Source organism: Melanostigma gelatinosum (genome assembly GCF_949748355.1).
Source record: "Melanostigma gelatinosum genome assembly, chromosome: 7".
Classification (NCBI taxonomy): Eukaryota; Metazoa; Chordata; class Actinopteri; order Perciformes; family Zoarcidae; genus Melanostigma; species Melanostigma gelatinosum.
In genome coordinates, this window is record NC_136640.1 from 12,211,586 (window position 1) to 12,283,674 (window position 72,089).

General features: G+C 41.0%; 4 protein-coding genes across 4 annotated transcripts in view; 2 read left to right on the forward strand and 2 right to left on the reverse strand.

Moving 5' to 3' along the window:
- Positions 1-8,375: 8,375 nt before the first annotated feature.
- On the reverse strand, positions 8,376-31,223 carry ttc12 (tetratricopeptide repeat domain 12). The gene is made up of 21 exons (XM_079271679.1): positions 31,166-31,223; positions 30,773-30,927; positions 30,501-30,522; positions 29,696-29,773; positions 29,458-29,579; positions 28,977-29,036; positions 28,569-28,640; positions 28,166-28,226; positions 27,295-27,483; positions 24,215-24,284; positions 22,840-22,928; positions 22,292-22,460; positions 21,669-21,761; positions 20,232-20,295; positions 19,961-20,095; positions 19,633-19,725; positions 19,214-19,282; positions 17,812-17,913; positions 17,340-17,439; positions 16,896-17,124; positions 8,376-8,510 (listed from the first exon to the last, which is right to left on the reverse strand). Exons 1-21 carry the CDS (start codon positions 31,215-31,217, stop codon positions 8,441-8,443), a joined length of 2,094 nt encoding a protein of 697 aa, XP_079127805.1. The 5' UTR covers positions 31,218-31,223; the 3' UTR covers positions 8,376-8,440.
- Positions 31,224-59,499: 28,276 nt separating this feature from the next.
- Positions 59,500-60,707, forward strand: LOC306779613 (uncharacterized protein; the record flags this gene model as incomplete). The annotated part of the gene is made up of 3 exons (XM_079271581.1): positions 59,500-59,548; positions 59,638-59,731; positions 59,879-60,707. 3 exons carry the CDS (start codon positions 59,500-59,502, stop codon positions 60,705-60,707), a joined length of 972 nt encoding a protein of 323 aa, XP_079127707.1.
- Positions 60,708-61,439: 732 nt separating this feature from the next.
- Positions 61,440-64,650, reverse strand: LOC306779614 (zona pellucida-like domain-containing protein 1; the record flags this gene model as incomplete). The annotated part of the gene is made up of 9 exons (XM_079271582.1): positions 61,440-61,597; positions 61,818-61,920; positions 62,378-62,549; positions 62,654-62,737; positions 62,872-62,969; positions 63,054-63,126; positions 63,748-63,938; positions 64,081-64,307; positions 64,557-64,650. The coding sequence occupies 9 exons, from the start codon at positions 64,648-64,650 to the stop codon at positions 61,440-61,442; spliced, it is 1,200 nt and encodes a 399-aa protein (XP_079127708.1).
- Positions 64,651-68,657: 4,007 nt separating this feature from the next.
- Positions 68,658-72,089, forward strand: part of laynb (layilin b) — a 5,181-nt gene continuing 1,749 nt past the window's right edge. The window contains 7 exon segments of the mRNA XM_079271442.1: positions 68,658-68,821; positions 69,914-70,121; positions 70,123-70,178; positions 70,575-70,619; positions 71,135-71,212; positions 71,395-71,512; positions 71,827-72,089. The exon segment at positions 71,827-72,089 is cut by the window's right edge and continues 1,749 nt beyond it. Coding sequence (XP_079127568.1) covers positions 68,749-68,821; positions 69,914-70,121; positions 70,123-70,178; positions 70,575-70,619; positions 71,135-71,212; positions 71,395-71,512; positions 71,827-72,089 — 841 coding nt within the window. The 5' untranslated portion in view covers positions 68,658-68,748.

Below are 72,089 nucleotides of genomic sequence, written 5' to 3' on the forward strand. Positions count from 1 at the left end.
GGTCCTTCTCCTGCCTTCGAGGCCTGCCAGCTCTGACTCAGACTCCGGCTCTGGCAGTAATAGCCTGCTCCCAGACTCTTGTAGAACAGTTTCTCCTTCAGCCACAGCCCGCGCTGACCTGGTGCCTCAAATATCTCAGCTTTGGCTGCTCTTCTATTTAATTGTGTTTTTATCTTTTTTTTCAGTGTCCGCTCAGTGGTCTTTACAGTGGTCTGCGCAGTAGTTGCTTCAGGTTCAGATAAAGTGACCTCTGTTGCAACAGCTTCCTGAGCATTAGAGGTCTGTCTGTGAGAGTGCCTTTGTGTTGTTTTCTCTACAAACTGAGCCAGCTCAAATTCCCCCACTTCTCTCCAAATGATCAGTCTCAACAAGTACTCGCCATGTTCTTGTTGAAGTTTCATCTGTCATGCTCTTGGCATTATTTGTTGTAGTGTCATCGACAGTGGCTTGGTCATGATCAGATGTGCCGCTGGCTGTTGAAAGCGTTGCATAGACGAGGTCGGTGGGCTGTGATGTAGCCTTTCCAGCTACAGGACGGTCAGTGCAACAGTTGCCATTTTCTGGTTTTGTGCCAGGAGTCATACTCTCTGCTTGTGCAGCCTCCGATGACTTTTCAGTAACAACTTGCACGATCTTAGCAGTAGTCAGCGCCAATTGAGCTTTCGTAGAGACACTAAGACCGTCGGCACCAGCAGATGGTGCCAGAGACACAAAATCATTGGTTTTAGTGGTTATCAGAAATTCAGAAGGAACATTCATTATCTGTTCAGCAATCTGCTGTGTTGATATATTGGGGACCTTAAGGTCACTTCCAAAATTAATGTGTGGAACAGGGGGAGCACCACGAATTGAGGACAGATCATGTTGCTTTTCAGTTGTCGCTGCGTGATGCTCCATATCAGAAATAGCGTTGTTAGTCACATCATTAGCCTGCATTTGTGGTATTCCGTGCAGATTCTCTGACCCAACAAGTGCAGGGGTGCGAGTTCGATCATTTGTGTCAAGCACAGGCACAGCACAGTTGTTTGTAGGAGGCACAAAATCCTCATTTAATTCCTGCTCAATCGTACGGGTGGTCTGAATTGCAGATGTGATGGGCTGAGCGCTTGTTTCATTAGCAGCTCCTAACTGTGAGAGATGATTGTTCTCGTGGGTTATCTTCACTGTGTTGTTTGCATCATCAGCGCCTTCTACATTGAACAGGTCATTGTGGTTCTCCTCATTCGTGTTGTCTACTGCCAGTTTCTCAGTCTGAAATAAAGACAAAGAGTTGAATTCTTTGACTGATAGTCGTATGGTGATTACTCCTGCCAATGTTTTGTTCTGTAAAAGAGGAACTGTTCCTTTCATTTTTGCTCCCTTGCTTTGTGACTACATATGAATGTTTTACCCCCGAGGTCACCATCTTTTGCATTCTGTCCTCAGTTGGATTTGTCTCCTCAGCAGTACCTAACAAGGACTCAGCATGGCCACTTATACTATTTGCATTTTTAGCGTTGGCGTTGGCCCTCAATATTTCTTTTTCTGAGGCGGATCTTGTTAGTCATGTCATGCCATAGGGGCCAGGTAAACTGTCATCTCCAAACAGCATGCTATTTGGCAGCGGTGACATGATGCTGAGCGGAAATTGATCGTTCTTTGCTCATCGATGTCATTAGGCTCCGCACAGATCTCTGCTTGTTATCATCAACAGGGGCATGCAAAGCATCTGAATGGGCTGTGTGCTCTGACAGTTTAAATGAGCATGGCTGGCCTGAAGTCATGTCAAAGGAGGAGGAGGCGGGCTGACTTGTCTGAGGGGCAGATTGCCTTTGGTGAGACTGGCCTATGGAGGTGTGGGCCACAGATGACATGGCCGCGGCTGTGGGTGGCCTGGTAGACGAGTCATAATCCATCTGCTGGGTCGGAGCAGGATTCACTGAAGTAGATGCATTTACTTTTTCAATCACGTGACAAGTTATCGGGTCCTTGGCACTGGAATCAAATATAGATGCTGGTTTAATGTGTTCTGCTTGCCCTCTCTCGTTCGTAGTCTGTAAAAGCGAATTTGTCTTCGAAACCGACGTGCTCAATTTATGCTCAGTGAGCTGATTTAGTTGCACAGCTGTGCGGGAAAGTTGTTGGCTTCCATGTATCTCTAAATTTTGAAGTGCTAACTCCAAATGCTTGAGAGTTTTGGGGCCATTTTTGGTATGGCAGTCATAAGAAACATGGCCTCGACATCTTTGCTCTGAGTGCTTTGTTTAGTAAGTGAAGACGTAGCTCTGTGCTTCGTAAGCATTGCCTTGTGGAAGGACGGATGAGGTTTAATCTGTGTGTATGGCTCTTTGGGAAAAGGTCTCATTCTTAATAGTTTCTCACTCTGGGATCTCAGAGTTGATTGTAGTGGTCTGTGATTGCTTGTCACTTCATAGGAAAATGGCTTATTTTGCATTTCCACAATTTGTGCAATATCTTTCCCCACATGAATGCCCTTGTTCTCAGGGGCTCCAAACTGTTTCTGCAGACGGTGGCAAGAAGACAAGTCTGTAGTAGTGTGTCCTTTGTCTCTGTTAACTTCATTAGAATTTGTAGTAGGTCCAAGGGGAACATTTGTCATGTCCTCTCTACCAATTTACGTTTCATGTCTTCCTTGCTGGCTGCTTCCTCTCTCCGAGCCTCTGCTGCTTCTTTTGTCAAAGACACTCTCTGCTTTTCAGCATCTCCAACATCCCTGCTCTCCTCTTCTTTCTGCAACTTTAGTATCTCTTTTGTTTCTTTCATTTCTTTGTGCTGCCTGTCGTCTGTCTTGATGTCCTCATCTTCTGCAACGACCTGTTCATTTTTATTTCCTGGCTTCAGATTGTGGACTTTCAGTGAAACTCTGATTGAATCCCTGTTATATTCTACAACATATTGCAACGTTGTTGCCACATGGTTATCATTGCCAACATCAAACATCCTCTTCTGAATGATTTTTGACTGACTTCCTAAAAGTCTGCTCTTTGTAAGTCTCTCTGAGAATGAATTGCTTGATAGTGTTAGATTCGGCGTGGACATGTCATCATCAAAGTCATGTCTTGATTTGTTGGTAAGGTTGGAGTTTGTGATTCTTTCATGACTTGTTCCTTCGCTGGCCCTGAAGGCTCAACAAAATACGGTTTAACAATGCTGTTTACACTGTTAAATGTTGATAATCCTGCTTGTCCATCAGATGGCTCCTTGTGGTTACAGATGTAAAGTTGATGCCAGAATTCTTCAGGAACAAAGTCAATATGGGTTCTTTGTTCGTAGAGCTTGGTTTAGCTGCTGTTTGGCTCCTCAACAGAGATCAAAGAATCAACTCTTGGTGTCAGAGAGTAAGAATCAGGATATTTAACAACAGAAGTGTTTGGCCTATAAGGCTGACGGAGGCTATGAGCATCAATCAACCCCATGCTTGCAGTTAGAGGTGATGCAGCGTTGCGATCACTACTTTCTGGAAGAACACTTTTCTGAATGTTGTGGGGAGCATCAATGATGTCAGACAAATTGCTTACTGACTCACTTCTGACGTCCAAAGGTTGGTTTCGGACAAATACGTTTTTGAAGTTTGCTGAGAGACTGTGGGATGCATTTTTGTTATGCTTTCCGAAATATATCTGTTTCGACTGTAGGTCCCCGGTGCTCATCTTTCTTCTAAGCGTCTCTTGTTTCCTCACAGTATAGAGTGACCTTGATGAGCGATAAAGCGCTTTTGTTGCTGAAATCGGTCTCCCGGTGAGTAAAGTTTCACTGGGATAGGTGTGCCCCGGTTGGTTCTTTGTGTCTTTTTGTGTTGCTGATGACATCTCAGCAAGAGGCTGTGTGTGAAATGCAACCGTTCCTGTATCTGAGAGAAAACATTTGATTTGGGAGTTATTCAAAATGCTTTGACTATGATTCACAGTTTTGTTACGGGATAAAGTAGCAAATGTCAGGTTGTTAACCAGTTGTTCCCTCACTCCAGAACCAGAATGCTTGGTAATCTTTGGCTGACTGATGTCTTTGTTCAGCATTTCTTCTTGTTGTCCCACTGACTGTCGATGTAAACCGGGTAATGAAGTTGTAAATCGACTGAAATCTAAAGCAAGCCTCTCTATACCAAGCGAGTCTGAGGAGCCAACAGGTGACAGTGCAGGCAGAGCCACAGATTTCTCAGTGGACAGCGCTCTTCGATCTTTTTGACAGGTGTTTGTCGGGGTGTTTCCACTCACTGAATCTTCTGCTGTATCGCTTCGGAAGATGGATTGCACTGTACCGAACGGATACTCATTTCCTCCCAGGTTTGAAATCCCCTTATCATCCTTCCCTTGAGATCATTTGTTGTCATTGTCATTACGCAGCACAGCCAGGTTATCAATTACATGACAATGAGATGCAGATAGGATCGGAACTCTCGGCCCTCTGTCAGCAGATGTGAGAGTAATAGAGTCAGTGTTTCTCTGATTCCTGTTATCAAGCAGAGTGTGAAGCCAAAGAGAGGCTTTCACTGCCTCTGCAAACGGATAAGCCTCTGGCTCAGAGTTGCCATTCACCCTTGATTCAAACGCAGCTTGTGTGGAAGAGAAAACGACCTGGTCATAATTAGAAATCATCGGGATTTCTGATTCAGTGTGAATCCTCATAGCTGATGAATTATCTCTTGTTGATTTGAGAAAGTTGTGCCCATTGCTGGAAACAAAACCGCATGTTGAGGCAATTTTAGCCGATGCTTTTGGGATTTGTGTTCTCTCATACAATGGTATTGGTTTTTGTGTCAAACAAGACCATCTCTGGAAACTTGGCAGTTACTGACACTGCAGTGTGCCGTTGTGTATTCTCTGTATTGCTTCTGTGCCATGACCAATTGTGTTTTCCTTTTTTCAAAAGCAGATCTTTTGTGACAGTTGTGTCTTTTGTTTGTTCAGTGTGGTAACCTTTTTCTGCCCGGACTACAAACAAAAAAACATGTCACTCAAATTTCCTCCTCAAACGCTGTCCTTCTTAAAAGTATCATTCATTTGCATTGTATATCCATGCTGTACAATATTTCTACAGTTTACACACATTAGTGGATGTTAAAATGTAACATAATTTAAACATTAACATTTACTCACATTATACAAACATTACATCAGATACATTGATATTTAACACATTTAAGAGTCAGGTCATTACACAAACTACAAACTCAATTTTAAGCAATCGGATGTGTTTCTAAGACTGTTTTGATGATTGAAGGGAGCAGTCTTGCCTTCACTTAATTTGTGCTCCCTCAGTGACTGTGAACACTTGGAAAGAGTGTTAGCTGAAGAATTAGGATGCTCTCTAATTAGACAGTATTTTTAGATGTCTGCATCTGTGTCACGCATTAAAGCTACAGTACAAACACGGTAGTCCGCTGGTAGACAGGAGTAACAATACTATGATAAATAGTTCTGCAGTTCTGATTATTGTGTATCTGTAAAACTTTGAATATCATGCATCCCCAGAATAAACAATGTAAATGACAGCAGGGATTTTGCACTGTAATGTCCTTGACAGATTGAATGCGAGCAAAACTGATGGTTCATTCATACCTCCACAGGGTACTTTTAATCATTTGAACCCTGTTTTGGCTGATGCAAAGTTGATGGAATGATGTTGACACCCCTTAGTCTGTGACTGATGGCTAAGATATTAAATGTTTGAGTTGAGATGTTTTTACTGTTTATTGTAGCACTAACGTCAGCCAGTTTTCTAATTAAATGACTTTGAGTACGTCTCATCGTGTCTGTTATCAATTTAGATGATGAAAACACAAGATACTGGAAAACACAGAGGAAATGATTGAAGACAATGTGGGAGGCAACCAATTATATAAACACTGTTGTATGCACTGAGTTTTTCTCTACAGGATATACTGATATGACAAAGTAGTAGTAGTAGTAGTAGTAGTAGTAGTAGTAGTAGTAGTAGTAGTAGTAGTAGTAGTAGTAGTAGTAGTAGTATGGTTAAAGTTTTAAGGTTAATTGTTTGCTGTATGTTCATATTTAATGCGAAGGAAAAGAAGAAAATCCCAAAAAATCCTCAGCATTGTATGTCACTGTTAATAGATAAACTACCAAACTAAGTTCATACTGTACCTAACCAAAATAAACACAAACAATGAGCACATGCCTGTAAGAAGGAAAAATCAGTGTGAAGCAACAAAACCTCCTCATTGCTGTTCAGTCTTGTTTACAATCACTCAAGTCCCAGTGAATGAGTGTTTACTGTTTAATCCATCCGAGTAGAAGGTATCAGTTGTTTACAGACATGCTCAGATGGCGTCAACCCTTACAGGGAGCTTTTGTCCTCTGCAGTTCATTGAGACATGGATTCGATTTCTCACTCCAGATACTACGTAGTCACGGATACAAAAGATCTGGAGCACATTAACAATTTACCTCTCAATTTGATATATTAATTTATGGTATAATTATGATATTGAGAAACTGCATCGAAATTGGTACAGATTGTTGCTAACCTTATGGACATACAAATTAGGGCGCACCTTCTCATCTGCTCTTCAGATCAGTGATTGAAGAAGTTATTTGTAGGGACCTGAAATTCTTTATGACAAACATCTTAAAGTGAGTTGCTGCGAAATACTCTTTAATTTAAACCTGTATGCTTAAACTAAAATAAAATATGTAGGCATAGCTCAATGTCAACATGTATCAATTGTAGTTCAGCCTGATTAACATGGGACCATTAGATAAGTTGCACCAAAGTACAGCTGAGGCTCATAGGAGTATCATTGGTATTGCAGATATTTGCTCTAAATCAAAGTAACTGTAACATTAACATTTTGACCAGAAGATGAGGCAAGAGTTAAATGATGAAGAAGTTATATTCATTCTGTGAAGGATATGGATGTCTGTACTAAATTGAATGGCAATCCATCCAATAATTATTGATATTTCAATCAAAACCACTGATGTGAACCTAATGGCACAGAGGAAAATAGAGGAGATCACCAAAGTCATCTTCTGTGGACCATAAATGTCTGTACAACATTGTGTGCCAATCCATCCTGTAAATGTTGAGATCTTTTACTGGATAAATGAAGTGTGCTATGTATAAAGGGAGGGGTTTATCAAAGCCATTAGGATATCTGTAACATGTCATGGCATTCGTTGAGATATTTTACGAAAAAACAAAATATCCAACATGTGTAGCAATTTTTGGGACATTTTATGGAAAATTGTTTTTAAAAATAGTTATTTCTGTTTGGATATAAAAGTGGTGGAGTGACCAACAGAATGGGATTGCGACTTCAACTATGGCGCCGCAGCTAAAGATTCCATATGGCCTTTTTACTTCCCTCCTGTGTAATAACACGGTGACTGAAATTGTTGTTTCAAAGAAATGCGATGCCATACTTCTCTGCAGAGCTTTCTAATCCCAGCTTTGTGAATAATTGCACATACTCACAAACACACACTAACTCACCTGACCACAACCTCTACACTGTCAGACCTTTTCATGTGGGGAAAGCAAAAATCATTCCAGTTCCACTTGTGTCTCCCAGTACAAATCTGCATCACAGTGGGTGTGTAAACAGTACAGTTATATCTCTGACCTTCTCATAGTGGCTTGGCTCAACATTCAAGTAGTGAGAGCAGCACTGTGGTGCAGTGGTTAGAGCTGTTGTAGCACAGCAAGAAAAGTCCCACATTAAATCCCAGTACAATTCACAGCCCTCTCTGTGAGTATACAAGTCATCCTCATATCTCAAAGGCATGCAGATTTAGCAGATGCTAGATTTAGTCTAACTATAAACAGTCTTTAAAATGCGTGGTGGTGGGTGGGGCCCAATTTGGAAAACGGTGTCCCCTGAAGAATCCAAACACAGATGACGAAGAAGTTTTTGTTTTTCAAATCAGTAACTGCACCTTTTCTAAATAAAAACCAAAAATAAACAAAGTGACCACACTGCTAAAGAACCAAAAAATAAGAGCTATATACCAAAGGCTGACACAAAGCAAAATCAGCCTTTAGGACACACAATTATATTCGAGCTTGTGATTATGGTTACATAGCGGTATGGCTGAGATTTGCCAGGAATACCAGCTGTTAGGCTTGCAGTATGCTACATAATTTGCATTTATAATAATTAACCACATAAATTCACATTGCATGAGAAATAATAACACACAATAAGGTTGCTAAAGTTTATAGCCTTTGTTTATGTGGATGAACCAATTCGGAGCAGATTATAATTCTAATCAAATAGATATTTGGATATTCTCAAGACATCAAAAAAATGAATAGCAATTAACAACGAGAGTTTTAAAAAAGAATTCTGAAGAAGAGAAAGGGGAATTGTATGACTTTTATTTTTTGCTTTACATGTTGGTCTTTATGTCTAAGCCCAAACTACAGAGGAGAACAAGACTGATGACAAGCAAGGAGATTATACAATGTGCTGTAGCGTCTATGTAATAAGCTTCAAACAGGAGTGCAGGATCTCAACGCCATGAAGTTCTCGAAGTTTGTTCATATGTCTGGAATTGAAGAAAGCAGTTTATTAAAAGAAAACAGTGACAGTGTGTTCAGTGGGGCGGCATTCTATTGAAACATCACATGTGTGAACTGAAGAACACATCCTCAACACAGTCACAGCAGAGCTTTGTAGCCTGAAGGTACAATGAAAAACAAAGTTCCTAAAAACAAAGAGACATGTTTGTTGCTGCCTTCTTCCATTATTCAGGGCGGTACAACACAACAATTATACTCACAAAATCAGAATAGTGCTGCACTATATGGAAGATGGCCTCCAGCAGCAAAACATCATTGTGAAGAGAAATAATAGATGTTCACATGACTTTTACACTGCAGTACAAATAAAACAATAAAGAGAAATACTGAACTTAGGAGCGATTATAAACTTGTAGGCTATGCAGACTTGTGCAATACTTACATGGAATAGTTGCGTTTTGCATAAGATGTTTAATAGAGCTGGCCCAAATACCAAAGGGCCAAAGGATATACAGTGTATTCAGAAAGCATTCAGACCCCTTCACTTCTTTCACATTTTGTTAATGTATGTTGCAGCCTTTGTTAAAATCATTAAAACATTTTTTTGCCAATGTATTCAAAATTAAAAAAAACTGGAATGTCACACTGACTTAAGTATTCAGACCAGAGGCATGAAATGAGAGTAGAGCTGTGTGGTCAGTTCACTCGTAAAAAAGAAAAGGGCACACAGAACTATGCTTCGACCGTAGTAATAGAATGAGGTAGCCCGCTAACGGTCGCTGCTCTGGCCATCCTGTTAGGTCTGCATGGGATGGATGTTTATAACCCTTGGTTGCACCTGAGGAATATTCAATTGATGGAAAAAAAAAGCATATTGAAAAAATATATCCAACAGAGAGCAATGTTGATGGACTAAATTAATAAGTTTGATAAAGCAATCAAACTAATTTAACAATAACTGCGGCCAGAAGCCAAACCTGATTTAAAACCTCAGACCAATATTATGTCGTCAAAACTGTAAGAAATTTGAGTAAAAAACTGTAGTTAGTAGATATAATAAAAGTGTTTAATAATTCATAATTAATAATTCATAGTTAGTCATAATCATAAGGGTTTCGAGGATGCATAATTAAGATAAACAAACATGCAGAAGCATGAAACATCTGCCAAGTTGCAGAAGTATAAACTTTTATTTTGAAGGATTATTATAGATGGGATTAAAACGTAACTGACAGTCATTGAATGTGATAGTAAACACAGGGGCAGACAGTAGAATACACTCCTGGAAGTTAGCCAATAGGAATCGGGATAAACGGAGGAGGAGGTGTTTCGAACAAATGTGGGAGGTTTATTTTGAAGCCTTTTTCTCTCTCACCTGGATGCTCGCAGAGGACAGACGTGTTAAACCCTGAGGAGCTGAGTAGAGTTTTTTGCAAATGGGGTTTTATTGTTTTAATATGTCATAGGAGTGTACACTCCAATGTATAACTGTAAATGTACTTACATCAGTGGAATTAAATTCCTTATAATTGTAAACCAGTTTTGGTAGCGTTATTGATGCAGCGTGTCGACGGCACAAGCCGGCAGCATGGCTCCGGCCTCCCCTTTGTTATGAGGTAAAAATACTATCTTAACAAATTTGGCACCCCAGATGGGACAGTCTTGCCGGCCTCGCTGTGTGTGCTGACGGCGGCATTAGTCAAGCAGACAATCCTGGGCCCACAATATCGGTAGGCAGAGCCGTTTCATGAAATCTGTGAGTTAGCTACTAGGAACCTTAGGGGAATCTCTGCTTGGCTAAGCGCTGCTAACGGCTAACGCTCCGTTGCCGGTGGGTACGTTCCACGAGGGAGGCCATGTTCCACTGAGGTAAGTACGATTTACTGTCTGAAGTATGATGAACTTAAGGGATTAGTCAAGAGTATAAGGATCCTAAGAATTAATTAAAGACGGACAGCGCTGTGTAAGTAAATCACCACATTGGAATCAAACAAGCTGTGGTACGGGCGAAACTGCTTTGCTCATGCTGGGAGCCTCCTTCGGCCCAACATAAGTATTGTTAGGCCTGCAGATAGCTAGTTTAAAGCAGTTATGTAGCGAGGCGAACTGAGATGTTGTGGCTTTGAGAGGCTTAGGTGTGCAAACCTTTGTGGGCTTAGTCCACGAATGTCGGGTCACGTCGCATAAGCTGCTTAGAGAGCTAGGCTAGCGGGAGTTAGCTTCTGAGGCTGTGACTTCAGGAAAGACACACTCGCTAGCTTTGGCTGTGAATATAATTAGTGGATCATGTGGGTGATTCAGAGGGCGTAGAATAAGGGCTTTGGTGAAACTAGACAGACTGGGTGAGTGGTTTGTGGCGTTGGAAGTGAATAACTCGCGTTTCATATACGTAACAGTGAGCTCAGGTCCGGAAGAGCTAAAGCCCGTTAACCGGAGGTTTAAGGGTTAATAATAACAATAATACGTGTGACTAGTCTGTGTTTTAGCAGCGTGGAAATACGTTTAAAATGATGACTAAATAAGTCCAATAATACGTGTGACTAGTCTGTGTTTTAGCAGCGTGGAAATACGTTTAAAATGATTGATATTGCATGACCGCGCTGTGGGGAGCTAACGCTAGCTACGTGTAGCTCCGGCGTTGCGGTACGCTGTATGTAAAATAAGTGCTTATAAAATAAAATAACGGCTGGATTGAGAGAGGAGACAGAAGGCGTATGAGTGGAATTAAAGTGTGGGATTTTGGTGATACTTGTGTGTGCGTACGCTTTATTAGAAACTCCGTTTTTTCGTTAGCATTGCGGTTAGCATATCTGTACAAAAACGCCGGTTTCATGACAACTTCCGGTTTGGCGCAGAACAACTTCCGGTTCGGCGCAGACGGCAAGGCAAGTTTATTTGTATAGCACATTTCAAAGTGCTTCACATAAAACCATTAAAAGCATCAAAACATAAGGCAAAAGAAAAGGAGATTTAAAAACAATTAAAGATTCATTGTCTAACAGCTGTGAGCTTATATCCTGACCTTAGTTTTAATTAAGCATTATAACTTTAGTCGTTGACTTTGGTTTTAGTTCAGCATTTTAACAAAGATTAATGGTTTCAGTTGTGTTTCTTCAATTCTTGAACTTAATTGTGACTCAGTATTGTGCAGACCAGAGTGTAAGTGCAGTTCAACAGTTTGACTTACATTGGTATTTCTGATTGAATATCTTTGAACACAGTTATTGATTTTTAAAGTTGAATTTAATATTTAATTGATTAATTATTCATTGTTTTTTAATTTCATTTTACTTCCAATTTTAAACCTTTCGAATTCTGATTTGGAACTGGATTGTGATTGTGATTCTGATTTAGATGTTGAGTTTGATTTCGGAATTCTAGCTTCAATTTTGGATTCGAGATTCCTTCACATATCCAGTATTGACTAATTTTGGTACATTTACTAATTTACACAGTTCCTAAGAATCAATTTTGACACGGACGGCGCAACATATTTGAGAGATCGTTGACCTCTCTTATACTACAGACGTATGCTAACATTTACTGCTGAACTTTTGGCAGTTCTGTGTTTGTTTTAGTCAAGGTGCGTGGCTGAGTGGGTCCAGATCTGGGAAGTGGAGCAGCGGATCCCAGTTTTGGAGTCAGCGGCCACACGCCATACAGCACAGAGGGTGAGTTGACTTTGATTCAGGTGATGACAAGCATGCACATTTAATACACACATTTGAATACTCCTAGGCTGCATAATGTTTACATTAAAGAAGCAGAGTAAGGAAGTAGGAGCACTGGTAAGAAGACTAAAATGTGAAGTAAGAGAAGTAGAATGCATCAGAAAAGATTTGCAACAGCAGATAGAGGAAAGACGAGCAGAAAGTAAAGAAGACGAGGATATAAAGAGCATGCAGCGGCGGCTGCTGAAACTTCAAATAGCGGCGGCTGACAGAGAAATAAGTAGAAAACATCTGGCCAAGAAACAGATGGCCGTAGCCAAGGCTCAGGCCTCACAACAGCCCCAATATCCAGCTGCACCCCCGACCTCATACCAACCAAATCCAGCAGTACCAGCCCACACAGTGGTGTACTACCAACCTCCGCCCTATAGAGGCAGAGGACGTGCACGTGCATCCAACAGAGGCAGAGAATATGGAAGAGGCAGAGCTTACCAAGCAGGCGGATATGGCCAACCAGGAAACAGAGAAAACCCTGACAGGTTTGGTGAGTGCTACGTATGTGGGAGATGGGGCCATTGGGCCCGAGACTGCCCAAGGCAAATGGGAAGAGGAAGACAGCCCAATGCAGCACCACAACATGCTCCGTTCCCACCACAACATCAGCAGCACCTACGACCAGGTCCAGCTGGACCTCCTCCCGTGAGACATCAACAGATGCCCATGCTGTCACCAGGACCATGGGGGGGTTCACTGTATAGGCAAGATACATAGATGGTTGCCATGTGATCCCTTACAGCAGAGATATCGAGATGAAGGGGGGATATGGTAAGGTGTCAAACATTTATGGTAAGGTGTCAAACATTTTTTGTAGATCCACATTTAGAATCGTTTTCAGTAAAGGTGCTACTCACAAATTTTGAGATTTAATAACGTCATGATAAACCACAACTAGACTTGCTAACTCTAGAAAGTGAGAAATATACGGGAGCTCTAACTAACATGAGCCGAGTGTTGTTTTCTCAGGTGACAAACGCAGAAGCAGCAGCTGACGAAAGGAAGCAGGCTGATGTGTCACCAGGCAGTCTGGTGTGGATAAGAGTCCACAAATGCAAGTGGAGTGAACCAAGGTGGACCGGTCCATGGGAGGTAGTATTGGCAACCTCACATGCAGTAAAGGTGAAAGGAAAAACTGGAGCTACTTGACACCACCTCACTCACTGTGCAGCAGCGAAGGTAACGAGTGTGACACTCGCAGAGACAGGAGTGAACATCAGACAGGAAAATTTGAAGCCAAAGACACCTCAAAAGAGGGGTTAGACAGTACTGAAGATGACGTTTCCCCCACAGTTTAAGCGAGGGCGTCCATTAGGAGACTCTAGGGTCAGTGGGTTATGGAAGTCTGTAATTATTTTATTCCTGAGTTCAGTAGCTTCCCTCTTAGTATGTGGAATTAACCACAGACAGGAACCAGATCACATGCATGACTACATCAGGATTCGACATTTAGCCTCAGTAGCTAATCAAACCGATCTTAGACCACGTAGAGAGGCTTCTCTGACGACACTCACCTATGAAAATGTAACTCTCACTCTTACGTTCAAAGAAGGTACAACATCAACGGTCCAGTTCGACTTCTGTGAAGTCGTTTCCGGTCCCAGGTATGAACACATCTACGGGTGGATGTCCAAAACCTTGTGCATCATAACTGACGAGTGTGGGCCTGCCACACATAAGTATGGGAAGCTGTTATCATATTATGCCTGTGATGTGTACAAAGGGGGTGGGTAGATGTAATCCTTAAGACTTACCTAAATTGACTGACTGAGGACTTTACGTAATACAGGGAAAGGCTACTGATAGTCCTGCCCCACAAGGGCTCATTAGGATTATTGTTAAGCCTGTAAAAAGACCAGGTTCGACATACGACTGACGCAGAGGATGAGGTAAGGGGTGGAAACTGGAATGGCAGATGGGAATGTATGGTGGGTACAATATACGGCTTCAAGCCAGTAGTACAGATTGTATTGTGTGTTTAGGATCTAGACCCCTAGCAACACCAGTTCCTTCAAGATTCAGACTCCTAAGTCCTGAATTAGTTGTATTTTAACTCTGTTTACTGATGACACTTTGCCCCTCCAACACACTTGTCAGAGGCTGCACTGGCATTACCCACCTGTAGAATATAATACCCCACCTCTGTTCAAGGTTTCAGAGGGTCCATTTGATTGTATAGCCTCAGATACAGCTATGGGGCCCAATGTAGGTAGTATTATTGAAGCAAATTGTAGCAACAGTCACAACGCTAGCGACTATCTATATAACAGTGTGTTAAGACAGACAGCACCTAGAGCTGATTTATGGTGATGGTGTGGAGGAAGAACCATACATCCAATCCTGCCTAAAGATTGGACAGGTGCGTTGGTGCAACTTATATTGTCATTCTATATCTTGCCTGTCACTGATGCAACTTATGGAGAACTCATCTCTCCACGCCCACATGCTAACAGAAGATCCAAAAGAGATGCCGGGGGCCCGAAGGGGGCCTTTGATGACCAAGTGTACATAAGATGTCATAAGACTGCCAAGGGGGGTGTCTAATGACTTTCAAGCCAGAAATCAAATAGCAGCAGATTTAGAATCTGTTTTCTCTCAGAGGGTGATGATTAATAAAAATGTCGATTGGATCAACTACATTTACTATAACCAACAGCGTTTAGTAAACTTCACCAGTGACGCCATATCAGGACTGCATGCACAGCTGGCGAAGACTAGTTTAATGACCTTGCAGAACAGAATGGCATTAGAGATGATTTAGCAGAGAAAAGTGGCGTGTGCCAGATGTTTGGGTCTGCGTGCTGTACTTTCATTCCAAATAACACAGCTCCTGATGGATCGGTGACCAGGGCTCTGGAGGGACTGACAGCACTCAGCCAAGAGCTAGCAGACAACTCTGGTGTCACGAATCCATTCACCGACTGGTTGGGAAGTATGCTTAGCCAGTGAAAACATACATTTTTGGCAATCGTAATTATTCTGTGTGCTGTCATCATAAGCCTCCGAGTTGTCTGTGGATGGGGGTTCCCTTGCATCCGTGGACCTCTACAGGGGTTTGTTGCTTCACCGATGAGCCAGACACCAGTCCAGGCAACCAGTTATGTGACGAGGATGAGGACGAATTGGAGCTTCTGATGGCCACAGTCTAGATGAGGCCACCAGAGGGACTTCACGAGCGGTTCCTGACCATCCTCTCGGAGATCCTGAAGGACCTGATAAAGGCCCAGATGGACTTCTAAAACATCCAGTGAGATGTTGGAAGTTTGGAAAATAGACGGATTGTTTTGGATGAGTATTTGGAGATTAAATTTTTTGTTTAATTGGGTTATAAAGGGATTTTAGGGTGTAAAGATTAAGAAATGTAATTTTGTCACGTGTAAAAGAACAGTCAAGGCTTCTCAGTATGTGTTCTCTAGCCTACAGGCTGTATCCTGATCCTGCCAGCCCCAAGACGTGGAAGGCAGTGACTTCCAACGCACTCTATCTTGAAACGAACTGAACAGAAATACTTGAAATGATATCTGTGTGCATGCATTCTTTGCCTCGGTTTAGATAGATAGGGAGCCTTTCCCTGGATTGAGTAGGGGGGAGGTCTCCAGGGACATTTGCATAACTAACTACATTTGAGTAGCTAACTCACAGTGAACTGTGAGTTAGGGGGGAATTGTAAGAAATTTGAGTAAAAAACTGTAGTTAGTAGATATAATAAAAGTGTTTAATAATTCATAATTAATAATTCATAGTTAGTCATAATCATAAGGGTTTCGAGGATGCATAATTAAGATAAACAAACATGCAGAAGCATGAAACATCTGCCAAGTTGCAGAAGTATAAACTTTTATTTTGAAGGATTATTATAGATGGGATTAAAACGTAACTGACAGTCATTGAATGTGATAGTAAACACAGGGGCAGACAGTAGAATACACTCCTGGAAGTTAGCCAATAGGAATCGGGATAAACGGAGGAGGAGGTGTTTCGAACAAATGTGGGAGGTTTATTTTGAAGCCTTTTTCTCTCTCACCTGGATGCTCGCAGAGGACAGACGTGTTAAACCCTGAGGAGCTGAGTAGAGTTTTTTGCAAATGGGGTTTTATTGTTTTAATATGTCATAGGAGTGTACACTCCAATGTATAACTGTAAATGTACTTACATCAGTGGAATTAAATTCCTTATAATTGTAAACCAGTTTTGGTAGCGTTATTGATGCAGCGTGTCGACGGCACAAGCCGGCAGCATGGCTCCGGCCTCCCCTTTGTTATGAGGTAAAAATACTATCTTAACAAAACCCAATCTAAAGCATGAGGTGCAATCAAGACATCAAGACATAGCTTAATCTGCTGCTGCCTATCAAATTGCAAATATTAACAGAAATGTGGTAATATTATGGCTATCACCTTGCTAGTTAGTCACACTGACTGCAGGAGAGATTTTTTTTTATATATATACACTATATATGCCGATTTATTTTAAATAAAAATAAGCACGCACTACTTATATTTCAGGCCAATAGGCCAGAAATCATACACTTGCCTAATGCGTGACAAACTCTTTCAACCAGAGTCATAAAATCACACTATCTCATTTCAGTGAGACATTTCATCTCGTCTGTCGATTCTCCTTCTGGCTAGTTTCTAGAATGTAATCAGCAGCATGTGGTTTATATAGAGTGAGGTGAGAGGGTACCGTGGCTCGGATCGACACAGCTTTCCCAGAGCAATTGCTGCATTTTGTCGCACAGCTGTCCTCTTAGCGTCCCCTGCAGCATGGCGCAGCAGCAGCAGCACAATATCAGTGCCCAGCAGGGTGCTGCCGATTCCCTCCAATTCAAGGCAGTGGGCCAAGCACAGGGCTGCATTTCCTGACACCATCTCATCACAGCTGGAAGCCAGCAAATTACGCAAAATAGACAGTTCTGTGTAGAATGAAAAATAAATAGTGAATAAGCAACGAATAGCATTTTTTAATGTATTAACATACACACATGCAATGACGTGAAAGTCAACAGATATACAGCACACTGCACTCATATGCAAATGAATGTACACACACACACACTTCCTTTGCATATTGGGTCAACCCTAAAATATTATTCATAAACTAGAGAGAGTTTGTAAAAGTATGTCTCACTTTTATCAGACTTCACCAGCTCCTCCCGTGCCAAGTGACTGGCAGCAGTGCACACTGTCAGAGTCTTAATGGCATACTTGGTGGCAGTCTGCCCTGTTCTCTGGGTAGGCAGACACAGAAATAACAATGATATTAAACAAGTTGAACGCATGTTTAAAAACTCAAACTTTATGTCTACACTTGGAGGTCAGAAAAACTGAACTGTAGTGGAATTGGTCGAAGAAAACCTCCAGTTTGAGTTGAAATATTAATATCAGTTATGTACTTTCTACAAATAAAAGTTTTCATCGGCATGTTTTCATCATGTCTTTAGATCATGATGATGGGGAATCTTTAAGGATATATGTCATCATGGGCTGTTTGAAGAATAATTTATCCATTTGTAGATGTTTGGGAAAAATAATATCATTCCAAAAGTCAAATACAAATAAGTGTTGATGTATTGAAATTGGCTATGTGTACAGTTCTGCACCTTCAACAGCAAGCGCATGGTCCGGACCGCACCCCCCTGAATAGCATGCTGAACGGCCTCCGGGGACTGAGGGAGGACAGTGCTCAGCACGCCTGTGGCTCTCTGGAGGACAAGAAGAATGTTGGCATTAGGAGTGGAGATAGCAGAAGAAAGAGAAAAGAGACATAGATAGGATAGCAGAGGATCAAGAGAAAACTGCTGAGGTAGAAAGAAAGGTAGCAGAAAGGAACCCAAAACAGTTCTTACTGGACACAAAGAGAATTGGATGGTGTTGATGGAGGAGTAGGAAAAGAGAAAACTGCTTTTTCAAGATGTGAAATCAGTGGGTGTTGTGGAGTGGGTGTTTACAGCAATAAAGGACAGAAAGTCAATTGTAAGATGGTGAATGAGTTGCACCTAGTGAACCTGTCAAAGACAAGAACAAGAACCACAAGCATAGAAACAAATATGAATTAGAGGTCACACATGCTTGCTTTGTCTTGCAGGAGGGATCTGTTGAGTCAAGGCAGGGCACAAATTACTAATTTGAGTGATGCCATTTTGTTAAAAAAATTAAGCCTCCCATTTAACCACCGCAGCTTTCAGTTCATTAAGTATCACTGATCTCATCAGCCACGTTCATAGCAGCAGCAGGCAGCCATTTTTACGGAATATGCTCTTATTTTTCACTGCACAATGCCTTTCGAGTACCAAATGGAAGATAAGACCAAGATATTTTTCTAAGGAGTTGGTAGAGACCAAATCAGAGCTAAAGGGCTACCACATGCTCAAACCACAGCTCCAATGAGATGGTAATGTCGCTTCATAAAGGGACGTTTTAACAGCTTTCAGCCTGGTTCAAAATCTCACAAGACTGACGGCCGATCTCAAGACACGCAATGCATTGTGGGGCAGTTGAGTATGTGCAGTAAGTTCATGTCTCATACACAGAAATTCTTGTTAATGTAGTAAACATTTCTTGCAGACACAAAATCCATCAACTGTGCTGTGTGAATGCACTACATTCTTAATTTTACGTTAAACTTATGAATAGTATGTGATTTTGAACAATGCCCTCCTCTCAAAAAAGATAATGTACAAAAGTTGAAACATCCCAGCAGCAATAATTGGGGCTTTAGGGCTTTGGTGTAAACTTTATGATGCTTTAAAGATGTAAGAGAAATAAAGACAGGACAATAGACAATCGATCTTTTGTTTTTGTTTTTAACGGATGTTGGCAGGCGACAATGAAGAAAAAGTACGAACATTTTTCAAACCTTTCTTGGTCCAACAAACAGTATTACAGCCAAACATGGAAACCAAATGGGAGTTATGATAGAGTAAGGCAACAACATATAAGAAGTGTTGGAGTTTTAAACCCTCCTGAATACTGTAGTGCAGTACGTAGGTTATTTTCACTTACAGTTATCACTCCTCCATCACTATCCCTCAGCAGGCCCAGGCAGCAGTTGCAGAGTGAAACAGCATGCTCCTACAAAAACGAGACGGGACACGTGGCTCAACCAATTTTCACATGTATACGTTTCACCTCTGAGTAGGAGGCATCACACATCATGGTTCACACAAATGCTCCCCCTTGGCTTTATATATGTTTTACAATACAGAATACTTTAAAGTGGCACGGCGTGAATGTTCTGTCAAAACATACAATGCTATCAAGGGGCCCCCCAAACTGAATGATAATTCTGCTCAACCTTATCTAAGACACAGTATCAGTTAGTACAGTTCCCACGATTAAGAAAAGAAGAATTAAGACAGAAGTTTATTTTTACACTCATAACATACCCTGGCAAAGTAATGATCATACACAACCTTACTCACCTGAATGATTGGAGAGGTGATAGCTGAAAGGTTGATGATCAAACCAAGCAGGGGGTAAATTACCTCTTTGTATTCACATGCACTGCACTGCCTCTGCAATGATAGCAAACAGATTCCACACTGAATAAAATGCATACAGTGACTTTAAATACCAGCTTAACATTTTTATAATACCCAAGACAGACGATATCTATAATATCTAATTGAGCCATTCAGACTCAACGGTTGTGTTGTATTTCTTTATCTAGGTGCTGGCATCTGAATTCAACTCTATGAACAAATGTTTGCACTTTTCCATGCAAAGAGACCAGTCTGTAATGATACTGACAATGGCGACTGCAATAGCCTTCCAACATTCTGGATCATGAGCAAAGCTGTGGCAGATGACGTCATCTCGAGCCAGACAGCCAATAGCCGATATCAGCGATGCAAGGACATGCCGATTGGACTCGCTGATATTTCTCTGACAAAAGGAAGAAAACAGGTGTGCACATTTGCCCACACACACACACACACACACACACACACACATAAACACACTTATAGATATGCAGTGCATCATTTATATTAATATGAAACTTTGTATCTACATATCTTACCAGTAATGTTGTAAATGGCAGAATGACAGCGTCTGTCAACACGTCCCTTAACTGAATGCAAAATCTGTAAGGAAATATGAAAATATTGTTGCTGTACATGTAAGATAGACATACTATGTAGATAGGTATTTATGTATAAACATACACAATGGTTCAGCTGTTAAACATAAAACCTCATGCTCATTGTTGTGTTACAATATTGATACTTGTGCGAAGAGGAAGTTAGTTAAGTTGAATCCTCAGTTTAAGTTATTCACAGCCCAGCATGATACAAGTAGGCAGAACTCCACCAGGTGTGCCTGCAACGACTACATGTACAACCAGTGCTGTAAAGCGTCATCAAACCGACTTCATTCAAATAAAATACATTTCATACAATCCTGCAAACACACAAAAGGTAAATCCACCAAGCTGTCTGCCCACTTAGCAGCGGCTGAGTAGCAGCATGGTACAGCAGTGTGTGTACTGGTAGTTCTGTTAGCTGAACACACCATGTCCATAACAATAACAATAACAGTGTGCAAACTGTTTCCCCCACACTGTGTCTCTGGCAGCAGAGTATAGCGACTGTGGGTCGGCGACGCAGTCAACTGGGTTATCACTAGCGATCCCCAGTAGTGGCGAGTCAGGAGTCAATGGCAGTCAATGGCAGTCAATGGCAGTCAATGGCAGTATAAAACAGCTAATAAAAGGAGTTTTTAGAAAATGTGAGTGACCGTAACCATGACAGATCCTTGAGCATGCAGCCATAACTGGGCACCCAAAATATTATGGAGTTTGCTGCAGCAGAATGCGAGATTAGCTGTGAACAGACACAGAGGTGCTCACTCACTCAGTCACGGATGCAGAGACTCACACAGTTACACACACGACCGAACACTTAACCTCTCTGTGGAATTTGGAACGGTTGTGTATTATTTTTGTACTAAAATATCCTTAAAAGCCGAACATTGATTCTGCGGAGCTTCAACACCAAAGAAGGAAACCCCTGCAGGATATAACACATTTTTGTTGAGTAACTCTCTTTGAGCTTTAGACAGAGACAATTGATCTGCCCATTCCACTGCTTGACACCTCGACTTATTTCCCGCTGTGTTGCAGAGCCTGGGTTATCCTTCCATGTCTTGTTTTCATGAGGAGCCAGAGAGTAAAACAGGTTGAGAACGGCCTTTTGCCTTCAAGTGACATTGACACTTGTATAGCACATGTTAAATTAAAGATGCCACACTCTCCATTTCCCCTACTGACATGATGTGACGATGGAATTTAAAGTACTTTTAAATATATATAGGTATGCGTCGATAATAGGCTGTCTGGTGGGTCATATTCTGAATTCTGCAGAGTATCTGAAAATATGTATTTCCTCGTCCAGAGATAAAATATATCATTGCCTAGGGTGTGAGGAGAGCTACTCTGGTGTTTGTGTATCAGCAATACTTGTTTTCTGCTGCAAAGTTCTCCAGAATGTTGACTGCTGTATTCTGCTGCTGCTTTGGCTTTGAGATGCACACCATGAGGTTCCTCACTAACCTTTGGATCCAGATGAAGAATAGAGAAAGATAAAGAAAAAGAGAGGGGGAAAAAAGAGAAAGAGAGAGGGATACAAAGAAAAATATATCAGTACAATATATTCATTCTTCCAAATTTTCTGAAAATCCAATGAGCTGCAGCTCAGATATTATCAGACATGAAAATGATAAGAAATCACTTAGGCCACTCAGTGTAATTGATAAAACTGTGTCCTACAGTAATGATATACAACATTTATTGGTTCCTCTGCCCTGAAATCTCATTGAACGGACATGGAAATTAGACTCACAATCACAAACATATGGCCAGAGGCTGACAACTAATTTCAGTCAATAAAACGACGGCAAATGAAAGTCATTCAACTCTTCAGTCGGGATGTAAGGAGCCAAAGGAAATAGTATTATACGTAATTTGATTCATTAGAACATGCATTCAGCCTACCATCGCTGTCTACATACCTAAGTGTATTTTTACTCCAGCTATGTGATCTCATCAGTTGCACCTAATGACAACAAAAAGGAATGTCTTACATTGGCACATCCAGGTTGTCAATGGCTAAAAGTCTTCCATGTGGCATCCGTGAGTACACATTTAGTAATTCCAGGCATTCTTCCTGCACTGCAACATGCTCGGATGTTATCAAGTGCACCATGGACTGTCTGGTGAGTGGGAATGTCATCAACATTTTTTGGTTTTCATCTGGAAGCAAAAGGAAAACATGGTGTATATATACAAAGAATGAGCTCATGAGACACAGCTCCCCGTTATGCTCCCAAAGAACAACAACCTAGTCTGTACACAATGATGTGAATGTTAGGCTTGCTATACTTGTGTTGATACTGAAGAAATGCTTTGTTTTTCATATGGAATTAACACGCACACACACAAACTGTTTAAACAAAGCATCAAAGTTGGCACTAGCACTTGATGTGCGGAAGCCCACATAGCTTGTGTGATTTAAAGTACAATACAGGTTTGACAAAAGAGAAGGTTTAGTATCACATTGTCCTGCCACAATGCAATAATAGAGGATTATATTAGTATCCTAATTCTTTCTTTTTCTTTCTTTTTTACATACCGTTTCCACAACAAATAACCCTCCATGATTTCAGAGCAGACGCACTCAACTCCTGGCTGTCTGGATCCTTTGTTTCCTGCAACAGACAACTGCAGAGAAAATAAAATGCAGTGGTATTGGCATCGTTCTCTTCTAATTAACATAATACAAATCTAATTGAAATAACACTGTGAAATAATGAAAATATTACGTACATGCAAGTATGCCAATAAACATGTATCTCAAAACAACACAAAGGCTGGAATGAAAATTTAAATTACAATAACAGAACGTAGTAAGTGAAACAAGTCCAATATTTACTTCTGGTAAAATATTTGTTAATTATAGACAACGGTAGCAATTCCACGCAATCCACAAGACCAAGATCCTGATACTACGCTTGAATGTCATAATGCACTTTGCCCTTCTGTTTATATACATTTGATGTAGGTAGCATGTGAGTGATGGCCACGAAGGCGCTTGCAATACATATCACTGTTGTCTCTGCCCTGGAGAAGCGTGTATGTGCTGCTGCTTGCTTGCTGAAGGTTATTGCCAGATTTCTTATTTTAATATCACATTCACATTAACTACACATTCACACCTGGAAACTGCACACTACAACCACACGCTGCAGCTCCACTGGAGCAGCTGGGGTTGAACTCAAGGGCGCCTCAGTGGTGGTAATCATGAATGATGGTAACTTCTCCACCCAGATGTATCCTTATGGTCTGGGGAATAGAACTAATGGCCATTCCGCTTCTCTAACCTATAGGCCACCACTGCCCTACAGGGTGCACCTTGAATTTCAACGTTTCAGTTTTTGTCCTCGTTGTCATAAACCCGTGTGTCGAAGTTAAAGAAAAAAAGTGCTTATTGTTTGGCTCACAGCAGTATCCTTGTTGGCTATTTTCACGAGGTTCAGATTGCAATTATGTTGCATTCTGTGTTCTAGCTCGAATAATGACGGCTCTAACTATAGACAACGTGGAAAGTGTTAGTTATACGAGACAAGTTAATGATAACCCTACGGAGCTGACATGAGGGATTCAAAATGTGCATCTTGTAAAAAACACCCCCTCTTTCAGGGACAAAACACAAGACCTTTGTTCATTTCAGCACTCATCTCAACCTACAGTGTGATCATCTTTTCCTCTTTGGGCTATTGCACAAACAACCAGAGAGAGAGAGAGAGAGAGAGAGAGAGAGAGAGAGAGAGAGAGAGAGAGAGAGAGAGAGAGAGAGAGAGAGAGAAAGGGAGGGAGGGAGGGAGCAACTGAGAATGATCTCTCTAGTTTAGGCCATCATTGTGTCTGTATGCCCCTGTATGTCTCTGGGTCCATCTGTCAAAGCTCCACTGAGGGCTGACAGCTACCTCTCCCTCTGGTCTGCTTACCTTCTCACCGTGTCATTGCTGCTGATGATACTAAAGCCATTGTTCAGTCTGAAAAGGGTCTGGGCTGTACCTGTTAAAAAAGAACAGTATGTGTAAGAAGACAGAAAACGACATATCATTTTAGTTTTACTTGCCTTATTCACTGGTTTACAGTCAAGGGCACAACGGTAAAGAATATATAAAATATGTTACAATGACTTGGGCACACAGAAAGTAGAGCAGGGCAGTGAGGGAACACTTTAAGGGGAGAAAGCTGGCAATGTCAGCCCTTGACAGATCCTTTCAGTTGTGCGTTATGTAAGTTTTGCCCTTTTCAATTGAATGGCACTCTGAGACAGACATCATTTGACAGTACATTTCTATTCATCTAAATGAAGACAAAAGAGTGCTTGGGTAAGGAATGTTTGCCATTCTGCAGTGGACAGCCAGTGTAAAGAAGATGGATTATTACAAATACTAATACAAGTTCAAACTACATTTTTCTTAGCTGAAATATATCACTGAGTGGGCCATTGACCTTGATGTACTGCTACGTTGTTTTACAAAAGCTCTGATTTCTGCCTTTTGGCAATAGCTAACGAGTTGTATCAAAAGTGTGGAGTTTCAAAGTAATTTCTTGCGTCAACAACATTTACAAAAATATCAGCAGCTGACGGCGGAGGGGTGAACAACCTGGGGGAGAGCAGCTGCTGCCTCTCTACAATGGCCAGCTTTTCAGCTACAGTAGAGGACTTGGTCAACAAATATTGAGCAACATCTTGTGCACAACACATTTCTAACAAACACAAGATCACCATTCTGGAAGGGCATGTTGCTGCTCATCCTGTTTCATTCATGTGAAACATTTTGCAACAAGTACTGTGCTAGTTCTAAGCTAAAGCTTGACATGATTTGTTGCCTGCAGCCATTTCCTTCATCATGTTGCAGCAGGGGATTTGCTGTCTATTGTATTTTCTGCTACTTTGATGAACAGTTTTGGTGTGGACCAATACTCTTTAAGTTTAATAAGGTATATTTTTCTTGGTTGCTCGAAAATAAAATATACAATACATAAGCTGAGATAACCCCTGGCATGCTCCAGGGCCACTGTTCATCTATAAGTCCTCAGGCTAGCCTGTCATAAATCAACAAAGCCAGCGGACATGCACTACACACTCTAAATGTGACAGGAATGAGTGCTGGTAATGCCACTGAGCTTCTGGAACGGACACCTGCTATCACAGGTGTTTCATTCAATTGCACCCAAGACAGCCCCAGAAGGCATAATAGTGTTAGCTGTCGTCCCACAAAAATCCCCCCGTTTGTCTGCTCAAAAACACCAAATACAACTTACAATGCCTACACAGCCCTTCACTAACAGCTATTACAAGACCTTAAAGTTCATTATTCAGTACAACATCACTGAACTGATGGAACAGCTAATGCTGCTGGCTCGGAACAGCCCACTCAGCAGTTCAGCAAACAAATTACATCATCATTTATACACCGTATAATTGTGATAACCGAGAAGTTTAGAAACAGATCCCAAATCAAATCATACCAGCACTGGAGGTTTCACTTCTCTCCAGGTATCAAATAGTAGACAACTTATTTTTATTGATCTGATTATGGAATAAAAATATGAATCATTTTGTTCAGCACAGCAATTTGTATGCAGCTGTTTGTGTTACATTGACTTATGCATACCTATCATCTGCACAATGGCCAATCACACCAGGCAGCACTGAGTTTGTGCTCTTTCTTTATACTCTATATTGGAAATGTGCTCACTGTGACAAGCAAATGGAGCATGAAGAGAAATCAGTGATGGACAGCGTTATGTGTCCCCTCTCTTCCATTGTCATAAAACTAGACACGAAACAATCAGTTTTTCCAGCCCTGCTTGATCTGATACAATGCCCTAAAATGCTCGCTGTGAGTTCTTAAAGGAATACTTCACCGCCAAAATGACCCTTTGTATGTTCATTACTTATCCCGTGCTACCTTGAATTTGTGAAGAAAACTTTGCTGTTCTTGCATGCCTCCACGGTGAACGACGAATACAAAAACGAAGAAAAGTCCTGATGGAATAAACAGCGAAACTATATCAAAACATCCATTTATAAACTCTTCAACCATTCGAGCAGTATACTCTAAATCTTACTCATGCAGTCACACGCTCACTACTTCCAGAACACATCTTCACAACACCGTACTATTTAAAACACTTTAAGTTTGTGCAGACACGTTACTCGTCCGGACACGCACAGACGTGTAGTTTGCGCGCCTGTTTTAGCCTGTTTTAGCTTGTTTTAGCTTGTTTTAGCCTGTTTTAGCTTGTTTTAGCTTGTTTTAGCCTGTTTTAGCTTGTTTTAGCTTGTTTTAGCCTGTTTTAGCTTGTTTTTAGCTTGTTTTAGCTTGTTTTTAGCTTGTTTTAGCCTGTTTTAGCTTGTTTAGCTTGTTTTAGCCTGTTTTAGCTTGTTTTAGCTTGTTTTAGCTTGTTTTAGCTTGTTTTAGCCTGTTTTAGCTTGTTTTAGCTTGTTTTAGCCTGTTTTAGCTTGTTTTTCGATCACCATGGAGGCATGCAATAAAAACAAAGTTTTCTGAAAGATATCAAGGTAACATAGTGTGAGTTTTTGATATATAAATAGTCATGTTGGGGCTAAAGTATTGCTTTAGTTGGGTGGCGACCGTGGCTCACTGGGTAAAGAGGGTCATCTGGGAACCGGAAGGTCAACGGTTCGATCCCCGACTGGAACGTATCACGTGTCGAAGTGTACCTGAGCAATACACTGAACCCCCGGCTCCCCGGGTGCCAATCAATGGCAGCCCACTGCTCCCTATATACAGGGATGGGTCAAATGCAGTAGTCAAATTTCGTGTATGTGTAAATGTATATGACAATAAAAATGGTTTCTTCTTCTTTAAGTACTGTATTCGTAACCTTCCTAGCCTAAAGGCTGATCTTTTTCTGACCATTTTAGTGATATTTGTGAAAATACAGTAGGTAGACCAGTGAAGCAGGTTCAGGTTAAATAAGTGTAGACACAGAGAGATTAAGAGAAAGATAATTGTGCAAACATTTTCTCAAACACACTCACAGTCAGTAACTGCTTGTGAGAGAATCTCCAATCCTCCACAGTAGTACAAGGGAATCTGGCCAGGCCTCGCCAACTTCTCCAGCAGCTGAGGCACTCTTGTGTCATTCCCCTCTCCCTTGTCAAACTCTTGCCTTGCGTTCATCTCCTGACTCTCTCTTCCCTCTTCTAAATCAACCTGGGTCAGGTATTCTGCATGGAGAAAACAAAGGCGGTAGAAGAAGGAAAGAAAGCAGACGGTTATATGACCGAAAATGTTTCCTTAGCAGTAACTGCAGTTTCACTGTTTCAGAAAAGAGAGAGCTGAAAGTGTCATAATAGTGCAACAGCCATCCTGAGACGACCACCCCACTCGCCTATTGCCATAAACATGCACCACCTGAGTACGATAGGCATGCAGGTCGTTTGCCTACTTAGGCAGTATTAGAAGTATTAGGAATGTAACACTGCACCTGATATGGCAATAGCAAAGAGACTGCACAGTGGTGCACATAATGCATGATTGAGCGCTATTTTCCAGTTTATAACTGGATGAATAATTTTCAAAGGTATTTGTATGAAACGCAATTATAATGACTGAATGTGTCTATTTGCTGGGCAACCGCATTGTGACATTAAGCATTCGGTTGTCATGAACGTCTTGCAATTAAATGAGCTTCAGTCAGTGAGACCACATAACTGACAACCAACTCAACGACATGTCTGCTACATACTTTTGATGGGCTCCCGTCTAACCCATATGGTTTGACATAATACATTGCCAATTATCACATGACAATTATACATTGCCAATAAGGCAGTTATCACAAAAGGACTTGAATATATTAAAGTTTTTTCCAACCTGACCTCTTGGGGAAAAAAATATTTTCTTTACCTTTCACCATCTTCTCCATCTCAGGTTCAATTTCCACAATCTTCTCAAAGCAGTTTCTGGACTAAAAAAGGGAAGAATTTAGTTCATCGATGGTTATTCGGATCACTCCAAAAGACTACTAATTTGACAAAAAGAAAACTATGATGATCTTTACAACAGGTGTATTACACAAATATTTTCACCAGCTATCAATATTAAATACAAGCTTATGTTCCTGTGAATGGATTAAAATACCAATAAAAAAATGTATTCTACAGGCGATTGCTGTGAGACTAGGACAGCTTGTATGCTTGCTATCTATTCCAGGCATACAACTTTCATTGTGTTGTGTTTGCTATAGTTAGATGAGATGCTGTCTGGAAAAACAGGAGTGATAAGATGTAATGACAGTAATTATTCTTACCTCCTTATATTTCTTTAACGCCTGATATGCTTTCCCCATGTGTAGGTAAGCCTTCATGCACCTCTCATTACACTGAGAGAGAGAGAAAATGACCAACACCAGCAAAGTAACAAATAAATGTTCAATCTGAACTTCAAAGGAACCCTCCACTCCAGAAATGTGTCACAGTGATGTGATTACAGAAGATCAACAGTGGCTTTATAGACATACTTCCACCCAAAACTTAAGTAAGATGATATTATTGTAAACTTGCATTTAGCTTGAGTGACGTAAATAAAACCACTCAACCCATTTGCCTGCTAAACATATCTCCACTGAACTACAGGATTCACAAAGAGCGGTGCCTCTGATGGAACTATGACGAATGAGGCAGCAACTGACTGACCTTAGTTCCCAGCTGGACCTTACCTTCAGGGCCCATTCACAGTCACTGATGGCCTCCTTGTACTTCCCCAGCTTGATGTAGGCCTAAGCAGATTTAAACATTACAGGCAGTAAAAAAATAAACCTGGCCTTACAAAATAAAGAATGTGATTACCGGTAGTAGTGTAGCATTGTTTGTTTATTAATGTATCATAGCGGAAACTTTCAAGATGCTTGGTCTTTGAATATTGATTGTAGAATTCATTTGATGGAAATAATCATATTCAAATGAAGATAGCTGGCAATACTCAGGTTGCCTTGAGACATCTGTCAAACCAAAGGTTTCTGCATTAAGTCGCTGTTATAGGCACACAAAAGCAGATCTGTTTTGATTCCTTCTTCTTTTGTCACGTTTGCCTTTAATCTGGGATCAATTTGTGGTAATAAATTATGAAAAACAATGTTTGTTTTTGTGTTAAAACTTAAAACCTTTGAAAGATTAAGAACTTAGTTAAAAGATATTCACTTGTGCTCGGTTGGTGTACAATGGCTGCATGTCCCTCAGTTCAGCCAAGCCATCACTGTAATACTTCACTGCAGTTTCATAGTCTTCTTGAGCGTAAGCTTCATTTCCCTTGTCTTTGAATACTGCAGTGACACAAACGGTATACAACATTTAAGCGCATACATCGGTAGCCCAACAGAGCAGCAAGTGCAGCACATTGTTCACCTCCAACAGCATTTTTAAGGAACAGAGAACACACCGGTTGCCTTGTTTGCTTTTGCAGTCCTCCTTACGCTCCTGTCTTCAGCATCTCTCTCAATAATCTTCATGAAATTCTCTGGTAAAAAATTTTTTTTTAAAAGACAAAAAGGATGAGTGTGCAAGAGACATATTGGGGAAAAGGTAATACAAGCTTTTAAGATCACAACAGTGACTTCTCAGTGATTTATGTGCTAAATGCTCACCTAGAGATGGCTGCTATTTGCTCCCACATAGTCGTATTTATTTCTACAGTGTAGGGCCTTGGTGGCTAAACAGTCAGTACTACAAGTCTCCTATCCACTAAGAATTGTAAGAGGCCTCCAGACAGACAAACCAACAAAAACACATCACTCATGTCCAATCATTCATTTCCTCTAATCCATAGTAGAGCACTCCTTGCTAAGACAGACTGACAGTTTGATAAGGGAGTGAAACGTCTGCCCAACTAAATTGACAAAGATATCACAAAAGGTGGGGGTATCTGAACCACTCTGAGCAGGCAACTGGCAGATAGCGTGAAACATAGACACCCTTGAAACTAAAATCCCAGAGGACCACTGTCGGTGTTGCAAATGACACACCTTGTACCACATCTCTCTTCTTAGCATATGGCGAAGTCACAAACGTGCTAAACAGAGGCAGTTGAAGACCTACTTACTTAAAAACACATAAAAGTTATATGTATTGCTGTATTTTGTTTGGCTCAGAGAAACATTTCACATTGTTCTGCACAATGAGGACATATAAGTCTCCTGAAATAATGTTTCGATTTAGTGCAAGGGACAACCAAATAATCTGCTCACCTGGATTTTCATTCTGCAGATCCTGTAAAACAGGAAAATAATAATTAAAGAGAATGTTAACAAAAACCTACCTAGTCTCTACTACTGTACATTGCCTTGTCCCTTCTCACATGACCAGAAATGACAAGGTAGACAAGTTGCTGGTTGTGCTCTGTGTGTTGTGTGTTGTTTTGGAGGGACAGGGCCGGGAACAGAGAGCGAGACAGAGTGAGAAAGATGGCGAGCGAGAGGAGTCCAGCTGTACTTGGGTGACTTTGTGTGCATGTTTTTACCAAGGAAGTCTGAAGTGGCGGGTTTGTGTTGATTGTAGTCTTGTTGACTATCGTCCTGCAGGGTTCATCCAAGGCAGCCATATAGCAATCAGCTGTCTCTATTGCTTTTTGTTGGACTTCGACATCAGAGGAATTTAGGTCCTTCACTAGCTCACCTGAAAATAATGAATAATATGTTTTACTATTTACAGGCTTAACTCACATATTCAATGTACATATAGCATTATGTTGTAAAAAAGTACGATTTAAATACTTTGATTATCAACATTGTTTATTTCTACATATTTCCTATGGTGTTACCTTGCAACTGAAGGGTTACAGAAAACATTAAGTTACGTCATTCAGATATCTGTTAGCTATGGCGTTTATACGGTTAACTGCTATACCACTCACTTATTTTGTCAACCTTCTTCAAAAAACTCTCGCGGTCTTGAAGTTTGTCCATCGTACTTTGCCCTTTGAAGCCTGCTTTTGTTATTGAATAAGATATGTACGTTAGCGTTTAGCTCTTCTCTAACGCTACATTTACGTCACACGGACTTTAGTCACAAGTCTCAGCGTTGAGTTTCCATAGGGACGCGATGCCTTCACTGCCGCTCGTAAACCTGTACGCTAAACTTAAAACCACACACTGTCGTTATGCGACAGTATCCCGCAGTGCATAATATTGAAGGAAAAGCGGAAATCGGTGGAGTTGGTTTTTTAACTACCCCAGGTTGTATACGCAGAACAACTACGAAGGAAAACAACTCAACTAAATCTCGTTGTTGTTCATCAAAATGTGTCACTTACCAATTATTTGTCACATAGACGTAAGGGAAGGGAAGTATATACCTTTGTTTATCTGAGCTTCATGACAGCACTTGAAGGCAGCACTTCTCATCTTGAATTTATGTGGTCACAATTTCCCTCAATCCAAATCAACACAGCTGTCAAACTTATATGTTTAGAAATCAATATAAATAGTTGTATGGCTGCCATTAGTCTTAGATATCTCGTTCATGAGACTGAAAAGTGTTTCAGGGGCTCCGTTTCCCTGCATATATATTCTGTGCTGCCATACTGTGCTGTGAGGCCAGTACAGAGGGTCCAACGAATCTGTGTTTCTCCTCAACACTTTAATGAACCGGCTTTTAAAGTGGCCATCTTCCTATTTAAGGGCATCCTACACTCGAACTGTCTGCTTCTTTTTCCTCAGTAATAGATCAACACTGCCTCCTTGTGGTTAAAGACACATAAAGAGACACGGCTATGCAAACACTTTTCTAAAATCACACTTTTCAAACACTTTTCTCCTCATTATATGGTAAACATTTAATGTGGCCAAAACTTTTAGAAAGCGTAAGAGATGACTTAAAAATATATTTTTTAAATACACTGAGTAAATGAAGAATTGAATATAGACCGAATATGAGTTGTTCTTACCATTTGTTGTCAAAACCAAGTTAGTTGGTCAATTTGGGTCATATCAGTCACATAAAAAAGGATTGATACAAGCACATTGAGAAGATGAATATTATTAAAAAAGCAATGCATGTTAAATATTCAGTTGTACATTATTTTCCTAAAAGTCACCATAGCTACAGGGTCTGTGAAGTCACTGCCAAGCCAAGTGAAATGTTGGGCATCTTTATCTCCCTGTGGTGACCAACGAGTCTACTTACACTCCAAGCAAAAAACTCTTTGGATGAGGATGAGTGATGGAAAAAGCCAGAGGGGCCCGTGGAGGAACAGTGGTTTTGATCTTTTGGACTGTTTTGTACCGACACCAACAAGAAAACAAAATGATGATATGGTCCAAATGCCAAATTACGAATCTCAGGAATGTGTATAATTATTAGCATATGCCATCAAGTAAGTTAGTATCAAGCATTAATATTTGTATAATCTGAAAATTAAAACTTTATATTTGAGTACATTTGAAAATCTACTTTTCTACTTCTTTGAAAGCATAAACTAAACATATTTGTGGATATAAACCACATACGTACATGATTCATTACCTAGAAGAGTTGTACTGCCATTCAGATTTGATTCAGGCCGTTATCAGAGTAAACCTCCTCAATTAAAGCTGCGGTCAGCTGTTGGATGAGGAAAGACATTGCACCCAGTTACTTCTAAAAAACACACTGTGCAGAACAAGCATTGGGCAACATCATTTGGCACAACTGGACTTCATGAAGTGTCCTACAAAGCAATGGGAGCAATGACTTCATCGCTCAAAAAGTGCTCAGCTCACAGCTAGATCCCAGTCAACAACAACCCCAGACAGTGAAGCTCTTTATCCTCATGTACAGAAAGCAAATGAGGGTGAAAACATTCCAGTGAAAGAACACTGAGCATCCTCACTTCCATTCACTTGGATCTTGTTTTTGAAATATTCAGTAGCAGGCCAAGAGCGATCACAGCCAAATACTTGAACAGAGATGTCCACGCAAAAGCATCTTGTCGATGAAATACTTTTATAATTGCTCTTAAAATAAAGCAATAGTGTAGAATGCAATGTCCAGCTGCTGCTTATGCATTGTGTGTCAGATTAATTAACAGAGGTTTGAAACTTCATTGTTCACGTCAGCTTTTGCGAAACAACTGCTACTCTGCAATATGTTTAGATTGAAGCAGGACAGAATGTACAGAGTTATTTCTGTGACGGCTACAGACAGGCTTTTTCTGTGGCCAGACTCCAACTGCTGTGGATGCCATAGTGCCGTGTCTCAGAGGACGCCTTATGCAGGCAGCACAATGCTGCCATTGATTAATTGTTCCTCTCTTTATCTGATTTTCCACAAAACATTGGCTCATGGCTCCAGTCTTTCTTCTGAGGTTATCTCCAAAGATGAACCCCACATTAAAACTGCACCACAAGTTAAAATGAGTTTCTAGTTTGGCGATGCTAACCCTTTTAAAACTTTATGCCAGTGAAGTGAACATGCCAGTATAACTGACATAGACTGCACAAAGTGTCCATTTAACAATCATTTTTTATTTGGTTTTATACAGAACATTACGGTAAGTCCAACAAAAATTGCTGAACAATAAAAATGAGGCATGATGATCCTTCCTTTCAGCACTCATCTTCTCCTTGCTTTTATCCTTTTGTTCCTGTTTGTTCATTCAATGATGCCAAATTTAGATCTGTGAGGATCTGTGAGCGAGTATGTGACAAAGTAAGTGAATGTGCTTCTTGGTGTCTGTCCACAGCTAACCTTGCCCAGTTATGGCTGCATGCAGAATGAACTTGTGGGTGCGGTAACTCAAACTTCTTCAAAACACCTTTCATTGCCTGTTTCGTACTGTCATTGACTGCCTGCTAACTCCTCACTCACTACTTTTAGCCGAGGGCATCTGAAACCACCAGCCCACGCTCACAGGGGGTGGAATAACAGTTTGCGGTGTGTTTGGCTTCCAGCTAAAGGACACATACTGCTGTGTACCTGTCGGCTAACCACGAATAGCAAACACACACTAATTTACCTCGCTGCAACTCAGCCGCTGCTAAGTCGGCAGACTGCTTGGTGAGGTTAATTTAGTTTTTGTAAAGATCGTATGAGGTTTCTTACACTACAAGTTCAAGCTGATTGACTGCATACATCCCCACCTGTTTCTGAGTTTGAAAAAAGTGTGTTTTATGAGGCCTTTATGAGGCCAATTGGGTGGCTAGATAGGGGGTTAGCCAACTGTGGGTTGTATTCATTCAATCACACAATACAGCCGTCGTCGTCAAAGACACACCTGGCAGAGATCTGCACTCTACAGAGTGCTGCGTTTTAGTCTAAACTGCACTGCCACAACTCATCAGAATGCATGCTGATGAGACGACAATCTTACTTGAGGAGCATGAACAAGGTCTGCAGAAGATGATTAATGCTGTGGCTGGTTAGATGATTATAAAAAAGGAAAAGAAAACTTTTAGGAAGGACACTTTTTTATTTGTTAACCTTGATACCTTTCTTACATACAGTCTATGCTTGGTACAAAAGACAAAGTTCTTTGTTTGCAATGTGACGTTAAGAATTCATGTTCTGTACAAGTTTCTCAAGCCAGTAAAACCCGAATTTCATGAGAAACCCAAAAAGCCCCCATCATCCCAGATACGTGTCTTTTTTTCTCTCCTCGGGCTGCTCACATATAGCTGTTCGTCTGATACCCTCAAACCACACCCATTCCTGATAAAAGGCTGTGGGTCTCAAACACCAGCAGCCATTGGATCCAGACTTTGACTGACAAAGCTTACAGAGAGCAACTATGGAAGGAGGCCAGACCCGTGCTGTGGCTCCATCCTACCTTGTATGGTCCATCTTTAACACTTTTTGCTGTTGTTGGCCTCTTGGGATTGCTGCTTGGGTCTACTCCTGTCACGTACGTAACTTTTCCAAACATCATTTTTTTATCTTCATCTGCTGCTTTGTACTTCTGTATTCTAAGAGATGACCTAAATTCAAAAACTACACAAATCCCTTTTAGTGTTTTGCAACATTGTACATTTTTTAAATAGCAAGCTATCTCATCTGTGAAATTTCAAGTTTGAGCCGTCCAGAGGGTACTTCGTAGTGATGGAGGTTGACTGACATGCTCATATTCCAGTCAGATTCACTTTCATCCCATTTTCTCTTGATGGCAGATTTGTTTCCAACTGTAATTGATGACCTAATTTTCTTTCTAAACTTTATTTTTACAGGCACAAAATGCTAATGCTCGCGGGGAATCAGCTCAAGCTGAGGATGCATCAAGGACAGCCAAGATCCTGAATATTCTTGCACTTGTCTTTGGAATAATTATCCTCATCATATTCATCGCTCTCAACGTCCTTTCCGGGTGAGGACAACATTGGTGGTGCCCGTGTTGGAATCTCAGTAAAGCTCTTGTTATTATGAACTTCCCCTCCGCCCTGCACGTGCGTGTGCACACAAAAAGGTTGTACACATGTGTTTGTGTATTGCCTACAAAACATCCCAGGAACGGCATTTTAATACACTGCTTGTGGTGGCGAAAGCCAAAATAAACATGATTTGTATAAGGAGAAAATGTTTTTGTTGTTTTAAAAAATAATAATAAACAACTCTACCAAATGTTGCTTTTCTCTGTGGCTCATGTGGGACATATATTATTTAGCATTATGATTGTAACACTTTAGAAGTATCTTACTTCACTATGACAATAATATCATAATGATATATGAGTAGTTGTATATTGTGCTACATTTACTTTATGCTGGGTAATGTATTAGTATGTTGGAACAATAGGCAATTACTGGGGGTGGATTGTGTGTCCTGCTCATCTGAAAAACAAGTTCTTATCACACAGAGCATACAGCATGCTCATTTCGTTGATGAAAGGTAGTGTAACCGGGCAAATAGATGTTGATTCCATCTCCCAGGAAATAATTGATTTTGTGTGTGTGTGTGTGTGTGTGTGTGTGTGTGTGTGTGTGCGTGTGTGTGGTTTCATCTCAGCTATTCCAGCCTGTGAGAATATGTGAGATGGAAAGTACACGAGAGCAGGGGGCGTTGGAAAAAAACTGCGGTGAAGTCAGAAGGTGTTCAACTGCCTTCAAAGAATAAACAGGAAGTCAAAGAAACAGTTACATCCTGTTAGATCTGTTCTGTGGGCTGCTTGTAGTTTACAGACCTCGTTAGGATTTATTCATGTATGTTTGTAAATATACAGTATATTTACGTGAAAATGTGCGTTTATCTGCATTGTATGCCTTTGTTCTTTTTATGTCTGCCTGGGAAACACGTTGATGTTCGTTTTGATACGTGTTGTATAAGTAAGCTTTATTATTATCAATCACAGAAGATCTGTTTTTAGATTAAACCTGAGACTAATAGCCAACAATCTAGCATGAAGTATTAGCATTAGCGTTTGTGGTCAAATCTAAGAGCCAATCAGCTCTCTGATCTGGTGACAGCCGGGCGTTTTCCTCGTGCCCTGGTCCATAAATAAGCTTTATTATTATTATACAAGATATGTTTTAGATTAAACCTTCATTGCACAACATACGACTAATAGCCAACAATCGAGCATTAAATATTACAATTACACAGATTATTTTTCTTGTCAAATCTAAGAACCAATCAGCTCTCTGATCTGGCAACAGCCAGGCGTTTCCCATCATGCTTTGGGTCATGCAGTCGTTGGAGAGCAGCTGCGGCGCCTGGCTCTAAAAACTGCGGCCGCCTCGCTCTCGTGAGCTTACCGTTGCCCACGTGTTCATGACGTCAGAGCAAGTCGGGATCAAGTCGGACACAAATCTAAACTGCATGCATTGGCTTTGCTGCTGTCACATGTAGTAGTACCCACTGTGGGGAGAGACATTCTGGGTGTGCATATAAGCCCTTAAGCACGTGAAATTCTGGCTATAGCTCTGAATCCTGAATCTGAAGAGGATAGTTTCTCCCCCGGATTTTGGATCAGACACTTTGAAGCACTGGTGGACTATAAGAGACTTTAGGCCTGGTCTATTTTAATTATTTAATCTATTATAATTGAATAAACTGTATTAATAAAAGACTAAAATCGACGTGCTGTCCTGGACAGAGTGCTCCCCAGTATAAATTTGTATGTTTCACCCCAGCTACACATCTGCCCATAAGGTCTTGTCACCTGTATAGAAACTCTTTTTTTTCTTATCCTCAGAGGCGAAGCACATTGTCTCTCTGAGGCTAAGAAACAAGTGGTTGTGTATTCCTTCCATGACGCTTGCGATGGAGAACTTTGGTCTTTTCCTTCTTTCAACAAGAAGAGTTTCCCTCACACGGAGCTTTTCTCTCTCAAAAGTAGTTCAAGGCGGGTAAGAAGAGACGTTTCTCTGTGCTTCCTCTGTAGTTCCCCAACTTCCTGTTCGCATAATCAGACACAACAACAAGAGACATGCAAGAGCTCTGGTTACTCTCCGACTCACAAATTATTCCCTGCCACTCTTGCACAATACTGACTAAACTACTAAAGAACAATAAAAAATGACATGTTTACAGTGCTATAACAAATGAATGTAATTACATGAAATATTCTGTTCTTACATCTTCAGACAGCAATCCTCTGCTTGGTGTGTGAAACCTGTGAAGCAGGGAGGCAGCATGAGAGTCTGAAAGAGTCCTCTTTAAAACTCCTGAAGCGGGCTCTTGGTCCTGTAAGACACACAAATTGTCTTCCTGTCCAGAGGAGGGCACACCTAGTCTGGCCTGAAACAGTTCCCCCAGACATTCCTGCAGTATCTGTGATATACAATTAAACGGAGCAAAAAAATGAAATTGTCCCTGAAGACATCACATTAAAAGTAAACACATTAAAAAAGCAAAACTAGATAAGCGGGAATTACAAAGTTAAGCTTTATTTGAAATCAAAATGTTCTCTCACATCTCCAGCATTTCACCAAACCGTTAATGCTTCATGCACACTTTGAGTGTTGGTCTGTACCTTGAAGAAAAGCCTCTGGAAGGCAGGACTGGAGTCAGAGCTCATGTCTTTAATCTTGACATGAGACAGACAGTGGAGCAGCAGCAGAGAGAAGCCTCCAACTGACTGGAGCCTCTGGCGACGGACAAAGAGCGTCTCTTCTGCCTCCTGTCAACAGAGCAATCATTTACTGGAACACATTACAGCTGTACAAAGACATACGCATGCATCATTCAGTGATTTAAAAAAAAATTAAAAAAAAGCACTGGGCCACATTGATTTCCCTGTACAATATGTATTGCCTTTTTGAAAGGAAATGAAAGGATTCATTTAGCATTAAAGTTTTATGATTAACTGGAATATATAAATGAGGAAACGCAGCAAATGGCCACTAGATTTTCGATGGTCCTGGGACAGAGGATGTCATACGTTATACAGGTTACAAAGCCCTCTGAGGCAAATTTGTTATTTTGGGCTGTAAAAAAAATGAAATGAATTGAATTGAATAGATTATAAGAGTTGAATGCTGTATAAATCAAACTTATCCAAATAAGCAGTAGATATGAATCAGTGATACACTGCCAATATTATAATCTCCCTCGTTAAGGCCATCGCATGAAATTGTTACCCACAGTAGCAGGTGGTTTCCTCAGGAAGTGTGAATCTCTCTAAAGGAACAGCGAAACAAACCGCATAGCCCATGCAGAAAACCTGAAGGCTGTGGAATTGCAGTTTTTGTGCTGATTTGTTGGGTCCGTTAGTCTGACCTCTCTCCCCTGCGAGCAGAGGGTGAACATAGTCTTTTGTGTCCGGAGATCAGCAGGGCTGAACAGGCTGTTCTGTAAAGCCTTTCACTTACGGGACTCAACACTGAATTGCCCCTTGAGGACTCCAAAAAGATGTAGCAGCAGCAGATAGACACAGCAAGCTGCTGTTGTGGTGTTGTACGAGCTGTTTGCCTTTAATATTAAGGTACTGAGAAAGTTTGGTCGGGGTGCAGATAGAAGTGCTGCTGGTTTTTAGTCTTGATCATCATCAATCATTATGATCACATTCAGTGTTGAAGGTGACTTATATGCTAGTATAAAGCAAAGAAGTATTAACAGCAAAATATACCTAATGTTTATATATATATATGTCCACTAACAGTGGAGCTAACAATTCTATATAGTAATAAGTAGGTCACACAAAGTATTTAATATATGCTTGTAAGGCATTCACAGTCCTCACTTTATATGAGGTCACACAAAATACTAACGACTAGTAACTACCTGAATTAATCATGAATTGCAGTATTAATACGCATGTATAAAGTATATATTAACATAGTCCCTAACCATTATTGCACATCTAAATCATTATATGTATAAATGCATGAATAATGTACATCTAAATAAGTTCTCAATCATTTACTAACACTTTATAAATGATGTTATTAATCATCTGGAACTCCTTAATAATTGGTTTGTAAAATATATAATACTTCATTTACAAATGGGGAATCCATCATTTATAAAGTATGAAAACACAATCACGAAACACATAATAGACGAGCTTATTAGTCAAGAATAAAACATTTATAACTGTTGTTATGAATTGTATACTAATGAGTGTTAATGTAGGAACAATGCTTTACAAATGATGAATTAAGTGTTTACTCATACTTAATAGCGTGTAGTTATTATAAAGTGTTACCACACTTTTTTTTACAAGTGCTTTGCAGACACAGTATTATCACCCAGCACACAAATAAATAGAAGTACATACAGGCAATATGTCATCTTCAAAAAATCTGTGGTATTGGAAGTATTTCTTCCATCCAACTCTATGATATTTCGTGGGGTTTCATTTAATATGCGTGTTCACTTTATTGGTTGTGTTACAGTGGCATCACTCGTAACTTTATTAGTCAGTTCATTATCTTGTTATGTCACGCACAATATGAACAAATTGCACTAAATTGTACTGAACAACATGAGGAAAATCTCAAATTACACTCAAGCTCAAATGTACCTGATAAAAGAAGGAATTTCTGAAGGCGTTGTTGAAGTAGTTGTTGTTTGGGAGGCTAGCTGCAATCTGAATTGAAATGGTTGGAGTCTGTCGGAAAAGAGAACAATCCAAGCCTTTTTTATTACAATATTCTCACTGAAGCTCAACCCATAAAAACAAAAAGCAATTATTGAAAGTGTGTAACAGAGAAGGACACAAAGAAAACACAACAACAAGATTACCAGTGGAAGTATTTCAAGTAGTTATTTCAAGATGAGATTTAAGGGATGAAATCAGCTAACTCTTAAGGAAGGTCAGTTTAAAGCCCTAGAGCTTTCACACCAAACGCCAAGCCACCTTTGGTCTTTATGGGATACAGAGATACTTCGAGGGTTTCCTGCCCGAGTACTTCAGGCTGCACAGAGGCTCAAAATGAAAATTATAAAAATAGCTTGTGGCCACTCAGAGCCTCAAAATGAAACTAAGAATAAGTAATGAGGTTGAAAATAATAACCAGCACCAACCAGTTTTAGATTATGCAATGTGTGCATCAGGAATAGTCCGTGCTGGTAGACCAAAAACTCTCTGGGGTTAAGGACTGACAAGTCCAAAGGGATCAGCTCTCCCTCACATTCCCACTGAGCATCGAGGACGTCTACGAAACTCTTGCCTCTGTCTGGACAAAACACAGAACATGAAGGTTGTTGTATTGTACAGGCCATTACTTACTGTACAGTAATACCTCCAAAAGAAAAAATGACAAATCTAAATGTGCCATTTGTTTATTAAACATATGCCAACTGAGTGATTCGTGTAGAGATGTCTTTACTCAAGTTTGCAGCTATGACTGTCTCAAACACAGGAACCTACAGTATGAACCACAAATCTGTCAAATCTGTTGTTAAAACAACAGAACAACAAATGTTAACCTTGTTGTTCAAACAAGGTTAACATGAGAGACTGGTTTTCTTTTTTAAGTTTTTCTGGTTGTTGGTCCAAAAAATACACAAATAAAATAATATCTTTATATGTTACACATGCAACTAATTAAACCTATGGGAGTTATTGCAAAAATCTCATCATGCTTATTTCTAGCAGCTGTCACTTCATGTTCTCACAAGTGTGCGGTATTTCCATGCTACAATCTGCTTGTTGACACGAGTAAACAACAAGTTCAACTGAAGTTGGCTTAGTTTCACAGGTTGTGATCTTAAAATATTCGGCAATTTGATGATGAACTTTATTATGGCACTAGATGAAATGTTGGATCCTCAAACATATTTCAATTCATACGGTGGGCAACATAAATGTTCGTAGCAAATTTAATGAAACTTCATCCAAACAAGACATTTCACTTAAAACCACAAATGTCAAACTCGTGTTGGCATTAGAGTGATTTTCTTTACAGCCATCTGAAAACCACAGGTTACAAAGTTGCATTTCGTGCAGCCAGCATCTATCTAACTATTGCAAAATAACCACAGAAACCTCTGTGCACGTCTTATGTGCACGTCAAACATGTTGTTTTGAGTTATCATTCTGTTTCTTCGCCACATCAATCATGTTGGAAACTGAAGTGTTGAAAACTGTTCACACAGCTCCAAGAAAAATTATGAATCGAAACTTAAAACTCTCTGCTCTTTCTGATTCTTTCTGATCCCTCCCGTACCCAAAAGCGCCACAGGTGCACTACGGGAGCATGGCCACGAAACTGCAGGGGGCACCTGACTAAGATCTGGAATTCTTGGGTTAACATCGGAGTTAGCGACAGCCCAATGCATTAATGTCAGACGCCTATGGGTCACTAGTCAACCGTCATTATTTGAGGATTTGGGAGTGAGAGTTGAATCGGCCCTATTCACCAAAGTGCACCATAATCTAATGGGACCCTAATGGGATTATGCATGATGATTAAAAAAATAAAAACTGTCCGACCTACCAGCAAGCTGTCCTCTCAGAAGCCCTGCCCCACAGGCCCAGCCCCTCAACTGTAGCTCCATCCCCTTTAACAGCTGGAACAGAGGAGAGAGCTCCAGCAGCTTGGTCCACTCCTCTTCTAGGAATTAAAAGCAGCATTGATGGATAACATTTTTGTGACACGCCACATGTCACACTTTCTATGTTATTTTACATCATGGAAAACAAAAACAACCTGGAATTGTGGGGACAGAGATACTACGTGTCGGCTGAGCAGACTCTTTCATCGGCTGGCTCTCTGTTAGGAAATCAAGATTAAAATGACTCATTATCATTAGGGGAATGGTTCCACATTTTGTGAAGGATAGCATAGCTTATCGCAATGACTGGAAAAGGGGGGGGGGGGGGACAGCTTGACTGACTCTGCTTGACAACAACAACCACTTACCACCACCTCCAAAGGTCACAAATCAACTTGATATCTGTCCTTCATTTAAAACCGGAGCGTAAAAACGACACATCGTAGTTTTATGTGCAGAAATATTTCACAGGCAGTGCAGTTACAACGCGATTCCAAGAAGGCCGAGAAATCGTTGTAAAACCAAAGGTTGTCGTTTTTACACTTTATTTTACACTCTACTTTTATACTTCATTTGATTAAACAATCAATCGATATAATGTGTACATTTGTGAGCTTTAGAGGTGCTGTTTGGATATAGTTGCCTTTTGGACAGAGCCAGGCTGGCTGTTCTCCCATGTTTCCAGCGCTCACACACAGCACTGGGGCAGAGCGCAGGATAACACTGGGTGACAGTGGTGTTACATTCTGTACTGCTGAATATAACAATCATGATAATACAAGTTGTGCTATATCTCACCCTGGGAGTGAATGCCATTCGATGCGGTGTGTCTCTGTGAGTTGTGTGTCGGCGCTGAGCTGGCCTGCAGACCAGTGTTCTGGCATTGAGCTAAACTGACAGGCTCCCTCAAGGACTGGGTAGAGATTCCTTGAGAAACACAAACAAGCCAGCCAGAGAAATAGCCAATTCATGGAGAAACAAGCAGCTGTCAGGCTTTGTATTGTGAAGTTAGTTCTCTTCAGACGCAAGACACATTATTGTGAGTTAATGCATTTACTTTAAAGTTTTGATTGAAACATATATTTGTTTTTTCATTGTAAAACTCACCCGAGTGGTTTTTCTACCTGCCATACTGTATACAAGCTATGTCTTATTTTCAACACTTGTCAGAACCATAATAAAAACAGATTCTTCACTGTTCTCTCACCTCCTCCCACTCTCTTTCATCTCCAGAGACAATAAAGAAACAGAACAACACTCGCCTGGAGCTATTGATTTCGTTCTCCGGCAAACATTGATGACTGTTTCACTGCTCTATCCTGCTGTTTTTTGTCAATGAACATATACTTCACAATACTTCAACACATTCTCTGTACACACACATAGACAGGCATGTCAACACAAGGCTTGAGTGGCTTGAGAAGCACATACCTTTCACTGCAGGCACAGAGGCTGTCCAGACTCGAGAGGCTATCTCTAACCCATACGCCTGCTTTGTTGACAAACCTGAAACCCATCAGAAATCACACTCAACGGACAAGCCTGCCAATATACAGTATATATATATGTAGATAATGGCTTCAGATCTAGGGATTTGCAGGCTCACATATAAGTGCAAAGACCAGGAAATGTGAGCAGCAACACAGTCATATCAAAGATTGCATATCAAAACAGCAGACAATTTGTATCGATACCAAATAACACAATTATTCAATGAGGACTTTTTCTTTCTCTGAAAAATACATGACTGCTGTCATGTATTAGTACCCTTATCATGTAAATATAGTACCCCTATCTGGTACCAGAAATGTGCTGATTGCAGGCGTTGGGAGAGAAGCTGGCAGGCTGTTTGTCTTCCAGGAGCTGGTTCAGTCTCTCCAGCAGAGGCAAAGCCATCTGTTGAAGTAAACCCTTGACCTCCACAGTCGGCTTGTGCCCACTGCACTGGACCAGACCATATTCCTTAAACCAAAAGTTCCCACACAGTACTGCCTAGACAAACAGGAAGAGGGGTGTAGCTCAGAATAACATCAACAGATATAACAAGAACAAATATTTCTAAACTTCTCGAAAACTCTAATTAAGCACAATATGCATTGGTCGTACATCTCAGGTTTAAATAAACAGAGTTAATGATGTTAAAAGACATATGAGCCATAGACTTCCATGCATCATATACGTAGGTTTCTTTGTATTCAGTGCTATGTATGTGTGTTTTGACCTGAGCAGTGTCGGCGCGGAGTTGAGAAAGGTGTCTGACAAAATGCAGCGCAATAAGAGCAGCTTCCACCTCAGTCAGTCTGGAGCAACACTGCTCCCACAACTCTCTCTGTTGCAGCTCTCTGTCCTGGAGGACAAATAAACACAGGCTTGAGAGAGAAGAAGCATGAAGTCTTATGACAATGTGACAGAGTGCATCTTGGCTGGCATCAAAGTTCAATCACTAGACATTTGAAAGCTCTCGATAGCGGCATGAGTCATATGTATTTGGCATTGGCGTGAGAGGGAAGTAAACATCTGGCCTAACTGTGTCAGTCACCAATAAAGCCACAGGGCCAAAACAAAAGACCAGAAATCCATTCCTCTGACCATAGCATGGAGGGGTGAAGCCCAGTCTCCTCCTTGTGCTGTCCATTTTTCTTGGTCTTGTTGCAGCTGCTCCATACTCACGTCCACCTTATCAAGGCCCGCCACAAGCTCTGAGTGCCACACACACTGCCGATCCCACTGTTGCTCGTCACCTAAACAAAAACAGAAGAACACAAAGACATGCTGCCAACCCCCAAAAAATACTGGAAAATTATGTAAATGACAATACAACTGAAGGGTGCAATATGAGACGCTGGCATGAGGCATCTCTCTTTTGGCAAGCAATAAATATAAGCACAGCGCAGGTCATGAGCGTAATTTCCTTCATGCTCTTCATGTTGCCAGCTTGCCAGCCAATTTACCTTGTGTGAGGATGTGTAATACATGCGGAGACAAGATCAGAGACAAGTGGGAGCGCTGAGCTGCTCTCCTTTGCGCCTCCGTCTGCGCTGAATCCTGCAGCTCCACGGCTGCTTCCTTCAGCTGCCTCCCTGACCACTGGACCTGCAGCAGAGTACACACTTGTACAAAGGAACAAAGGTTTGGGAGGCACTCACTCATAGGCAATACGGTGACTTTGCAGTTTGTCCTAAACATAACCAACTTGCTTACTTGCAGTGCACAGCAAGAAATGAAAACCTTCTTAAGAATTACTTTCAAATGCTGTTTTTTTCCCAGCATTCATAAATCCCCTTACTCATTTCCAAATGTTTCAAAGGCTCAAACCCTTTGAATTTCACCTCCTTTCTTCAGAGCCCAGGCTACATCAAATATTTACAAGCAAAACAGCAAACTGCACCGCTGACCTTATAAGACTTTGTTTCTGCAACTCGAAAGAGACACTGGAATAGAGCTGAGTCCAGATCAGAGAGAACATCTTCCTCCCGTTGCCTCTGCTGCTGCCAGTAAGTGTTTCGTACACAAACCTCTCTCTGCAGCGCCTCCACCTGGCATACAATAGCAACAACAAAAAGAAGCACATCAAGTACGCTAAAGGCCATGTAACTGAATTCAATGGGCCGCAAAATGAAATATTGGAGGATAAACATAACTTCACATCACTTAACATAAAGACTTTAATCATGTTTATCAAGTTCACAAAATGCCCTCCTGCTGAAGTCATTGGGCTAAAAAGTAAACATCACCGCTGTTGTCTGTGGTCAAATGAAAGGTTTCTTGTGTGTGTTCCTTTATGGAAACACCTCTCTGAATGACTTCCCCACCTGCACACTGTCAGTTTGATCGGCCACCGCTAGCCAGTAGGAAGCTGTGACTGGTACAACGTATTTTCTGGGCACATCCAGTCTGGCTCCAACCACTGGGGTCAACACCCCTGTCACTGGGTCAACAGTCTGAGATGCGTAACAGATAGCCACTAGGCCTGTGAAGTGCAACATGAAAAAGGGTACAACTTGCTTTAGTCTGTGTTGTTAAATATCATTTAAAAGAGGATTAACTGTGTCAGGTGGATAGTGCAATTGTTTTCTTTCTTACAGTACCTTGTCCGTCAGGGTCCTCCATAGTCCCTGCCAGCGGTATTATACTCCCAGAGACAAGGTCTGTCTGACAACCCAGCACAGGCACACTCAGACCAGATCCCATGGGGTCAGGGTACTCCATCCCCAGCAGAGCTGGCACACACATATCTGAGCCTAAGAGAGGCATCTCTCCTGGTTAGAACAGCACAGGAGACGTCAGAGAGTTAGAGTGGAAGAAACTAAATATGAAATGGTGCTCAAATATTTATAAGTCTTTATGGCCAACATATTTATACCAAGTTAGACCGTCTCAGAAGTAGGTCAATGCTTTTCTAACCAGTATAGCAAAGACTTACAGATTTTACATTCACTTGAGTTTACATCAAGTGTTACTTTTGTGTTTATTTGGCTGAGCTCAATCAACCTCTTACAAAAGCAAATGCAAAAAATACATACAGACAGAGGGAGGTACATGAAACAGGATTGTGACCGCAAGGCACATCTGGCAAAGCATATTAAATACTATCAGATGCAACAATAAGAAACAGATGATCAAGCAGAGAACACGATAAGCCTGTCATGAAGGGCAGATGGGAAATATATAGAAACAAAGCGTCTACTGTATGTTATTGCAATGTGATTCCTATAAATGTGTGGCCTAAGTTTGTCTTTTTGACGTCATGGCATACATTTTGGAAGTACTGATGGTGTAATAGTTCTGTGTTTCCTGTATTCTAGATTATGGATGTGGGTGACATATAGCTGCTTAGTTTCTGTGGAGGGTGTTTGCCTTTGCAAATTAAAGGCCATGTGGAAATTCTTTGAGACAAGAAAAATGTCATCCACCTTCGGCTCATGAAACCTTTCCAACGCTGAAGAAAAATGCAAAAGTAATTTTATGCACAAAACTCTTTTTGTTCTCGGTAGTAGACGGCACTTAAGGACAACACTGTGACATCTGGCAGAAGCAAAAAAGTATATATATAAAGGTATTTTATCGAAAATATGAAATGCTCTTACTTTCAAAAACAGCACCGGCCTTCAGTAAATGAATTTCTATTCACATATCACAATAAAAGGTGTAAACAAGAAACAGATAAGCAAATGCAAAGTGGCATGTTTTTCTACTCGTCAATGAGCAGATGTATGGCATTGATGACAAGCAGAGATTCAAATGAAAAGGTAAAAGGAGAAAAAAGTATATTCTACTTTTAGGATTATCTGTTTGCAAGCACAAGCAAACATTTTAGGAAAAAAGGTACAGAAAAAAGAAAGCACCTCATTTACAGCAACAAAGGGAGGAGCAGGAGACAACTAACCAACCAAAAGAAGGAGAAAGTCCAAAAGTGACTTTGTGATGTGCTGCTCACAGGAGACTACACCCCCTCGCTGTCCTTTCCTCACCCAGAGTCCCGCCATCCTTCTGGAGACCTCCAGCCCAGTGCAGCAGGATACCCAACCTGGTCTGCAGCTGCAGCTGGCAGTGCAGGCTCCGTCCACAGGCCTGCTGGAGCTCTTTGGCTGCAGCTGCAAGATGATCTTGTCGACCGCTCCCTCTCTCGCTGCCCTGATGGCGCTGCAGGGTTTGGTCTGATCCCCACTCATCAGTTAGTGGCTTCAGGAGCTCCAATACGTTGAACATCACTGCCAGAACCTAATCGAGAAATGTTTTACTTTCACTCAAGACATTTGTTATGGTCAAATATCTACTGAATGAATTTGTTATCCGTGTCATAATATGGTACAACACACATACATACTATTCATTCATTAAACGATGCATTAATACCTCCAGAAACAACTGTTAAATAGACTTTGTGGTAAAATGATTATGCCAACTGCTGTTTTCAAGGTGAAAAATAAAATTGTAATCTCAACTTTTAGGCAATCTTAAACTTTGAACATCTACAAATTCTTCATTTCGAAATGTAATCAAAAGCATGTCAAGCACCTTGCTGTCTAGAAGGGTCTGGTATCCGCCTGCATTCGGCAGCAGTTGCCCAGCTCGTATGCTGGCACCTCCAACTCTCACCAGCCGCCCACTCAGAGGTTCGATAAAGGACTCTGCCAGCAGAACTCCACCTACTGGCAGCACAGCTCCTACACAGAACACAGTTAACTCATTGAAGGTGTGGTAACTTCGACACAGGCTGTTGTGAGGACTCACCAGCAGCACTAACCTGATGCTGGATCTAAACTGACCCCAACAGTGAGCACAACATTCCCCGTTCTGGAGTCCAGCATGGGATAGCCAGTCTGTATGGGCTGCAGCAGGCGGGTGAGGGGACAGACGTGCACCCCTCCCAGTGGGTAGACTAGTCCCGTCTGGGGGTGGATGGTTACAGCCAGAATGGGCACTGGGACCCCTGTGTCAGGGTCCGCCATGGGAACTCCCAGCTGCAGTCTCTGGCCTGGTCTGAGGCCTCTGAGCCGAGTGTTAGGCAGAGGCTGGTCTGAATGGCAGGAGGTTGGGTAAGGAATGAAAGGAAGGAGAGGACTGTCCCACTTCCTGGTGTCTCCTGAGAGAAGCACAGGTTAGTTTTTTCAAATGTCCACAAACTACTGTGGCAAAAGAATGTTGTTGTCCCCTTCTGGTCATCCCCTTTTGATACAATTTCCAAGAGTTATAGCTGTAATATTATGCCTTTTACAGTTGCTATTTTAGGCATAGTCTTTGTTCCAGATAACTCCAGTCTTCTGCTAACTTAAGGAAGGTCGTTGCCTTCTCCTTTCTATCAACTAGACGCTTCATTTGATTAAAATGGAAGGATGTAACCACTCCATGCCACAAGCAATGGATCAAAGATGTGATGCAGAACATCAAGCAGGAGAAAAATAGATTTTACAAAACCTGGGAGCCATTTGTTTCTTTAAAATATTATTTATCTTCTTGTACATATTTGTAACTTGAGATGATTTGTGTCAATGTCTTGTCAGATAAATGGAAAATTATAAATCGTCCAACCCTGAAAACTCTTTCACAGTCATGCCGTCCATTTGAGTGATCAATAATGCATGCAGTGAGTTTTTTGTGTGATATGCAGTTTTTCACCTATACTTACTTTACCACTATCTACTTCAGTTATTCATTTCTTCCACTTTTACGAATACTTTGAAGTAAACGGAGAACAGGAATTTTGTTTTTAAATGATATCCCCGGATCGAAGAACAAATTTCAAAAACAGATATTAATATTTTTGATGAATTGTGCTGTGGCAATATTCAATTTCCTGTAATATATGCACTTCTTAAACCTCTAAACCTCACTACAAAACACTTCAATATACTGTTATAGCACGTGTATGTGACCAGTTATCCACAATGTAAAAAGAAGTACACCAGTATTTTGCTTCCATCGTTGAATGCCTTTTTCCTTTTCTTAATTTAGTTTTCCCACCCACCAAAAATAAAAATGCACCAGCACCCCTCATGTTACCTGTACATGAGTCGGTTGTGAAAACTAGAGTAGAGCTTGCAGGATCATAGGCCACGTTGCCAGCTATGGGCATAACTCTGCCGGTCTGTGGGTTGAGGAAGAAATCAGGTGGCACTGCCATGGTGTGGCCGCTGCTCAGCAGCATATGGCTGTGAGCATTTGGCCTGAAGAGGCCTGTGACTGAATCACAATGAAGTGCCCGGCAAACACGCAGAGATCCATCAGGACCTGGAGTGAGGCGGGAAAAGAGCGATCATCAAACTGTAAATGATTATGACAGTCACATGCAGTGTGGACAGCTTTTCATGCTGATGTTTTCTTATTGGATTGCTGAAGTGTAAAAACTTGAAACAATTATGTGTCTTTATCATTTATGTGCACCTCTAACTCTCCCACTGTTGGAATATCCTTGTTTAAAATGCGAATATGACATTTTATGTGCTAATTGTTGTAGTTGTGAATGTTTTTACGACTGTGAAAACTTGATGTGTGTCCCTGAATGGGAGTGAAGTGAAACTGGGAAAGTGTAGGTGTATCTGTACGTTTTCAGAATAGAATTGTGTAATTCTTTCTTTTTTCTTTGCTGTTGCAGTGCACATTTTTAAGCAACAGACGGTGCTGTTTTTCTAAGATTCAAGGATAGAGTATTTGAAATATTTAAGTAATCTAACTCAGGAGAGTTGGACTCACCAAAGATGTGGTCCTTGGTCAGCACGGTCCCAGTGTCAGGGCAGAGCAGCTTGGCCCCTGTACCCTCACCCAGAAACCCCCAGGCCCCCTGACGATGACACTCTGCTGACACCTGCTCTCCCATCTCCTCCACCAGGGAGGTCAGCCTCTGGATCAAACTGAAGATGGCAAACGACAGATGGAAGATGTCAGGGGATTTACTCCATTGCGCTTGTTATTTGTGTCACTTTGCAAAGGATAATTGGAAGCTTTACTTTTGTTGGAGATTGTTGTTATAAACCTTAGACAGTAGTCTGGTGCACTCTCTGAGCTGAGCTGTGAACACACTGTGAACGCTCTGCTGGGCCTGCTGCTCTCGCATCAGGACCTGGAGAAACAGTCAGCAAAACAGTCACACCTAATGAAATGTACAAAGTCAGCTGATTTATTGATTCATTGAAAATTGGTTAACAGTAAATTTATCAGCAAATATTTTGATAATCGGTTAATGATTTTAGTCCCGTTTCACGCAAAATTCTTAATGTCATATTTTGGTCTGGTCTTTAAACAAAACAAGTAATTTGATGGCGTCACCCTGGGCATTTTCCACCTTTTCGGACATTCTTATGACCAATTAATCAATTAATACCAAATTCGTTGCAGCCCAAGAAAGATTGTTGTCTCTTTAAAACCTCCTCTTTCTCTTGATATTTCACTGTCCTTGGTATTAGAATAATTCGTTTTCAGAAAGAATCCAACCATCTAATCTTTGTATTTGGATTATAGAGGATGTACAGATGTGAATGTCATGTAATGTACACCTGCAGCTGACTGTCAAGCAGTGTCCTCAGCTGTGAGGCCAGAGTCTTCCGTCGCACCACCTCATTCTCCACCTCCCTCCTCATCCTCTCGTAATCGTCTCCCATTCTCTCCTCAGTGATCAAGCGAGGGTGGAGTAGCTGCAGTTTCCCAAGCACTCCCTGATATAGTTCCTTTACCTGGATACACAGAGACACGCATATGAAAACAAAAGGACTGCCGCACAAACATCTTCAGAAAATCGTTGAAATCAGATCACACATCCGACCCCACCCCAATATAACTAGCACGCACCTAACACTGGTAAGACATGCACCTTTGTAGGGTGACACATGGGTGTGATGTGTGCATCTCTACTTACATCTTAATCACCTCAGCTGTCCTGAGGGCTGTAACAACAATCTCTGTCTCCTACACTGCAGCCAGCAAATGCAGATCAACTTTTTTGCATGAAGTGAGTGATTGGATTGAACTAGTGCTCGTCAGAAATGAGGGTTATATGAAGTAGACTAACAGTCAGGCTAGAATATAAGATGCGTTTGACTCGAAGATCAATACCGCTTTCATATCTGTATCGTAAATATGAAGCTACAGGCAACAGCTGGTTGGAAACAGAGGGAAACAGCTAGCCTGACTCAGTTCAGGCAAAGGTAACAAAAGTCGCCTACCAGCACCTTTAAAGATCAGTAAGTGTAAGAAAGATGCTGCGTTAAGCAATAATCCTTCTTTAAACCACGAGTCCTTTTTACACTTGTGTGGATTGTACAAACTTAATTCGTGAGATTTTACATGCACTGGAGGGCAGATTTTGTTAAGGTCTGACAGAGCCAGGCCAGCTGTTTCCCTTTGTTTCCGGTCTTAAAGTTAGCTTTATGTTTACCAATTGCTGGCGGTAGCTTTACATTTAGCATACAGACATGAGAGTCTCGATCTTCTCATGTAAAGCTCAGCAAGCAAAAGCTATATAAAATACATTGCAGCCTGAGGCATCCGACTGCATGATTCATGAAACAAGAATTTGGAACGTCGGATATTAATGTATAATTTGATGTGTAAAACAGTCCAATGGGGAATAATTTCTGGTGTCCCTGGAAAGGAGGACACCTCAGAGAAAAGAATAACATGAATCAGAGAAAAAGAGGGTCAATCCTTTTACATACTGAATGTTTTTTTTGCATTTAAACTAAGAGCTACAGGCCTCAGTGGTGAGCTGTCCCAGTCGTGTGGTGACAGACAGACTCTGTTTGATCAGGAGGCTGTAGAAGGTGTTGCTGCTGAATGCCTCCAGATCCACCTGGTGTTCATAATCCCAGAACTCTTCCAAGGTGTCTGCACAGACTGTCAAGAAAGTGAAACACGACAGGGACAGATCATTGGAGTATAAAAACCACATCCCTTTAAAGTGAACCTTTAACAGCGAGCACTCGTGCAGCAATTGCATAAAAATGAAACAAAATAGTAATTGGAGGGGATTTCCCAAGTCCTGTGACATTTGGACTGTTGTAATTTTTACCGTTTGTCACTGCACGTGATATCAGGATTTTGACAAGATGACAAATGAATGAGCTGACAGGTCATGTGTATGTGTGTGTGTGTGTGTAGGTGTGTGTGCGTGTGTGTGTGCGTGTGTGTGTGCGTGTGTGTGTGCGTGTGTGTGTGCGTGTGTGTGTGTGTGTCTGTGTGTGAGCGTGTGAGAGCGTGTGTTGTCACAGCCACAATATTGTACCTGGCTGAATGGAGTCTTGTGTCATTCGAGCTTGATGGTTTCGGTGAATCTTCCGAAGTGAGATCACCCTTGAACCTTTTGATGAGTAGTCGTCCATGTGATAGGCCGACTGCAACAAGCGATACCGCGCTCTGATTGGCTGCTTCTCAGGCCATCCATATTCACGGAACAGGATCTAAATATGGGATAGATGAATGAAAGTGAATAAGTGATAGTTTGAACATGTGTGTGTGTGTGTGTGTGTGTGTGTGTGTGTGTGTGTGTGTGTGTGTGTGTGTGTGTGTGTGTGTGTGTGTGTGTGTGTGTGTGTGTGTGTGTATGCACACTAACCAGCAGTGTAACACATATACAGAGTATGACCACAGCTCCAAATAGCAGTCCTCCGGTCACCAGCCATTCTGGCCTCAGTAACAGGTTGCGTCTCCTACTGATTCCCACCCTGGTCACATGACGAGGGATGGTGGGGAAGAAGGGGCCGGGCTCATAACACTGGCCGCCTGCAGGCATCACCCGCACGTACTGAGTAAGAAAAGTTATGAGAGCAGAAAGTGAGGGGAAATTTAACCGTTTTTTCACAATTCAAGTGTTGTAAATTCACATTAATGTAAGAATTTGCTTCAGTTCGACCTAAATCAAGGAGTTTTATTACTTATAGTTTATTATGACAATAAGTGGACGGACTGAAGCAAGAGAGCAGATCTTTGTTTATGTCTAAGGAACAAGAACTGACCAAGGTAGGCATCAGCAAAGCAAGCAGTCAGAAAAGCAGTTATATCATTTCAAATGTACTTACCAAGTGTTTGTGCTGATTGCTGCTCAGTGTAAAAACATATACACCAGGCTGGCTAAAGACCACCGCAAGGAAGCTGGGAGGAGTCCAAGACAGAGTCAGCTCTTCTTTGAGCCGTCTGAATGCGCCCCAGTCGAAATCGCTGTTTGTGTTGTACAAGTTGTCACTGCAAGACATGAAGTATTAATGCAAGTAAGTAAAGAAATACAGCAAAAATGGATATGAAAATCTTGTATGCCCAGCATTTAACTTACAGATCATACTGAGGAAAGAGACGTGTATCCACAGTGAAGAGTATAACGTCACCCAAATGGAGACACGTTGTGGGGTTCAGAACTCCAGTTACACTTGTGTCTTTCACGTCTTCCTTGGTATCACTCTTGTTTCTCTTCCTGCTGCTGGAATTCATTTCTATTTCTTCACCACTGATATTTTCAACTTCGGTGACCTCCCACAGAACATCAGAATTTCTTCCTAAAAAAATGGCAGCACAGGACCCTCATCATGGACCCTCATCATGGATCATTCATTATTGTTTGTTTAAATGAAGAAAAAAAAAGGTTTTCTTTCAACAAACCAGCTGAGCTCTGAGTGTCCCACTGTGTGGTGACAGGAAAGAGTTGCTGAAGCTCCTTTGGGAGGCTGCTGAGGAGGCAGAGGAAGCCTGCCTCTGCAAATCAGACAATAAGGTATAAGATGTGTGAGACAAATAGAGAGAGAGAAGATAGACAGAAAGCCACTTTGTGTGTCTTTACCTGTTGTCTGAACAATGTAGACAGCATGGGAGGAGTTGAGATGACTGTTACACAGAGGAGTCCCCTGGGAGTTAAAAAACGTCTCCAACAAACTGCCTGAGACCCCTGTCACCTACACACGCACACGCACACACACACACACACACACACACACACACACACACACACACACACACACACACACACACACACACACACAATAACAGTGTTTGCCATTTATAGGTCACTTCAACAAAAGAGACGCTTGTCCTACTCGTTATCCTGCGATAAAGACGACATTGTGTGAAGGTTTTGAATACATTGCCAGGTAATGTAGCTCTAACTATTCTTTGTTTTTTTAATGGCAATATTGTATGGATATCATAAAGAATACTTCTCGGATACAGTGGGTTTTTAATTGACCCAAAAGCATGCCTTTTCTCGATATTTATTTTTCTTTTGTGGATTAATATGTTGCTGTGTGTGTTTATACAAATTTAAAACTGCCTTTGCTAACCTGACTTTCATAGCGCCACACCAGCTCCATGTCTCCATTGGACTGGCAGTTGAGTTTTAGCTCAGTAGCTGGCCTTCTCCTACAAAGGCCTCCACACGCAGCTCTTCCAGGAGGCTCTCTGCAGACACACAGACCTAGCTCCCCATCATAACCCCGGTAATCCTCTGCAGATTGACACACCTGCAAGAAAGTAACCAGTGCAAAGCTAAAATCAGCTACCGTAAATGCTTTATTAGTACTATAATCCTTTTTGAAAACAAGCAAATATTACTTATCTTTTCTCTGCTTGGACCAGCTTTCATACATAAAAAGTGTCAACTTATGCCCGGTTTGAGTGTGTAACTAGGTGTAAGGTCATTTGTACCAAATACTGCTATGGAGGGCCGTGACAAAACGAAACACTGCATGGGTAGTACACTGAAGGCCTTGCTATCTGACAGTCACAGGAAGCAGTTAATGGTTAAATATTAAGTGGCACTAATACAAGCCTCTGCTAGATAAACTATTGTCAGGTTCATGGAGGAAAGGGCAAAGACATCTAGGTTGTACTCAGTAGCCTGTTCTATGAATGTAGAGTTTGTTTTTTCAGTGTGTTCTGTAAACAGATCACAGTCTACAGTCACGTCATTCAATCAGATCATCAGGAAGAGTTTCGTGTTGTTTTGTGAAAGACATGCCAATTACCTTTGCTCTACTTTAGTGTGTAGGTCTACATCTGTGTGGGATACAACTGCACAAAGTCTGACCTGCTGCCTGCAGTGAAGTGCCCACTGATATCTGTCCAGACAGTCTCCGTACTGTGTGCGAGTTCTTCCGTCTCTGCAGACATAGTAGAGTTTGTGTGCACACGCATCTCCTCTGTTGGTAGGTTGGTAGCCGATGGTGCAGTGGCACTGCCCATCACTGGTCTGCAGAAAAGCCAGCAGAGTTCAAACATCGTATATAATGCTGCATGCAGTTCACAGTGTGGTCCGTTTGTTACCTAATTTGCTAATCTGGTCATTCATTCCTTCACTGACAAAGCATATCAAACCATATCTACCGTATCTGTCTTCTTTCTTTCCTTCTTTCCTTAATTGATCTCCTCATCTGTTTTTCCTTCCTCCCTCCCTTCCTTCTTTCCACCATTCATTCATTTATTCATTCCACATTTTTCCTCACAAAGACCCATGCATCAGTCAGAGAAAACAAATCTAATTTTCCTTATTAAGTGCTGATTAGGGGGCTAATCACCAGTGCAAGCTGCAACAGACGAGGAAACAAAACCCAACTGCGAAGGAATTTGATCTAGAGCTCTTTCAGCTTGAAGCAACAGATTGTAAAGTCTAAAGTTTCCTCTCAGTGAGGAAACGACTCTCACATGACTGTGCACAATGTTTCCTCGGATACAAGACAAAGAAAGTCAAGAGAATAAAGGAGGAGATTAGAAGACAAGTGCACAAGTGGGTGACTGGTAAAGTACCCACTTGTGTACTTTGTTTGTGCTGATATTAAAATGGTCACATGAACACACTTCAGAGAACACAAAAGGAATGACTGGGTTGATCCTATTGTACTATCATGTGAAAACCCTTTGTCACCTGGAAACTCTGTCCCTCTCCCAGACAGATGCAAGTGTTGTGACCGGAGAGAGGCTGCTGAGCGTCAGGGCCACAGGGAAGGGAGGCAGACAGGCCCGGTCTAGGACAGAAGTGGTGAGGTGGACACTTCAGACAGCTGTCAATGGACATAGCACCAGAAGTTGGCCCATAGGTTCCCCTGGGACAAGGGACTGGAATGAAGTTCCCCAAAGGGCAGTAGAAACCTATCAGAAATAAATATATATATAAATATACGCAATACAAATACAAAAAGGACTGGCACACAGGGTTCTGTGTCTGTCGCTTGTCATCAAAACCATGTCGAGAAAGTATACGGAAGAGGTTTGTGAAACTATTTGTTAACATTTTCAAATTAGTGATTAAACATAATGTAGAAAATAAGTACGGTCAAGATAGCTTACCTGGCTGGCAGGATGGCCTGTCCTGGAACTGTTGACTCAAGTTGTTTCCACTGACCAGAGTAAGAAGCACAGCATTCAGCCACCACACACACCTGAAACTCTTGCATCTGCATGTCCTTAGCATGGTTAATATGTTCACCTGCTGAAGTAAGGGGCTGGTGCACAAGTAACCTCTTGTGTAAGCTCTTTTCCAGACTCAGGGAGACCTTTTTAATTCTTTATCCAGGATCTGTTAAAAAGTCGCATGGTTGCGTGCCTTGTTACGGTGATAGCCAATAAAGTAGTGATGAAGATGGTGTAGCAACCTCACTCCCTTAATAAGCCTCCCCTGTCTGCTGTAGTCCTGCACACATGACCTGATCTGTCTGTTGGTAGACGGAGCTGCGAGGTAAGTAGTGGGCTAGTTAGTCTGCATAGCTTTCAATGGCCTGCTGAATGATTTATGAGGCCTGTGAGGTAAGGTGACAGTGACAGTGGAAATTAGCGGGGAAAACAGAGAGTACAGCTGCCTGGTGCTGCCGGGTCACATTACTGCATTTGTTGTTCTCAATCATACCATGAAACTGATTAAAGATTTTGCTTACAAGATACATCAACGCAGCTTTGCTTTAGAGGTGTCTTCTAAGCACGATGTGCATCACAGCAGCTGCTGAATTCACATTGAAATTCATATATCAGGGTCAGATATCTGCTCTGATATAGTACCTGACTTTATGCAAGACAGCTGCAACTTAACTTCTATTCAGATGATGAATATTATAACTGTTCATCTGTGTTTACGTGTTGATAATAAGACTTCTGTCAAGGTCTGTGTGGCCCACAATTGACGGGTCATCTATAGCAATAAATGTCTGTTTTATCTGTGAGCTGATAGTGTATATGCAGTATAACGTGCAAAATGCACACTGTATGCATTTATTTATGTAAGTGACCTGCATACGCTGTTACATGTTAATTTAATGTTAATTTATTTGGTTAAAAAAATACACAAAAAAGTTTTGTTTTTGTTTTTCATGACAACCTCTGCATACCTGTGAAATAACCAAGGTGAGATTGTTACCCTTTGTTCCATATTCAAATCAAGCAGGGAACCTAATAGTTTCTACAACCATAAATTCTTCATTCATGTGTGTGTGTACAAGGCTTTCTGTGGGAACAGTATGTTAAAGTTGCTATCTGTTCAACAATAAAAAAAACCATCTTACATCTGATATTGTATTGAAATAAATGTTGGACTTTGGATAAGTGGAATAAGCCACATATTTCATCACGGTAGCCATGGACTTTGACCCCACATTGACGTCTCATAACCAACTGAACAGGATTCAACTTTCACCTACACATCCATGCCACATGGCACTCACAAGTACTCCACAAGTTAATGAGATCATGGACAGAATATCATTGGTAAAGCCGTTCCATGCAAAATGTAGAAATGTCACAGTGTAAATGAGCGTGAAAACTCAACAATGCACTTAAAGTTGTCTTGTAAATTTACTTCTTTCTTGTTTTGCTGGTAAAAAAAAGAACACAGAAAAACATGTTTTGCATAATCAGCAGTGTTTACTTGTGCTGTTTCGAGATGCTCCGTCCTGATTTGCGGCACAAACATTGATTTGTAAACAGTTTATTGCATCCAGAACAAGCCTTTGTAACCAAGGCTCCATGAGAATTGGACACAATTGAAAACATACAAAACAGAAAAACCCACTTCAAATCTTGCATAATGCTAAAAGAGCCACATCAGGCAGTGTGGGTCAAACAAGTGACCCCAGTGTAAATACTGATACTTCTGGTTCCTGGCAAAGTGGGTCTTTGACGTAATAAGCCTGAAATCCACTCAGATTTCTAGTTGGCCGTGGACACACAAACTTGAACTTGTTGAACCTTTTTTGGTCGCTCTAATACACTTCTTCCTCATTTTTACCTTTTCTTTTTCTTTGGAATAAGGGTGCAAAGCCACTGCTGAGTTGGCAGCAATCTTTCTATATCATTATTATTACAGTGTTCTTATCTTTTGGCAGTGTTTTCATTGTTATTCTATCATGCTTCTCATCATAGTACTTTCTCCCTTTGGCACACTATCTTAAAGTGACACATCCTTATTGACATGACATGATTCCCTTAAATCAATGCTGCAAGAATGCTGTTAAGTTTCATGAAGGTTTGACAGTGGACGTTTTTGGCATCGCCTCACTCTGCTTGTTTGTGTGTGTGTGTGTGTGTGTGTGCGTCCGTGTAGCTCTGTGTGCGTATATGTGTTCCGTCATCAGTGTGACCCTCCACGTGTTGACTGTTGACACAGGCAGAGTTTGGGCTGGCTCTCTGATAACAAGGACCTATAAGTCGGATGAGAAGAGAAGTCACTCTCCAGAACCCTGATCTTCAGGTAATGGCTAGCCACTTCTTCACATATTGAACTTCTTCTTGTCTTCTTTCTTAGACAGAGAAGGGAATGTATGTCAAAGGAATTAAAGATAATGTATTCATCCTAAAATGTTTAGTATTCATTCATTTGTTTGTTCTAATGTTAAATACTTATGTCAGTCTTTTCTTCTGTCCCTACACAGAAAGTTAAAAATGCATCTAGAAGCTGTGCTCTTCGCCCTGTCATTCTTGACAACCTCAGGTATACACTGCTCCTCAAATACTGTGAACTAGCCTTTATTTTGCATTTGTATATCTCTTTTTTCATGTATGTTTTTTCTTTATCTGCAGCATACCGACTTCCCCGTTACACCAGGGAGGCAACCTGGACTGATTCAAAGGCCAACCAGGCTCATGACAACACAGAACCCAAAATAAATGTGGAGTAAGTTGACTAAACTAAGCACTGTAAACGAGTGAAACACCAGAAATAAATGTGCATCCGTACACTCAAGTCAAAGTGAACTGTCTATGGGGAACAAATATCAAAACATGTTCGAATAGAGTACTTTTGTCCCTCTTTGCTCAGTAGAATCTACAAGACCAACATTGACAGCAGTGACCTTTACGACCCAGAGGATCACAGCCCTGTGGCAGAGGAGATGAAACGCAAACTCAACATGGAGTCGGAGCGTCTGCGTATCCGTCTGCGCCAAGAACTGGCCGAGCTACAAGAGAGGTTGTCCCCATCTCCCGCCCACCTCAGCTCCACTCTGGCCACCATGAGGGAGCGTTTGGCTCCCCTCACCCAGCAGCTCCAGAGCTCTCTCAGCAGCGACACCAAAGACTTGTGTGGCCAGCTGAGCCTCTATCTGCAGGGCCTGGAGACAGCAGAGGTCCAGGCACAGGCCAATCCGGCTCTGTACCAGGAAGCCTTCCACTGGATGAGCCAAACACTGGAGCACAGCAGCTCCAAGGTGGCCGTCCTCATTAGCGACTTCCATACTAAATCCGTCGGGGTGATTGAACATCTGAAAGAGATCAGTGCTAGTGAGCAAGAGGCAGCTAAGTCAGAGCACTGGCAGGAAATTAGTTCCAGGTTGGGACAGGAAGTGAGTTCGCTGAGGATGGAGGTACAGAAGAGGATTGGGGCTCTTAAAGCAGAGCTTGCTGCTCTGCTAGAAACTGCACGGCCTGGTACGGCTGAAGTCGCAGCCAGTATGGCGCGGTTCTGCCAAAATGAAGCCCTTCAGAGCCAAGTTTTTCAGGTCCGAATGGAGAGGCTGTTTCAGGGGCTTGAAGAGGAGTTGGAGGTCCAGGGACCCTCAAGCCTGTCTCCTGCTTCTTCCTCCTCCTTGCAGGAGGATTTCTCAGTGAAACTTTCTGCTCTGATCCAAGACATTATGCACTCAGTGCAGTGACAGAGACAATTGTACATTTTTGCACAAAACTACCAGTTTAACTGCTCTATGGTCCTATTAAAGTGTATAATTTGACATGTATCCACGTGCATACATTTGGTCTGCTGTTTGCTATTGTACCAGCAAAGTAAGTAGCCTGTAAATATTATGTGTTTGCTTTTGATTGATGTACTGTATTTCTTTCATTGTGCATGTGAATAAGTGTGTAAATATCAGTATATGTTTACAGTGCATGAAATATCAACCACAGAGTGCTGTGCCAACCAGAATTCAATCTTTATTTTTAATATGTACAGAACAGATCTGACTTATATACTGCAGATGATGCAGTATGTGCATTGTGCAAAATATATATATATATGTGTTTATATGTAAATAACTGTTTTAAGCAAGGGGATTCTGTACATGATACCCAAGATCTGGTAAGACTGTCAGTTGGCATACTTGCGAGCCATTATCAAAGCAAATCTATGATAACATACCACATTCAAATGTTCTTTAAATGCTTACATATTTAATGATTCTTTTTCAAGTGTGACTGTTCCTTTATATCCAATAAATGACAAATTCAGATGCATCAAGTATTCACAGAAGAGTGTTCATTGTCACCTGACAAGAATATTTGAGTATTACCGGTACTGACAAATCCCAACATTATCAGATTTTGTGTTCCCACAATAAACATACAATAACAATATGGTATGAGGTGAAGATCATTTGCCAATTGATCTGTCAGTTAAAGGCATGGGGTAATCCTCCCGCCCAATAAAACTTCTTCAGGGCGAACCAGCCACCCAGAAGCAGCAGCGCAGCAGCAGCCGAGCCGAACACCAACCCCACGGCGAGGGCCGCCACATTCACATCTTCCCTCTCTGATGCCACGTCATTACCTGATGCACGCAGGGAGATCAATTGAGATTGCTTTTTGTGTTGTCTTCCAAGATCTTCAAAGATGTTGAAATGTATTTATAATGATACATTTGATCAAAATATACTCACTGTACGCAGATGCATATGGCCTCTCTTTAGAAGGGGAAGATAAAAAAAGAGAGTCAGAGGAAAAAGTAAACTTTATATCATGGGTTTTTTTTTCTTTTTGCTGGGTCTTACCTTCTCCGGCAGCAGTGTAAAGAGGTCCAACTGAAACAGTAGCCGAGTTTCTGCTGTCTCCTCCAAAAGGAGTCACAGATCGTTTTCTTCTCTTTTTACAGGACTGACAAACAACACACATTCAGTTGGGTTTAGTTGGATCTATGTTATATTATGTAACACTATGGCTTCTCTATAAGTTTAAGAAATAAGTAGTGATTTGTTTTATTTTATGATAAAATAGAAAACTGTTGAACCACAATGTCCCTGATTCAGTTATCTGGGTCAGTTATCTAATAAGACCATTAAATACCTAAAAAATACTGTATATCCACAAATTTCTAGTAATGCTTTAAGTAGCAACTTTTTAAATGAATCAGATTTATTAAATATTTCAGTGTGACTTACTGTCTGCTGAACACTGTGGATAGAAATGTTCTATTTCTATATTTTTAAAAGGGTAAGTTATACGGTGATATATGCATCATACATATCTCTGCCAGAGAAATATTGGCATGGGATACCTTTGAAAACTGCTTCAGCATTTCTTTCTCCGATTTATTCTTGACTTCTCAACTTACAGACAGGATGTCTTGACATTTGCTGGGCTCACAAAGTCTCAGTATGCAGTGCAAATAGATGCTGGACTTTTCCTGGTCGCGGTGCATAACAAAGCGGAAGGCCTCGAAGTTAAACCAGGCAAATATTGAAAGTCCATTGCTTGTCACAGATGTCCTTTGGTCCACTGAACAGCTATAGAGAGCAGAATTATTTAGATTTAGTTTATATTTTAAAATGTGTGGAAGTTATTTTTTCCTCTGTGTAAGAAGCTGTACTGTTGAAGTGTGCGTCCATACCCTGTGAAGAAGTTGTGCTGCTCACTGTTCAACATGTTATAGGCAGTGGGAGTGCCATAGCAGTGATCCAGCAGTACATGGAAACTTAAAAGAGGACAGTGGGCCAATGATTTACTGTTTGCAAGAAGAAAACTCTGTGCTCATTTTAATGTCAATATTTGTTTTCCGATAAGCGGATTCACTATAAACATCCGCTCATCCAATTGCTAATTACTTACTTTCCTGTGAGGTTAACAGCCTTGACCTCCACATAGATCCTGGTGCGTAGCTCAAGTCCTGTAGAAGGTACCACTAACGGGTAGCCGTAGTCAGAGTCCTGGAGAAATAAGAAATCAGAGTAAAATAAGTCAATAGAAACAGCTCTATGGTGTATGTCAAAGGTAACTGGATGCCAACTTACATTAAAAACATTCATCTTCAGGGTATCAATGAAGGTCCCATTATTATCGCTGGTCGCCACAGAAACTGAGGATCTAAAAAATCATGGAAAAGAAAATGACTGTCTTGTGTTAATCAGACAAAATGGAACAGGGTGCAGTGACATAAGGTAGTCACAATGGGCCCAGTGCACGCTGGTTATGAAGCACGCACACACATGCACACACACACACACACCATGTATTGTCTCGTTACATGATCAAATAGAGACTTGACATTTGACATCAGCAAAGATATTATCCAACAACCATCATTGTATGCCTGTATATGAGAAAAACACCAAAGAAAATAAGACATTTCTAATTTAATTTAATATTTTTCGTTTATTTATGGTTTCTATAGTTAATGTAGAATAAGCATATAGTTCTGTTATTGCTACTGACTATTTGACAAAAACAAATTAACATGTATTGAGCATATATAGCAAATGGCACCGTTGCAATGTTCATATGAGATCTAACTTGTGACTTCTAACGAGCATTTTCAAGGTGGCAGTCTCGCACGGGCCTGATCTCTGCCCTACAGCCCCCCTACTCCCTGCGCCCTTATGCAACTGAACCTCCTGCACTGTCTATATGGACACCTCTGATAGAGTATATCAAAACTATCCCTTCTGCACAATGTAGGCTCATTTTAAAGGAAGGGCAGTTACTCACGCCGCCATCTGTGTGTCGTTGATCAGGTACTCCAGCGGGTAGCGGCAGGAGAAGTGATAGTAGAGGTCTGTGGAGTAGCTGATCAACCCCTGGTCAGATCTGGGTGTGTCAATGAACCCGGTGATGATAACATACTGGATATTTAAGAAGTTGCTGAATTGACCTTTGGGGTCCGGGGCCTCATCCACAATCTGAACAACACAACAAAAGAATCATTGCATGACCTTCCTCTATACTGCCATATAACCCGAAAAGAAGTGGCACAATGTGTCCATTAACAATGTGTCCACAATGTGTACATTATTCTACATCCTCTACTAGACACCTTCTGACCTGCAGAGACTGGCGGCAGGGGTTAACCTGACTGTGGTTAACAGGAAGCTGGTAACGGATGATTGGAGGGTCCACGCTGGTGTCGATAGAGCCCTGGCACTCCGTAGCGTTGTGTTTCCCGTTCAGAGCCAGGTCTGTGGTGTTGAAGCCTGCCCACTGAGCCGTGCACAGGTTGATCACCAGGCTGATCGTCCTGGCGCCACAGACAACTGACAAGTCTGAATTGTCTATAAAGGAAAAGAAAGGAGAAACCGTGACTGTTTTGATACTGCAAGTTGTTTTCCCTCATTGGAGTCACAATTTTTCAATTTTTTTCATTTACTGCTGCAGTGAGGAAAAAGTCCATTACAAAAAGCATTGTGAAAAAGTCATTTTCACAATTAGTATTAGTCACCAATTACCATCTGCTCTGATATTTGCAGAATACTAATACAAAACAAAACATCTGGCTCAGTAAAGGTAATAGTTCAACCTGCCTGGGGTTCTTTCATACTCAGACGAGCAGTTGTAGAGACACAGAGCTGGCTGCAGCATCACAACCAGCAGAGGGAGACAAAGATAGAGAGTCATGCTGTCTGGAGGAGGCTCCGTTCGATGGATAAATCCTGTCATCACACAAAGAATAAAAAACAATATCAACAATAATAAAAACACCAAAATGACACTGAAAAAACAATATCAACTGAGTCAGAGCAGATGTGGAAAAAAATATTATTTCGAAAAAGGCACAAATTGGTGAAAGTACCATTTTTGTGCGACTATAATTTTTAGTATCAAAAGTTGCAAATGTTTTGCTTCGCGGAATCTGTTGATGTTTATCCTAAAACGATGTTGGTAAAATCAATGAATTTGAGATATAGACCCATGAGACAGTTTTACCTTTGCTGGTACCCGGTGTCTCGTGTCACAGAAGAAGTTGTGCAGTGTGGCTTTATATTTGACAGACTCAAGACACATAAAACCGTAGAGGTGTGACTCTCAAGCCCTTCCTTCAACTAATTATGGCTCCCTTCACATACATACACATACACACTTTCTCCACGTTTCTACCGTGAGTTGTTGTTGGGGGCGGCAGCAGCTCCTGGCAGGGATCACTGTCAGATCTAAACCCAGCAGATGCATCTGGCAGTGGGATTTGACATAGACCCCTTCGGTTAACAACACCTACTGTATCAGGTTTCTTTCCATCCAAACATAAATATTGAAGATGATTGTTAGTTGTTGGCTGGTTGTGTTGAGGTTTAAAATGGTGTTAAGGAAATGCATTTCACCAAATTCAGGCACTTCCCTTGATCAGCACTCTACCGTTGCATGGTATTGCTAAAGTAATGACCAAAAACTTGCAATTCAATGAATGGAATTAAATTAATTTAAAATGATTATATAAATTCTGATTATACTGTATCAAAGTCATCTTTAATTGATAACTGTGATAATGTACTGAATTACAAATAAGTTACAAATCTACTAATTCAGAACCAAAAACATCAACTCTTGACTCTCAAAAGAAAGACGTATATTTCCTAAATCATTGTTCAGTGTCTGGAATAAAGGATTCAATTTCTTGTGAATGAAACACCTTGAATGCTTGAAAGGTGACGCTGCTTGCCACAAGCAATGAAGTCCACAGCCAACCAGCATTAACCTTTAACAATTTCCCTTGCATGTCAAACCTCTCCTCTATTGTCTCCATTGACTTGCATTACAGGTAGTCTCTTTAGGCGACAACTGCTGCTGCTCAACTGAGAAGCCCCATTGTTCCTCAGAAATATAGAAGGAACAGGAGCATCAGTGTTTTTGTCAGTGCCCATGGTGAGAGAAGACGTTCGCTACACTATCCATAGATGTGTCCCTCTTTTACAATCTCTGAGTCCTCGTCTGCGTCAGAGAAATGTACGGTACCTCCTCGGACACTTGTTCTGAAACAACTTGTCTGGCATTCTTCTGAACTCTAATCACATTCTCCATTTCTTTCCGCTGTAATCGCTCTGACTGCAGGGTCAGAGATAATGTTTGGATGGAGAAGTCTGGAAAATAATGTTCACCTGTCCAAAGGTTGATTGGTCTGCATAAACCATAACTGACCTATAAATTAAATAATCATGTAAAGTGCTAACAGCACATCATTTATAGCATATTGACATCAGTCCCCAATGAAAACCATGTATCTCAAATTTTAAGGATTTGGGTTATTCAGTGTAAGGATTAGGTGCTGAGAAAATATTCCGACTTCAGAAAAGCTAAATGTATCTTTTTTTAACAACAACAAAAAAAAAATAGAAATGTACCATAAATGGGCCATTATCTTTGGAGGCTATCGTTAGATACATCAGACTTAGTGAACATGTCTTCTGTTTTTCACAAAAAAAGCGATGATGGTTACTGACATATCATAAACAATGAAAACAAGGCCCAGGGCAGGACACAGATTTAGCTGTGGAAGAAAGAGGATACACTGGGAAGTTTATGAGGACATACTGTACTCTGTGGGCATGTGCAGTAAAGACGGTCATTAGAGTAGCTAATGTGAATGTAGCATGTCAACCAATTCAGCAAATATGTTTAAAAACTGTTGTAACACTCCAAAGTTGAAAAGGAGTTTTTGTCTAAGCGTACATTGTTATGAAATATGAATCAGTGAATGCCTTTCGATGGTACCAAAACAGCACTGTAAAAATAATCCACTACGAGTGAAAGTCCTACATTTAAAATAGCTTCAATCTTATTGTAAAAGTATAAGTATTTCAGGCTAAATGTACTTCAAGTATGAAAACGTATACTCCTAATGCAGGACAATGTCCATTGCAACTAATATATTTGTAGATACAGTATGCCAATATGATAGTTTTAATACTGATGCATGCATGCATATGTAGCATTTTAGCTGTTCAATTCAATTCAATTTATTGTAGCCCAAAATCTCAGAGGGCTTTACAATATGTTCACATACGACATCCTGTGTCCCGGGACCCTCACATCTGTTGTAGCTATACTTTATATAAAGTTGGGTATTTCAGTCCAGTGGTTCTCATCCTCGGGGTCGGGCCCCTCTGTTTGACCCTTTGACCCTTGTGAGATTATTAATGGGAGAGGAAAGAAGAACAAAAGTTTCTGCTATTCAGAATTATTATCATTTTCTGGACTTCCCTCTTGTCCTACTTTTACTGAACAGTTGTATAAATGAAACAACCTGAGAAGTTTGGAGGGGAAATATCTCGTTGTGGAACAACTGGAAACAAGACAAGGAGCCACAACAAGACACAGTTTGCTGTTTTTATAAGTGGCCGCAAGACAAAAAGATCGGGAACCACTGGTTAAAACTTTTAAGGTGTGTTTTTTATTTAAAATCTTAAAAGTAACTGAAGCTGTCAGATAAATGCATTACAGTAAAATAACAATACTTCTCTATGAAATGTTGTGGAGGAGAAGTATATTATAGAAGAAACAAAGAAGCAAAGATATTCAATACTATTACCCCAAAATTGTACGACAGTAAAGTACTTGAGTAAATATACTTTGTTAACTTGTCCCGACTGGTGTAACAGTCGTTAACAGTGGACAGTAACAGATTCATTTCAAAAGTGAATGGGAGTTGCTGCTCAGCCTCATTTCATCAGTAGTTTGGTGTCATCTGCTGGCCAGAATTGAACAGACAGCATTGTGACAGTGCTAAGTACTAAATGGATCAAGTACCCCTTAAATTCAAACACAGTTTTACTTCTACGGCTTTAGCTTGAACAGGTTTGGGTCTCGCAAACATGAATACAAACAGCAATGGAGTGCTGCTGTCAAGAACATAATTGACGCGGGCCACTATTTAACCCGTCAGCCTTTAGTTTTATGGTGGACAATTCAGTCTGAAGATGTGGCTGGATTAAATTGTAAAATGATTATTGTTATTATTATTGTTTTTGAAGCTTAATCCATGTGACTGCTCCAGACTTTTACAATCACTCATATTCTGGAATTGAAGCTGCAATGTCTGGAAACCAAACCAAAGCAATGGACAGGAAGTATGGTCCTCTTAAAAAAAGTCCTTTCCTCTTCCTCCTCGGCAGGCTTTCCTGTTCCAATCTCTCCCCTCTTCATCTCTTGCTATTTTCCCTATCTTACTTTCTGCCCTTGCTGTGTCTCTCCAAATGGTGTTTTCACAGTGAGCCAGTTTCCTTTCAAACACTTACACTGGCTTTGTGTGAGATGTGTTTTAACCAACAGCCACATCAGACATGTGGTGGACAAACTGAATCACATGACATGAGACCAGGATGTTTACCAGACAAGGAAAGGTTGAGTTGTACATTTAACATGATGCATGTTAGCAGAAAGAACTCTATGCATCCCCTTATAATGTCATTACTCATTACTATATGTGAAATGGGATTTTGCTAGTAAAAGACACAGACACACATATGCATACCTCAGTGATTAGAGTTTAGTTGTAGAGGGGAAAACAGCAGCAGCTAAATCTTGGACTATCTTACTCTTGTTTTTCCCCCTTCAGCCAGGCGCCATAAGCACGCCTCCACCAGACGCCCCACTTTAGACTGGACTGCCTCTATCCTCAGTTTATCCCAGGGTTTGAAAATCTCTAAAATCTAAAACACGTTTACAGGCAACTTGATTTAAGGACATGTTGTGCATCACAACCGGTTGAACATGTAGAAAAAAATGGATTTTATGAAGCTGTTTGGCACTGTAATCGCCGTTTTTCTCCACCCTGGATCCACGTCCAGAACAAATGGTAAGAGTTTTACCTCGGAGGGACGAAAAACTCGAGAACTATTTAAACTCTGACGAGACGATGTAATCTTGTGTTTTTTTATTCTAACTCAAGACTTCAACGTGTTTGTTTGTACCGAGATATTTTTAAAAGATTTATTTATTTTTTTTAATTTGCATAAAGCGCTGAACGAGGCTTTGGATTTGTTACGGCACGTTTTATTGTCGTGTTAGTGGATTAAGGTAACGACGTTGGCACCAGAAGGACCGTAATATAAAGAAGCCTGAAGCAGCCAGTATGAACGTTACTGTAATTATAAACAGGCTGCAGTCACACAGCAGCACGTGACGTGGTGGGAAACGAACATCAGGGTGTTTGCGTCAAAGGGTCGCATTGTTTTTCTAACTTTATTGCTATAGTACAATATTTATGCTGCTTAGACGGGCTATAATAATATCAATGGCCCTACTAATATACCCAGTCTTCACCACAACAGACGCCCTAATCGTTAAACTGGCTCTATTTGCATGTTATCTGTAAAGGTAAAAAAATGATAGAAGTATTTTATTCAAAGATAAAATGTCTGAGATTTCTGTCATTATTTTTGTTGATACTTTTTATTCTTTTCTCACATCATAAGCGATGTTGTGTTGATGAGTCACGGGCAATAAAAAAGTATGGGAACCACTGTTGTAATATATTGCCTGTCTGCTTATAAATTGGCATATATTTTGAAAAAAAACAACTGCAAATGATGCAGGTACAGGTGCACTGCATTTCAGACGTGTTCAGACTCACATATCTATAAATCTGTCACAGTGCACCACATCATCAAATGAAACAAGACCAATCTAGAAAAAACAAACATCTTTTTTTGAGCCCTGAAAAATATAGGTTTTACACTGTAATGTATCTATATGGTTAGCCATTGCCGGAACATGTGGGAAGACTTTGGCAAATATATTGTCGTTTCTAATTTGTCCGTGATGCTTCAGGTTGTTTATAGGCATTCTGCCACGTGGGTGCCATGGGAATTCTTCAGAAAATGAAAAACATATCATATTATTATTATTATCATTGTGTTATCTCCCTGATGCTGACTGTGGTGTCCAGGCCAAAGGATCTGTCGGCGTGGGACAGAGCGCCCATGCTACAAGGTGTCCTACATCCAGGACAGCAGGCGGAGGCTGACCTTTGAGGATGCCAGGCAGGCTTGCAGGTCGGACGCAGGCGACTTGCTCAGCATTGAAACAGAAAGCGAGCAGCGACTGATGGAGAGGTTCATACAACAGCTGCAGGCTGGAGATGGAGACTTCTGGATCGTGGAACGATGACAACTGTAACTCCAAGAACAACTTTGTCTGCAAATACCCAGAAGGTGAGCCAGTAAATCACAGAAACTGTGCTTTTGTACCTGACTGCGCAGTGCTGGGAATTATTGACAGTTGGCACTTTTGGTTTTATTTGGTTCTTGAATCCACAAAATCAAAGTCTTCCAAAAATTGACTAAAATAGGGCCATCGCTTTTTAAATAACAAACATTAGCATATTGTTTTAAACACTTGAAACCTCTGAAGATTTCTAAGGGCTCATTTTGTTGAATATTTTTTTACATTCTATCTGTAATGATTCTTCCTGTTGTTTGTCTTTTCTTTCTATTTCGAATGGGAAGCGTTTCTCGAATGCGTGCCTATTTTAGCAGAGTGAAGTAGCATTGATTACATATTTTTCCAAGGATTGGATGCCTGAATTAACTTTTCTCTGTCTTTTGCAGAAAAACAACCAGTGTTTACTGAGAAAGGGAACAAAGCACATGCAGGTACAACATGTACTTGACTACCACGCACATTCTGTCCTTGCATGATGTTTCTATGATGTACAGATAACAAGCGACTGCAGATGTGTTTATACTTAGATCAAGAAAAGTCAGACTGAACCATATTCTGATGAGCCTGCATGTGACATAAAAAAGTTTTATGGAAGTTAATAGCTTGTTGGATCACATGTTTTCTGATCAATTCAGCCCACAAAGAACTATGTTGTCTCATTTCAGAGTTTGTGGGTTGGTTTAAATTAAGGATTGATAACTTCAGGCTACCTAAGCTAAATGTGCTTAGAGATGTATGTGATCAGATCACCAAACAAGAACATTCAAACGCACAGAACATGGAATTTGTAAAATACGATGCTTTTAATATTTCAAGTCACACTCTCACGTATTTGTTGATTGTTTCTTTTAATCAGTTAGAAATCTGCAATGGTGAGATGCCTTGTGTCAAAGTTCTGCTTTTCATACTCAACTGATTATGTTAATTTGTTTTCTGATTGCTCCAGTTCCATCTCTAAGGCCAAATGTGTTCTCAACCACAGAAAGTGATGAGAGGATAAAAATAAGACTACCTGAGTCATCAGGTAAGACAAGAAAAGAAAACGTAGAGTTAAAGTCCTCTATGTTTTCAGGGAAACTTCTATAAACCAATGCTTTTAAGTAGTGACAGAATCTGTGACGTGCTCTAACTATTCAATGATTAAGGTCTATGTTTTAAAGTCACATTAAGGCAAGTTATATGCCAGTAATATTCTGTCCTTTGCAGTATCTCTCTCAGACAACAGCCTGTATGTTTCCTACATCCTTTATGCAACTATTCCGGCTCTGCTGCTGCTGCTGATTGCAGCTGCTGGGTTCTTCTGCTACAAACAGCATGCTAAGAGGTAAAAGAAGAACACGTTTCTGCATGCAAAGTAATAAAAGGAGATTTTAAGAAGCATTTTTTCAGAGATGGTCTTTTTTTGCACACCTTTATACATTTCTACTGAGTTTTAGCCAATGTGAGAAATCTCCTGTGCACACATTTCCTATTTGACTTATACACTTCTTGTATCTTTGGTCTTAGAAAAGTTTGTTGTTCAAAACATGTCTGGGAAATTCTTACTTTATGTGGCCCTTTAAAGAGGTCATTTCACTGATGAGCAACATGTTGTGATGATTGCATTGAGCTCTTTAACGTTGTGTCTTTCATATTCAGGAAGAAAACAGAAACAGAAAGCTACCCCAGCAGATCAAAACCGTGGATGTCAAAAACAGCTTCACCTAATGCCGTACAAGGACCTTACGCCTTTAGTGACATTACCAAACTGCCTGACACTGCTCTGGACAGCAGCGTGCCGGCAGGCATCGTGACAAAGTACTCCTGTGCTCCTTCCCAGGACTCCCAGTGTGACGATTATGAGAATGTGTCATGCGTGGACAAGGACAGCGGCTTTGTGACCAATGACATCTGTGAGACCT

Excerpts from the sequence above, each read along its gene's own strand:
- ttc12 (XM_079271679.1), bottom strand. The coding sequence starts at position 31,217 with ATGGACAAACTTCAAGACCGCGAGAGTTTTTTGAAGAAGGTTGACAAA. Across the intron at positions 28,641-28,976 it reads ACTGTGAATGGGCCCTGAAG|TGTAATGAGAGGTGCATGAA; the intron begins GTAAGGTCCAGC and ends TCTCTCTCTCAG. Across the intron at positions 17,914-19,213 it reads GTGATGGAGGAGTGATAACT|AGAGCCACAGGCGTGCTGAG; the intron begins GTAAGTGAAAAT and ends CTTGTCCTCCAG.